The 72089-nt window shown below is 43.3% G+C and overlaps 2 protein-coding genes across 3 annotated transcripts; one reads left to right on the top strand and one right to left on the bottom strand.

The window, feature by feature from the left end:
* The first annotated feature begins 38372 nt into the window (after positions 1 to 38372).
* On the top strand, positions 38373 to 40291 carry LOC127300046 (uncharacterized). Of its 2 annotated transcripts, none has more exons than XM_051330123.2 (2): positions 38373 to 38607; positions 39177 to 40291. In XM_051330123.2, exon 2 carries the CDS (start codon positions 39241 to 39243, stop codon positions 39997 to 39999), a length of 759 nt encoding a protein of 252 aa, XP_051186083.1. In that variant the 5' UTR covers positions 38373 to 38607; positions 39177 to 39240; the 3' UTR covers positions 40000 to 40291. The 2 variants fall into 2 exon arrangements, with proteins under 2 accessions (XP_051186083.1, XP_051186081.1); XM_051330121.2 differs by having other exon boundaries at positions 38375 to 38617.
* A 722-nt stretch (positions 40292 to 41013) lies between these two features.
* On the bottom strand, positions 41014 to 42200 carry LOC127300045 (uncharacterized). The gene has a single exon (XM_051330120.2). It carries the CDS (start codon positions 42071 to 42073, stop codon positions 41396 to 41398), a length of 678 nt encoding a protein of 225 aa, XP_051186080.1. The 5' UTR covers positions 42074 to 42200; the 3' UTR covers positions 41014 to 41395.
* Between the last annotated feature and the right edge of the window lie 29889 nt (positions 42201 to 72089).

Raw genomic sequence — 72089 nt, 5'->3', positions numbered from 1 at the left:
CCTTAAAAACTATTGTGGTATTGAATATGTTGCTATGTATCTTATTTCTTATAAGTTGCTTGTTGAGCGGTAACCATGCTTCTGGGGACACCATCAACTATTACACCTTTGTTGAATATCATGTGAGTTGCTATGCATGTTGAAAGCCTTGTCATGCAAGTAAGGGCGATTTATCATGATCAAATGGTTTGAGTATGCATATTGTTAGAGAAGAACATTGGGCCGCTAACTAAAGCCATGAATCATGGTGGAAGTTTCAGTTTGGACACTAATCCTCAATCTCTTTTGAGAATATTATCTGTTGTTGAATGCTTATGCATTAAAGAGGAGTCCATTATCTGTTTTCTATGTTGTCCCGGTATGGATGTCCTTAGTTGAGATCTATCAAAAACGAGAAATCAAATGCGATCTATCTCCTTGGACCTTTGTACAAAGTGGCATAGAGGTACCCCTTTGTGACACTTGGTTGAAACATATGTTATGCAATGATAATCCATGTAAATCCAAGCTAATTAGGAGAAGGTGCGAGCACTATTGGTATTCTATGCATGAGGCTTGCAACTTATAGGATGTCTTATGCATAACACATATGAATTATTACTACCGTTGACAAAATTGTTTCTATGTTTTCAAAATAAAAGCTCTAGCACAAAAATAGTAATCAATGCTTCCCTCTGCGAAGGGCCATTCTTTTACTTTATGTTGAGTCAGTTTACCTACTTCTTTCTATCTTAGAAGCAAACACTTGTGTCAACTGTGTGCATTGATTCCTACATACTTGCTTATTTGCATTCATCATATTACTTTGTGTTGACAATTATCCATGAGATATACATGTTGAAGTTGAAAGCAACCACTGAAACTTATATCTTCCTTTGTGTTGCTTCAAAACTTTCTACTAAGAATTTATTGCTTTATGAGTTAACTCCTATGCAAGACTTATTGATGCTTGTCTTGAAAGTACTATTCATGAAAAGTCTTTGCTATATGATTCAGTTGCTTAATCATTGTCTTTACAATTGCTTCGAATCACTTCATTCATCTCATATGCTTTACAATAGTATTGATCAAGATTATGATAGCAGCATGTCACTTCAAAAATTATCCTTGTTATCGTTTACCTACTCGAGGGCGAGTAGGAACTAAGCTTGGGGATGCTTGATACGTCTCAAACGTATCCATAATTTCTTATGTTCCATGCTAGTTTTATGACAATACTCACATGTTTTATACACACTTTACATCATTTATATGCATTTTCCGGCACTAACCTATTAACGAGATGCCGAAGCGCCAGTTCCTGTTTTGTGCTGTTTTTGGTTTCAGAAATCCTACACAGGAAATATTCTCAGAATTGGACGAAATTAACTCCCAGGGTCTTATTTTTCCACGGAGTTTCCAGAAGACCGAAGGAGATACGAAGTGGGTCCACGAGGTGGCCACACCATAGGGTGGTGCGGCCAAGGAGGGGCCCGCGCCGGCCTATGGTGTGGGCCCCTTGAGCCTCCCCCGACTCTGCCCTTCCGCCTACTTAAACTCTCTGTCGCGAAAACCCTATTACCGAGTGACAAGGTATTAACTTATCAATGCCTACGTATTGTAGACTAGGGTTTCGTTGGAAGTAGAGGGCAAGTAGATCTCGAAGGTTTCAGCCGAAAAGTACTCGACGATTAAGAAAACTAGGGTTCTGTTGACAATTGATTTGATTCTCTCTTTGTCCCTCGACTCCCCCTTATATAGGAGGCGGAGCCGAGGGATTCGTAATACAGAAGTTACATAGTCCGGGAGGGTTTCCAACCCGTCCCGCAACATTACAAGTGTTACTTCCTAATACAACTCTAGCTTTCCTTAATAACAACTTGGGCTTCCGAATCTTCTTATTCTTCGAGTTATGGGCCTTCAGTAAACCCCAGGTACCATCTTCGGCAGGCCCATTGGGGATGCCTATGTCAGTAGCCCCCGAGATTTTGCTTGAATCGAAGAATCATGGAAAATCTCCAACTTTAATCATTCAATACTCTGCCGAATTTATCACATATCTTTGGATATGCAATTATATATTGTACAGGGATGATGGTAGTTGGGTGATACGTCCCAAACGTATCTATAATTTCTTATGTTCCATGCTACTTTTATGATGATACTCACATGTTTTATACACATTATATGTCATTATTATGCATTTTCCGGCACTAACCTATTGATGAGATGCCGAAGAGCCAGTTGCTGTTTTCTGCTGTTTTTGGTTTCAGAAATCCTAGTAAGGAAATATTCTCGGAATTGGACGAAATCAACGCCCAGGGTCCTATTTTTCCACGAAGCTTCCAGAAGTCCGAAGAGGAAACGAAGTGGGGCCACGAGGTGGCCACACAACAGGGCGGCGCGGCCCAAGCCCTGGCCGCGCCGGCCTACTGTGTGGGCCCCTCGTGACGCCCCCTGACCTACCCTTTCGCCTACATATAGTCTTCGTCGCGAAACCCCCAGTATCGAGAGCCACGATACGGAAAACCTTCCAGAGATGCAGCCGCCGCCAATCCCATCTCGGGGGATTCAGGTGATCGCCTCCGGCACCCTGCCGGAGAGGGGAATCATCTCCCGGAGGTCTCTTCATCGCCATGATCATCTCCGGATCGATGTGTGAGTAGTCCACCCCTGGACTATGGGTCCATAACAGTAGCTAGATGGTTGTCTTTTCCTCATTGTGCTATCATATTAGATCTTGTGAGCTGCCTATCATGATCAAGATCATCTATTTGTAATGCTACATGTTGTGTTTGTTGGGATCCGATGAATATTGAATACTATGTCAAGTTGATTATCAATCTATCATATATGTTATTTATGTTCTTGCATGCTCTCCGTTGCTAGTAGAGGCTCTGGCCAAGTTGATACTTGTGACTCCAAGAGGGAGTATTTATGCTCGATAGTGGGTTCATGCCTCCATTAAATGCAGGACAATGTGATGAAAAGTTCTAAGGTTGTGGATGTGTTGTTGCTACTAGGGATAAAACATCGATGCTTTGTCTAAGGATATTTGTGTTGATTACATTACGCACCATACTTAATGCAATTGTATGTTGCTTGCAACTTAATACCGGAAGGGGTTCGGATGATAACCTGAAAGTGGACTTTTTAGGCATAGATGCATGCTGGATAGCGGTCTATGTACTTTGTCGTAATGCCCTGATTAAATCTCATAGTACTCATCATGATATATGTATGTGCATTGTTATGCCTTCTTTATTTGTCAATTGCCCAACTGTAATTTGTTCACCCAACATCTGCTATCTTATGGGAGAGACACAACTAGTGGACTGTGGACCCCGGTCCAATTCTTTACATCTGAAATACAATCTACTGCAATTGTTCTTTACTGTTCTTCGCAAACAATCATCATCATCCACACTATACATCTAATCCTTTGTTTACAACAAGCCGGTGAGATTGACAACCTCACTGTTACGTTGGGGCAAAGTACTGTGATTGTGTTGTGCGGGTTCCACGTTGGCGCCGGAATCCCTGGTGTTGCGCCGCACTACACTCCACCACCAACAACCTTCAACGTGCTTCTTGGCTCCTACTGGTTCGATAAACCTTGGTTTCTTTCTGAGGGAAAACTTACTGCTGTGCACATCACACCTTCCTCTTGGGGTTCCCAACGGACGTGTGTCTCACGCGCATCAAGACTATTTTCTGGCGCCGTTGCCGGGGAGATCAAGACACGCTGCAAGGGGAGTCTCCACTTCCAATCTCTTTACTTTGTTTTTTGTCTTGCTTTATTTTATTTACTACTTTGTTTGCTGCACTAAAACAAAATACAAAAAAATTAGTTGCTAGTTTTACTTTATTTATTGTCTTGTTCTCTATATTAAAAACACAAAAAAAATAGTTACTTGCATTTACTTTATTTACCTTTTGTTTATTTCATCATGTTTCCTCCTAAGTACACTCTAAAAAAAATACCGGTAGGACAAGGGTCTATCATTGGAAGAGATAATATAGAAGAATTTTTCACCCATGTTAGTATGGATGAAGATTTTGAAGATATACCATTATTAAAAGTTGCTCCTACTTATGAAAGTGCTTCTGCTTGTTTAGTACACATGTTGGGAACTAAATTTGTTAATCTCAATCCCATAATACAACATATGTTTCTTACACTTTCTGATATGGAGATGGGAGAAAAGAGAGATTTTATTTTAAAAGTCCTTGTTAGAGAATTTGAAGATATAGCTAAAGAAGCTAGAAAAGTTTTTATCAAGCATAAGAGGCTTGGTTTGTTCCCTGATTTTAAAAGAACACTTGGAAAGATGGACATGGATAGAATAAGGTACACTAGTAATGTTAATGATGGTAAGGAGATTAAAGTACCGATACCTAGCAAGCTCCTATGAATGCATGAAGCTCTAGAAAATAATTATGCTTGGCTTGTTCCTGAAAATTTGTTTGATGAGAATAGTAAGCCTAAAAGCGTGCAAAGAGGAGTTACTTATATAGACCAGATACAATGCATTGTTGAGGAAACTCCCAACACCCCTGGTAATGATGTTGATGCTTCATCTCTTGATAACACTTGATTCACACTTTCTGCGCCTAGCTGAAAGGCGTTAAAGAAAAGCGCTTATGGGAGACAACCCATGATTTTACTACAGTACTTTGTTTTATATTTGAGTCTTGGAAGTTGTTACTACTGTAGCAACCTCTCCTTATCTTTATTTTATTGCATTGTTGTGCCAAGTAAAGTCTTTGATAGTAAAGTCAATACTAGATTTGGATTACTGCGCAGAAACAGATTTCTTGCTGTCACGAATTTGGGTATGGTTCTCTGTAGGTAACTCAGACAAATCTTCCAATTTATGTGCGTGATCCTCAGATATGTACGCAACTTTCATTCAATTTGGGCATTTTCATCTGAGCAAGTCTGTTGCGTCTAAAAAATTCATCTTTACGGACTGTTCTGTTTTGACAGATTCTGCCTTTTATTTCGCATTGCCTGTTTTGCTATGTTAGATGGATTTCTTTGTTCTATTGACTTTCAGTAGCTTTGTGCAATGTCCAGAAGTGTTAAGAATGATTATGTCACCTCTGAATATATGAATTATGCACTGACCCTCTAATGAGTTTGTTTTGAGTTTGGTGTGGAGGAAGTTTTCAAGGGTCAAGAGAGGAGGATGATACAATATGATCAAGAAGAGTGAAGAGTTTAAGCTTGGGGATGCCCCCGTGGTTCATCCCTGCATATTTTAAGAAGACTCAAGCGTCTAAGCTTGGGGATGCCCAAGGCATCCCTTCTTCATCGACAACTTATCAGGTCACCTCTAGTGAAACTATATTTTTATTCCGTCACATCTTATGTGCTTTACTTGGAGCGTCTGTTTGTTTTTGTTTTCGTTTTGTTTGAATAAGATCGGATCCTAGCATTCTTTGTTTGGGAGAGAGACACGCTTCGCTGTTTCGTATGAACACATATGTTCTTAGCTTTATCTTTAATGTTCATTGCGAAAGTTGGACTATTTCATTCATTGTTATATGGTTGGAAATGGAAAATGCCGCATGTGTGTAAATGGTATAATGTCTTGAATAATGTGATACTTGGCAATTGTTGTGCTCATATAGATAATGTTTAAGCTCTTGCATCATGTACCTTGTACTTATTAATGAATAACTACATAGAGCTTGTTAAAATTTGGTTTGCATGATTGATCTCTAGAGTCTAGATATTTTCTAGTTAAGGTGTTTGAACAACAAGGAGACAATGTAAAGGCTTATAATAGTTACAATATGTTCATATGTGAGCTTTGCTGCACCTTTTATACTTGAGTTTTCTTCAAACAACCTTGCTAGCCTAGCCTTGTATTGAGAGGAATTCTTCTCGTGCATCCAAATCCTTGAGCCAAATACTATGCCATTTGTGTCCACCATACCTACCTACCACATGGTATTTCTCTGCCATTCCAAAGTACATTACTTGAGTGCTACCTTTAAACTTCTATTCTTTGCCTTTACAATATATAGCTCATGGGACAAATAGCCTTAAAAACTATTGTGGTGAAGAATATGTACTTATGTATCTTATTTCTTAATAAGTTGCTTGTTGAGCGGTAACCATGTTTCTGGGGACGCCATCAACTTTTACCTTTGTTGAATATCATGTGAGTTGCTATGCATGTTCGTCTTGTCTGAAGTAAGGGCGATTTTCATGATCAAATGGTTTGAGTATGCATACTGTTAGAGAAGAACATTGGGCCGCTAACTAAAGCCATGAATCATGGTGGAAGTTTCAGTTTGGACACAAAACCTCAATCTCTTATGAGAAAATTAACTGTTATTGAATGCTTATGCATTAAAGAGGAGTCCATTATCTGTTGTCTATGTTGTCCTGGTATGGGTGTCTAAGTTGAGAATGATCAAAAGCGAGAAATCCAATGCGAACCTTCTCCTTAGACCCTTGTACAGGCGGCATAGAGGTACCCCTTTGTGACACTTGGTTGAAACATATGTTATGCAATGATAATCCGTGTTAATCCAAGCTAATTAGGACAAGGTGTGAGCACTATTAGTATACTATGCATGAGGCTTGCAACTTATAGGATGTCTTATACATAACACATATGCTTTATTACTACCGTTGACAAAATTGTTTCTTGTTTTCAAAATGAAAAGCTCTAGCACAAAAATAGTAATCCATGCTTTCCTCTGTGAAGGGCCATTCTTCTACTTTATTGTTGAGTCAGTTTACCTATTCTTTCTATCCCAGAAGCAAACACTTGTATCAACTGTGTGCATTGATTCTTACATGTTTACCTATTGCACTTGCTATATTACTTTGTGTTGACAATTATCCATGAGATAAATATGTTGAAGTTGAAAGCAACCGCTGAAACTTATATCTTCCTTTGTGTTGCTTCAATGCCTTTACTTTGAATTTATTGCTTTATGAGTAACTCTTATGCAAGTCTTATTGATGCTTGTCTCGAAAGTATTATTCATGAAAAGTCTTTGCTATATGATTCATTTGTTTACTCATTGTCTTCATCATTGCTTCGAATCGCTGCATTCATCTCATATGCTTACAATAGTATTGATCAAGATTATGATAGCATGTCACTTCAGAAATTATCTTTGTTATCGTTTACCTACTCGAGGGCGAGTAGGAACTAAGCTTGGGGATGCTTGATACGTCCCAAACGTATCTATAATTTCTTATGTTCCATGCTACTTTTATGATGATACTCACATGTTTTATACACATTATATGTCATTATTATGCATTTTCTCCAAGACTAACCTATTGACGAGATGCCGAAGAGCCGATTCTTTGTTTTCTGCTGTTTTTGGTTTCAGAAATCCTAGTAAGGAAATATTCTCGGAATTGGACGAAATCAACGCCCAGGGTCCTATTTTTCCACGAAGCTTCCAGAAGTCCGAAGAGGAAACGAAATGGGGCCACGAGGTGGCCACACAACAGGGCGGCGCGGCCCAAGCCCTGGCCGCGCCAGCCTACTGTGTGGGCCCCTCGTGACGCCCCGTGACCTACCCTTTCGCCTACATATAGTCTTCATCGCGAAACCCCTAGTACCGAGAGCCACGATACGGAAAACCTTCCAGAGACGCAGCCGCCGCCAATCCCATCTCGGGGGATTCAGGAGATCGCCTCTGGCACCCTACCGGAGAGGGGAATCATCTCCCGGAGGTCTCTTCATCGCCATGATCGCCTCCGGATCGATGTGTGAGTAGTCCACCCCTGGACTATGGGTCCATAGCAGTAGCTAGATGGTTGTCTTCTCCTCAATGTGCTATCATATTAGATCTTGTGAGCTGCCTATCATGATCAAGATCATCTATTTGTAATGCTACATGTTGTGTTTGTTGGGATCCGATGAATATTGAATACTATGTCAAGTTGATTATCAATCTATCATATATGTTATTTATGTTCTTGCATGCTCTCCGTTGCTAGTAGAGGCTCTGGCCAAGTTGATACTTGTGACTCCAAGAGGGAGTATTTATGCTCGATAGTGGGTTCATGCGTCCATTAAATCTGGGACAGTGACAGAAAGTTCTAAGATTGTGGATGTGTTGTTGCTACTAGGGATAAAACATCGATGCTTTGTCTAAGGATATTTGTGTTGATTACATTATGCACCATACTTAATGCAATTGTCTGTTGCTTGCAACTTAATACCGGAAGGGGTTCGGATGATAACCTGAAAGTGGACTTTTTAGGCATAGATGCATGCTGGATAGCGGTCTATGTACTTTGTCGTAATGCCCTGATTAAATCTCATAGTACTCATCATGATATATGTATGTGCATTGTTATGCCTTCTTTATTTGTCAATTGCCCAACTGTAATTTGTTCACCCAACATCTGTTATCTTATGGGAGAGACACCACTAGTGAACTGTGGACCCCGGTCCAATTCTTTACATCTGAAATACAATCTACTGCAATTGTTCTTTACTGTTCTTCGCAAACAATCATCATCATCCACACTATACATCTAATCCTTTGTTTACAGCAAGCCGGTGAGATTGACAACCTCACTGTTACGTTGGGGCAAAGTACTGTGATTGTGTTGTGCAGGTTCCACGTTGGCGCCGGAATCCCTGGTGTTGCGCCGCACTACACTCCGCCACCAACAACCTTCAACGTGCTTCTTGGCTCCTACTGGTTTGATAAACCTTGGTTTCTTTCTGAGGGAAAACTTACTGCTGTGCACATCACACCTTCCTCTTGGGGTTCCCAACGGACGTGTGTCTCACGCGCATCATTGGGGCTAGTTCATCTGACGGATCAGGTACTAGTTAACTGCTCTAGTGGCAATCCGCAAAAACCTACTTCAAGATCACGTCCCTGGACATGATCTCGGGATACTGGTGTAAACTTCGACAGGTGCCGCTTAAGATCTTACCATTCTGTCGAGTCCCAGTCATATTTTATCGGGTACCTAACGCGTCCGTCAGGATTTTTCTTCGTATCTGTTGATACGGAAAAAAGTAGCAAACCGATGTCAGAGACGGTGCCACGCCGCTCAGAATGGATCTGGGGTCTTACCTTCGCAAAGTTTTGCGGCATTCAGAGATTATTCGCTACTTTGGCGCTCTGAGAATATATTGTCGAGTGCTTTTTTGGCTGTTGGAATAGCACATTTTATTGAGTCAACGGATGACTTATTTTTCCTTCCCGATGGGAGTATATGTAGAGTTATTTGTATAACTCGAAATATGCTCACTTCTTTTTTCTTCTCTCTCTTTCTTTCTTTCTTTCTTTCTTCCTTTTTCCTTTTTTTTTATAATTTCATCGGGCACGCGAACAGCGTTCCCGATGGGAGTAGCCCCCGAGGCTACAGCCAAGGACTAGTGCTTGGTTGTAGGCTCAACACGTTAATGCCTCGTGTCACTATATTTTCATTCTTTCTCGAACTTCTCATATCTATCGGGTGCGCGACCAGCGCTCCCGATGGGAGTAGCCCTCGAGGCTATGAACAAATGCTTGCATTTGGTCATAGGCTCTCGCCATTTCTATTTTGTCATACTCGAATTTTTCTTTTTTCCAAAGTAGCCCCCGAGCATTTGGGCAAAAACTTGTATTTGATCAAAGGCTCTCGAAATAATCAATAATCTTCTGCTGTCGCCATTCTTATGAAGCTTCATAGCCGAGATTTTCTCTTGCCAAGGTGACATCATTGCTGACGATAGCCACGATCACTGTATCAGGAAAATGCGAGAACTGCTCTCTCTGTCTTGCGGGCCCAAATTTCTTATCAAGTTGACACGTCGTGCAAGTGGGGGACACACGTCCTCCACTTTTCCTGGCGCACGCACTGTAGTGCCTGTTCCTTCCCTTCTCAGTGAAATTGCGTTTTTACCCCTTGTCCACGTGTACACCATCTATCTCACAATTTCTCCATCTAACGGTGCGTCGATTCACCGCACCTCTACTTAAGGTCATCGTCTTCCTCCTTCCACACTTTCGCTCGCGCCGCTCCTCTGCTCTCCTCTGCCAAAATCCTCCATTGCGCCCCATAGTTCTTGAGCTCAACCACGCTCGCGCTTTGCTCCTACGCCATTGTTGATGCCACCGCGCGCGCGGCTTACTAGGCACAGCACTCCGGAGTCGAAGATGGCCGCGGAAGATCTTGAGTGGGAGAGATCCAAAATCTCCAATCAAGACATGAACCTGTTGAAGAAGCTCGGGTTCACGAAGAAGGAGAACGCCCTGCGCTTCCCCAAGAAGCTCTGGAAATCTATTTTGTTTAATGATTGGTGCCGCACTTTTATTTCAAGTTGGTATTTGATAACTACACTTCAACTCCTCGTCCTTCCGATGCTTTTCCTGCTTCATCCTGTTTGAAGAAAACACCTGTTGCTGATGAACTTATTGAAGATTCCTCGAGTAAAGGTTCGGCACAAGACTTGGAAGAACTTCGGCAACAACTCCAGTCTATGAAGAAGCAAGTACTTATGACAATGGAGCAGTCTCGAAAATCGCTGGACAGGGAAAAAATTGCGCTTCAGCAGGCTGAGGATGCTCTAGCTGTAAAAGAGGCTGCGATTAGGGAGGCTGCCGAAGCTTCTTCTCGAGAGAATTACATGCTCCAACTGATGAATGATTCCAACTTGGATATGACAGGTATACTCCATTCACTCGACCGTGATTGATGTTGTTCTTGTGGTTCTTCCTTCCTTACTGATTTTTCCACTGAAACAGGTTCATTTTTGGATACCGCTGCCGAGGATCAACGTGTTGAAGCCCGATCCAATGTGCTTCTTAGACTTGCCGAAGAACTTGGTTCCAACTTTTGGGTTACGCCTGAACGTACCCGCCAAATCATCAGATTTCAAGATCGTGCGGGTCAGGTCCGTGATTTCCTCGACTTCTGTACAAGGACATTGTCCTTCGTTTACAACACCATGTTCCCACGCAATAAGATGCCAGAAACCCTTCCTGATTTGATGGATAAATTCCGGGAAGCGCCTCGAATCCATGGATTTGTGTGGGCCCAACTATCTGTCGGTGCCAGATTTGCTATGATGATGATACAAATCTGCTATCCCAAGTTAGATATGAGTCGAATTGTTGCCAAGTGCCTGGCCAAGATGGCGAAAAGAAAGAGGAACATTGGCAAAATTGATGACATTGTGACCCCTGTCGCAGAAGAGATGATGGATGAACTTCTTCGGATGGACGCTGAGTTCTTCGTGAAGGGCAGCTATGCTGAACATAGTACTCGTATTGCAAATAATGAACAGATGACCATAGATGATATACTAGGCAGCAATTGAGCGTTTCTCTTTTAGCTTGTCGGCTTTTCTCAGGAGTTGCATCTTGTATGTTGTAAACATAATCTATATTGTAAAGCCACTAAATATTCTTATTTTTCCTCATCAAGCCCCCGAGCGTTTTGGTGGAGATTTTCTCTATTGTGTATGCGAGGTTGTACCAAGGCAAGATAAATTATATTGAGTGTACTATTTTTGCGGGTATTAGCCCCCGAGCTTTTTGTTGATCACTATTTTGTATCGTCTTTTTATTTGGCGAGGTGCTTTGCACCAAGGCGAAATATCTTTACGAAGTGTATTCGTCGGCATTGTATATATATATATTGTAACTTCTGGGCGCAAGCCCCCGAGTATGTCGAAGAAAAAAGATGTATACTTCCACTATCTTTATTATATTGCAGCACCGCGAGTCCGCCTCATTAAAAACCTTTTCCAGCCCCACTCGGTGCCCTGAAAAAGGAAAAGAGTGCGTCTGAAAACTCGCAGGCGTTTCAGTACATTGTATTTTTACAAGGACTATATTTCGACTCTAGGCGTAAAAACGCCTGAGTTGTGCCACGTTCCAAGGATTTGGCTCGGCAGCTCCTGACTTCTTGTCCTTTATCCTGTATGCTCCTCCTTCAATTACTTCTGTGATGATGTAAGGGCCAAGCCACGGTGACTCGAGTTTTTCATGGCTTTTTTGATTGAGTCGCAGAACTAAGTGTCCAACCTGAAAAGATCTTGGTCGCAAACGTCGACTGTGGTAATTTTTTAGATCTTGCTGGTACTTAGCAACCCGTGATAACACTTCGTCTCGAGCCTCATCAAGTGTGTCGACATCGTCTTCCAATGCTTTTCTGGAAGCTTCTTTGTCGTATTCCATGACTCTTGGAGAATCATGCTCTATTTCTATCGGCAATACTGCCTCAGCTCCATGGACCAGGAAAAAAGGAGTCTCCTGTGTCGCTGTATTTGGTGTTGTTCGGATACTCCATAACACACTCGGCAACTCCTCTAGCCAAGTATGTCGAGCTTTTTCCAATGGACCTAACAAGCGCTTCTTAATACCATTGCAAATGATACCATTGGCTTTCTCGACTTGACCGTTGGTCTGCGGGTGCGCAACTGACGCGAAGTGCAATTTGATGCCCACCTCTGCACAGTATGCCTTGAATTCCTTGGATGTGAAATTACTGCCATTGTCTGTGACGATGCTATGAGGTACTCCAAATCGAAAGACAATGCTTTTCACGAACTTGATTGCCGACGCTCCGTCTGGTGAATTTATCGGTTTTGCTTCTATCCACTTGGTGAATTTGTCGACAGCGACGAGCATATACTCGTATCCTCCTGGCGAGGCCTTGTGTAGTTTTCCCACCATATCGAGACCCCATTGAGCAAAGGGTCAAGACAGCGGTATTGGCATTAGTTCTGCTGCCGGAGAATGAGGCCTTGCGGCGAATCTCTGGCACGCGTCGCAAGTTCGCACTATTTCCTTCGCATCCTCGATTGCTGTCAACCAATAAAATCCCGCTCTGAAAACCTTGGCCGCGATAGCTCGACTGCTTGCATGATGACCACATATTTCTTCATGTACGTCCTTCGGAATTATCCTTCCTTCTTCGGGTGTGACGCACCTTTGTAACACACCCGAAATACTTCGCTTGTACAACTCTCCCTTGACCACAGTGAAGGCTTTGGAACGTTTAATAACTCGCCTTGCTTCAACTGGATCGTCGGGTATTGTTTTCCTTAGGATGTATGTGATACGTCTCCGATGTATCAATAATTTCTTATGTTCCATGCCACATTATTGATGATATCTACATGTTTTATACACATTATATGTCATATTTATGCGTTTTCCGGAACTAACCTATTGACGAGATGCCGAAGTGCCAGTTCCTGTTTTCTGCTGTTTTTGGTTTCAGAAATCCTAGTAAGGAAATATTCTCGGAATTGGACGAAATCAACGCCCAGGGGCCTATTTTTACACGAAGCTTCCAGAAGACCGGAGGACTTACGAAGTGGGGCCACGAGGTGGCCAGACACCAGGGCGGCGCGGCCTGGGCCTTGGCCGCGCCGGCCTATCGTGTGGGGCCCTCGTGTGGCCCCTGACCTGCCCTTCCGCCTACTTAAGGTCTCTGTCGCGAAAACCCTATGACGTTCGAAGAAACCAGAGAAAACCTTCCAGAGCCGCCGCCATCGCAAAGCCAAGATCTGGGGGACAGGAGTCTCTGTTCCGGCACGCCGTCGGGACGGGGAAGTGCCCCCGGAAGGCTTCTCCATCGACACCACCGCCATCTTCATCAACGCTGCTGTCTCCCATGAGGAGGGAGTAGTTCTCCATCGAGGCTCGGGGCTGTACCGGTAGCTATGTGGTTAATCTCTCTCCTATGTGCTTCAATACAATAATCTCATGAGCTGCCTTACATGATTGAGATTCATATGATGATGCTTGTAATCTAGATGTCATTATGCTAGTCAAGTGGATTTTACTTATGTGATCTCCGGAGACTCCTTGTCCCACGTGTGTAAAGGTGACAGTGTGTGCACCGTGTGGGTCTCTTAGGCTATATTTCACAGAATACTTATTCGATGTTATGAATGGCATAGTGAAGTGCTTATTTATATCTCTTTATGATTGCAATGTGTTTTGTATCACAATTCATCTATGTGCTACTCTAGTGATGTTATTAAAGTAGTTTATTCCTCCTGCACGGTGTAATGGTGACAGTGTGTGCATCGTGTAGTACTTGGCGTAGGCTATGATTGTGATCTCTTGTAGATTATGAAGTTAACTATTGCTATGATAGTATTGATGTGATCTATTCCTCCTTTCGTAGTGTGAAGGTGACAGTGTGCATGCTATGTTAGTACTTGGTTTGGTTATGTTGATCTGTTATGCACTCTAAGGTTATTTAAATATGAACATTGAATATTGTGGAGCTTATTAACTCTGACATTGAGGGTTCGTGTAATCCTACACAGTTAGTGGTGTTCATCATCCAACAAGAGGGTGTAGAGTCTAGCATCTATCTATTTATTCTGTTATGTGATCAATGTTGAGAGTGTCCACTAGTGAAAGTATGATCCCTAGGCCTTGTTCCTAAATACTGCTATCGCTGCTTGTTTCTTGTTTTTTGCATCTTTACTTCCTGCAATATTACTACCATCAACCGCACGCCAAATAGCACTTTTTTCTGCGCCGTACTACTTCTCATATTCATTCATACCACTTGTATTTTACTATCTCTTCGCCGAACTAGTGCACCTATTAGGTGTGTTGGGGACACAAGAGACTTCTTGCTTTGTGGTTGCAGGGTTGCATGAGAGGGATATCTTTGACCTCTTCCTCCCTGAGTTCGATAAACCTTGGGTGATCCACTTAAGGGAAACTTGATGCTGTTCTACAAACCTCTGCTCTTGGAGGCCCAACACTGTCTACAAGAATAGAAGCACCCGTAGACATCAAGCACTTTTCTGGCGCCGTTGCCGGGGAGGAAATGTAAAAGGCACTCATACTCCGGTCCCAGGTAAAGTACTTTTCTGTTGCCGTTGTGTGTGTGCTCGAAGCTATTTCCTTTAGATCCTGCAATTGCATCTTTTTGTTTCTTGTTTACACTAGTTAGGCATAATGGACAACAGTGAGCTTCTTATTCTATTTCCTGATTTAAGACATGGATGGTTTGATGCGAAAATTAAAAAACCCATGGAACATATTAGTATGAACACTTTGAATACTGATACGTCTCCGACGTATCGATAATTTCTTATGTTCCATGCCACATTATTGATGATGTCTACATGTTTTATGCACACTTTATGTCATATTCGTGCATTTTCTGGAACTAACCTATTAACAAGATGCCGAAGTGCCAGTTCCTGTTTTCTGCTGTTTTTGGTTTCAGAAATCCTAGTAAAGAAATATTCTCGGAATTGGACGAAATCAACGCCCAGGTTCCTATTTTGCCCGGAAGCATCCAGAACACACGAGAACCGCCAGAGAGGGGGCACAAGGCCACCAGACCCTAGGCCGGCGCGGCCAAGGGGGGGGGGCCGCGCCGCCCTATAGTGTGGGCCCCCCAGGCCCCCTCCGAGGCTGCCCTTCCGCCTATTTAAAGCCTCCGTCGCGAAAACCCTGATACGATCGACGAAACCCACAGAAACCTTCCAGAGCCGCCGCCATCGCGAAGCCAAGATCTGGGGGACAGGAGTCTCTGTTCCGGCACACCGCCGGGACGGGGAAGTGCCCCCGGAAGGCTTCTCCATCGACACCGCTGCCATCTCCACCGCCATCTTCATCACCGCTGCTGCTCCCATGAGGAGGGAGTAGTTCTCCATCGAGGCTCGGGGCTGTACCGGGAGCTATGTGGTTAATCTCTCTCCTATGTACTTCAATACAATGATCTCATGAGCTGCTTTACATGATTGAGATTCATATGAGCTTTGTATCGCTACTAGTTGTGTGCTACTCATGTGATGTTATTAAAGTAGTCTATTCCTCCTGCATGGTGTAAAGGTGACTAGTGTGTGCACCATGTGGTTCTTGTCGTAGGCTATGATCATGATCTCTTGTAGATTGTGGAGTTAATTATCATTATGATAGTATTGATGTGATCTATTCCTCCTTCATAGTGTAATGTGGACAGTGTGTGCACTATGTTAGTTCTTGGTTTATTTTGCAATGATCTATTATGCTCTAAGGTTATTTAAATATGAACATTGAATTGTGGAGCTTGTTAACTCCGGCATTGAGGGTTCGTGTAATCCTACGCAATGTGTTCATCATCCAACAAAAGAGTGTATGTAGCACATATGAGAAAGAGTTATTTATTATGCGATCAATGTTGAGAGTGTCCACTAGTGAAAGTGTAATCCCTAGGCCTTGTTCCTAAATACTGCTATCGCTGCTTGTTTCTTGTTTCTTTGCGTTACTCTGCTGCAATACTACCACCATCAACTACACGCCAAAGCAAGTTATTTTCTGCACCGTTGCTCTTGCTCATATATATTCATACCACCTGTATTTCACTATCTCTTCGCCGAACTAGTGCACCTATTAGGTGTGTTGGGGACACAAGAGACTTCTTGCTTTGTGGTTGCAGGGTTGCATGAGAGGGATATCTTTGACCTCTTCCTCCCTGAGTTCGATAAACCTTGGGTGATCCACTTAAGGGAAAACTTGCTGCTGTTCTACAAACCTCTGCTCTTGGAGGCCCAACACCGTCTACGAGGAAAAGGAGGCGTAGACATCAAGCTATTTTCTGGCGCCGTTGCCGGGGAGGAAAGGTAAAAGGTACTCACACTCCGGATCTCGGCTACTAAGCTATTTTCGCCGTTGTAAGTACTCAAAGCTATTTCCTTTAGATCCTGCAATTGCATCTTTTTGTTTCTTGTTTACACTAGTTTGGCATAATGGAGAAGAATGATCTTCTTATTCTATTTCCTGATTTAAAACATGGATTGTTTGATGCGAAAATTAAAAAACCTATGGAATCTTATTTGCATGCTGGTAGTAATATTAATATGAATGCTTTGAACACTATTGTTGCTAATGCTATGGAAAATTCTAAGCTTGGGGAAGCTGGTTTTGATGAGCTTGATCTTTTTAGTCCCCCAAGAATTGAGGAGAAAATTTACTTTGATGATACTTTGCCTCCTATTTATGATGATTATAATGATAGTAGTCTTTTGTTACCACCTGTTATGGAGGATGAATTTGATTATGATTACAATATGCCTCCTATATTTGATGATGAGAATAATAATGATAGCTACTTTGTTGAATTTGCTCCCACTAGTACTAATAAAATTGATTATGCTTATGTGGAGAGTAATAATTTTATGCATGAGACTCATGATAAGAATGCTTTATGTGATGGTTATATTGTTGAGTTTTCTCATGACACTACTGAAAGTTATTATGAGAGAGGAAAATATGGTGGTAGAAATTTTCATGTTACTAAAACACCTCTCTATATGCTTAAAATCTTGAAGTTGAGCTTGTCTAGTTTTTCTATGCTTGTTACATTATGCTTCTTGAACTTGTTTATTTACAAGATTCCTTTGCATAGGAAGCATGTTAGACTTAAATGTGTTTTGAATTTGCCTCTTGATGCTCTCTTTTGCTTCAAATACTATTTCTTGCGAGTGCATCATTAAAACTGATGAGCCCATCTTAATGGCTATAAAGAAAGAACTTCTTGGGAGATAACCCATGTGTTATTTTGCTACAGTACTTTGTTTTATATTTGTGTCTTGGAAGTTGTTTACTACTATAGCAACCTCTCCTTATCTTAGTTTAGTGTTTTGTTGTGCCAAGTAAAGTCGTTGATAGAAAAGTTCATACTAGATTTGGATTACTGCACAGAAACAGATTTCTTTGCTGTCACGAATCTGGGCAAAATTCTCTGTAGGTAACTCATAAAATTATGCCAATTTACGTGAGTGATCCTCAGATATGTACGCAACTTTCATTAAATTTGAGCATTTTCATTTGAGCAAGTCTGGTGCCCTTTTAAAATTCGTCTTTACGGACTGTTCTGTTTTGACAGATTCTGCCTTTTATTTCGCATTGTTCCTTTTGCTATGTGGGATGGATTTCTTTGTTCCATTGACTTCCAGTAGCTTTGAGCAATGTCCAGAAGTGTTAAGAATGATTGTGTCACCTCTGAACATGTGAGTTTTTGATTATGCACTAACCCTCTAATGAGTTTGTTTCGAGTTTGGTGTGGAGGAAGTTTTCAAGGGTCAAGAGAGGAGGATGATATACTACGATCAAGGAGAGTGAAAGCTCTAAGCTTGGGGATGCCCCGGTGGTTCACCCCTGCATATATCAAGAAGACTCAAGCGTATAAGCTTGGGGATGCTCAAGGCATCCCCTTCTTCATCGACAACATTATCAGGTTCCTCCCCTGAAACTATATTTTTATTCCGTCACATCTTATGTGCTTTGCTTGGAGCGTCGATTTGTTTTAGTTTTTGTTTTGTTTGAATAAAATGGATCCTAGCATTCTTTGTGTGGGAGAGAGACACGCTCCGCTGTTGCATATGGACAAGTATGTCCTTAGGCTCTACTCATAATATTCATGGCGAAGTTTCTTCTTCGTTAAATTGTTATATGGTTGGAATTGGAAAATGCTACATGTAGTAATTCTAAAATGTCTTGAATAATTTGATACTTGGCAATTGTTGTGCTCATGTTTAAGCTCTTGCATCATATACTTTGCACCCATTAATGAAGAAACACCTAGGGCTTGCTAATTTGGTTTGCATATTTGGTCTCTCTAAAGTCTAGATAATATCTAGTATTGAGTTTTGAACAACAAGGAAGACGGTTTAGAGTCTTATAATATTTACAATATGTCTTTTATGTAAGTTTTGCTGCACCGGTTCATCCTTGTGTTTGTTTCAAATAACTTTGCTACCTAAACCTTGTATCGAGAGGGATTACTTCTCATGCATCCAAAATCCTTGAGCCAAACAACACTATGCCATTTGTGTCCACCATACCTACCTACTACATGGTATTTCTCCGCCATTCCAAAGTAAATTGGTTGAGTGCTACCTTTAAATTTCTATCCTCTACCTTTACAATATATAGCTCATGGGACAAATAGCTTAAAAACTATTGTGGTATTGAATATGTACTTATGCACTTTATCTCTTATTAAGTTGCTTGTTGAGCGATAACCATGTTTCTGGGGACGCCATCAACTATTCTTTGTTGAATATCATGTGAGTTGCTATGCATGTTCGTCTTGTCTGAAGTAAGAGCGATCTACCACCTTATGATTAGAGCGTGCATATTGTTAGAGAAGAACATTGGGCCGCTAACTAAAGCCATGATCCATGGTGGAAGTTTCAGTTTTGGACATATATACTCAATCTCAAATGAGAAAATTAATTGTTGCTACATGCTTATGCATAAAAGAGGAGTCCATTATCTGTTGTCTATGTTGTCCCGGTATGGATGTCTAAGTTGAGAATAATCAATAGCGAGAAATCCAATGCGAGCTTTCTCCTTAGACCTTTGTACAGGCGGCATGGAGGTACCCCATTGTGACACTTGGTTAAAACATGTGTATTGCGATGATCCGGTAGTCCAAGCTAATTAGGACAAGGTGCGGGCACTATTAGTATACTATGCATGAGGCTTGCAACTTGTAAGATATAATTTACATGATACATATGCTTTATTACTACCGTTGACAAAATTGTTTCATGTTTTCAAAATAAAAGCTCTAGCACAAATATAGCAATCGATGCTTTCCTCTTTGAAGGACCATTCTTTTTACTTTTATGTTGAGTCAGTTCACCTATTTCTCTCCACCTCAAGAAGCAAACACTTGTGTGAACTGTGCATTGATTCCTACATACTTGCTTATTGCATTTGTTATATTACTCTATGTTGACAATATACATGAGATATACATGTTATAAGTTGAAAGCAACCGCTGAAACTTAATCTTCCTATGTGTTGCTTCAATGCTTTTACTATGAATTATTGCTTTATGAGTTAACTCTTATGCAAGACTTATTGATGCTTGTCTTGAAAGTACTATTCATGAAAAGTCTTTGCTTTATGATTCAGTTGTTTACTCATGTCATTACCATTGTTTTGATCGCTGCATTCATTACATATGTTTACAATATGATCAAGTTTATGATGGCATGTCACTTCAGAAATTATCTTTGTTATCGTTTACCTGCTCGGGACGAGCAGAAACTAAGCTTGGGGATGCTGATACGTCTCCGACGTATCGATAATTTCTTATGTTCCATGCCACATTATTGATGATATCTACATGTTTTATGGACACTTTATGTCATATTCGTGCATTTTCTGGAACTAACCTATTAACAAGATGCCGAAGTGCCAGTTCCTGTTTTCTGCTGTTTTTGGTTTCAGAAATCCTAGTAAAGAAATATTCTCGGAATTGGACGAAATCAACGCCCAGGTTCCTATTTTGCCCGGAAGCATCCAGAACACACGAGAACCGCCAGAGAGGGGGCACAGGGCCACCAGACCCTAGGCCGGCGCGGCCAAGGGGGGGCCGCGCCGCCCTATAGTGTGGGCCCCCCAGGCCCCCTCCGAGGCTGCCCTTCCGCCTATTTAAAGCCTCCGTCGCGAAAACCCTGATACGATCGACGAAACCCACAGAAACCTTCCAGAGCCACCGCCATCGCGAAGCCAAGATCTGGGGGACAGGAGCCTCTGTTCCGGCACGCCGCCGGGACGGGGAAGTGCCCCCGGAAGGCTTCTCCATCGACACCGCTGCCATCTCCACCGCCATCTTCATCACCGCTGCTGCTCCCATGAGGAGGGAGTAGTTCTCCATCGAGGCTCGGGGCTGTACCGGTAGCTATGTGGTTAATCTCTCTCCTATGTACTACAATACAATGATCTCATGAGCTGCTTTACATGATTGAGATTCATATGAGCTTTGTATCGCTACTAGTTGTGTGCTACTCATGTGATGTTATTAAAGTAGTCTATTCCTCCTGCATGGTGTAAAGGTGACTAGTGTGTGCACCATGTGGTTCTTGTCGTAGGCTATGATCATGATCTCTTGTAGATTGTGGAGTTAATTATCATTATGATAGTATTGATGTGATCTATTCCTCCTTCATAGTGTAATGTGGACAGTGTGTGCACTATGTTAGTTCTTGGTTTATTTTGCAATGATCTATTATGCTCTAAGGTTATTTAAATATGAACATTGAATTGTGGAGCTTGTTAACTCTGGCATTGAGGGTTCGTGTAATCCTACGCAATGTGTTCATCATCCAACAAAAGAGTGTATGTAGCACATATGAGAAAGAGTTATTTATTATGCGATCAATGTTGAGAGTGTCCACTAGTGAAAGTGTAATCCCTAGGCCTTGTTCCTAAATACTGCTATCGCTGCTTGTTTACTGTTTTACTGCGTTACTACTGCTGCAATACTACCACCATCAACTACACGCCAGCAAGTTATTTTCTGGCACCGTTGCTACTACTCATATATATTCATACCACCTGTATTTCACTATCTCTTCGCCGAACTAGTGCACCTATTAGGTGTGTTGGGGACACAAGAGACTTCTTGCTTTGTGGTTGCAGGGTTGCATGAGAGGGATATCTTTGACCTCTTCCTCCCTGAGTTCGATAAACCTTGGGTGACCCACTTAAGGGAAAACTTGCTGCTGTTCTACAAACCTCTGCTCTTGGAGGCCCAACACTGTCTACAGGAAAAGGAGGGGGCGTAGACATCAAATACCATTGTTGCTAATGATATGGAAAATTCTAAGCTTGGGGAAGCTGGCTTTGATGAGCATGATATTTTTAGTCCCCCAAGCATTGAGGAGAAAATTTACTTTGACGATACTTTGCCTCCTATTTATGATGATTATAATGATATTGGTCTTTTAGTACCGCCTGTTATGGAGGATAAATTTGATTATGATTACAATATGCCTCCTATATTTGATGATGAGAATAATAATGATAGCTACTTTGTTGAATTTGCTCCCACTACATCAAATAAAATTGATTATGCTTATGTGGAGAGTAATGATACTTTTATGCATGTGAATAAGAATGCTTTATGTGATACTTATATTGTTGAGTTTGTTCATGATGCCTCTGAAAGATATTATGAGAGAGGAAAATATGGTTGTAGAAATTTTTATGTTACTAAAACACCTCTCTATATGCTGAAATTTTTGAAGTTACACTGGTTTTATCTTCCTATGCTTGTTACTTTGCTCTTCATGAACTTGTTTATTTACAAGATTCCTATGCATAGGAAGCATGTTAGACTTAAATTTGTTTTGAATTTGCCTCTTGATGCTCTCTTTTGCTTCAACTACTATTTCTTGCGAGTGCATCATTAAAACTGCTGAGCCCATCTTAATGGCTATAAAGAAAGAACTTCTTGGGAGATAACCCATGTGTTTATTTTGCTACAGCAATTTTTGTTTTGTTGAGTCTTGGAAGTTGTTTACTACTGTAGCAACCTCTCCTTATCATGTTTTTGTGCCAAGTAAAGTCTCTATGGTAAAGTTGATGCTAGATTTGGATTGCTGCGCAGAAACAGCATTGCTGTCTGTCACGAATTCGCGCAGAAGTCTCTGTAAAAAAATCAAAAAAATATACAAATTTACGTGTGTGATTCTCAGATATGTACGCAACTTTCATTAGTTTTGAGTTTTTCCGTTTGAGCAAGTTAAGTGCCCTTTCAGGTTCGTCTTTACGGACTGTTCTGTTTTTGACAGATTCTGCCTTTTATTTCGCATTGCCGCTTTTGTTAAGTTGAATGAGTTTCTTTGTTCCATTAACTTTCAGAAGTTTTGTGCAATGTCCAGAAGTGTTAAGAATGATTGTGTCACCTCTGAACATGTGAATTTTTAATTGTGCACTAACCCTCTAATGAGTTTGCTTAAAGTTTGGTGTGGAGGAAGTTTTCAAGGGTCAAGAGAGGAGGATGATATACTATGATCAAGAAGAGTGAAGAGTCTAAGCTTGGGGATGCCCCCGTGGTTCATCCCTGCATATTTCAAGAAGACTCAAGCAACTAAGCTTGGGGATGCCCAAGGCATCCCCTTCTTCATCGACAACATTATCAGGTTCCTCTAGTGAAACTATATTTTTATTCAATCACATCTTATGTACTTTTACTTGGAGCGTCTGTGTGCTTTTATTTTCGTTTTATTATCTTAGTTGTTTGAATAAGTTCATCGTTGTGTGGGAGAGAGACACGCTCCGCTGGTTCATATGAACACATGTGTTTTTAGCTTTTAATGTTCATGGCGAAGGTTGAAACTGCTTCGTTAATTGTTATATGGTTGGAAACGGGAAATGCTACATGTAGTAATTGGTAAAATGTCTTGGATAATATGATACTTGGCAATTGTTGTGCTCATGTTTAAGCTCTTGCATCATATACTTTGCACCTATTAATGAACAAATACATAGAGCTTGCTAAAATTTGGTTTGCATATTTGGTCTCTCTAAAGTCTAGATAATTTTTAGTAAAGAGTTTGAACAACAAGGAAGACGGTGTAGAGTCTTATAATGTTTACAATATGTCTTTTATGTGAGTTTTGCTGCACCGGTTCATCCTTGTGTTTGTTTCAAATAACCTTGCTAGCCTAAACCTTGTATCGAGAGGGAATACTTCTCATGCATCCAAAATCCTTGAGCCAACCACTATGCCATTTGTGTCCACCATACCTACCTACTACATGGTATTTCTCCGACATTCCAAAGTAAATTGCTCATGTGCTACCTTTAAACAATTCAAAAGCTATTATCTCTTATTTGTGTCAATGTTTTATAGCTCATGAGGAAGTATGTGGTGTTTTATCTTTCGATCTTGTCATTTACTTCGGACAGACTTTCACCAATGGACTAGTGGCTTCATCCGCTTATCCAATAATTTTGCAAAAAGAGCTGGCAACGGGGTTCCCAGCCCCAATTAATTAACTTGCATTACTAATTCTCTTCACATGTTTTGCTCTGATTCATCAGTAAGCAACTTAATTTTGCAAATAGACACTCCTCCATGGTATGAGATTGTTGGAAGGCACCCGAGGATTCGGTTAGCCATGGCTTGAGAAAGAAAAGGTGGGGAGGAGTGTCATCTAAAAAATAAAAAAATAAAAACTAAACTAAAGTACATGTGTAAACAAAAGAGAAGAGGGATGATCTACCTTGCTGGTAGAGATAACGTCCTTCATGGGAGCCGCTCTTGAAAGTCTGGTTGATAAGGTAGTTAGAGTACCCATTACCATTCGTTGACAACAACAAACACCTCTCAAAACTTTACTTTTATGCTCTCTATATGATTTCAAAACTTGAAAAGCTCTAGCACATGATTTAATCCCTGCTTCCCTCTGCAAAGGGCCTTTCTTTTACTTTTATGTTGAGTCAGTTCACCTATCTCTTTCCACCTCAAGAAGCAAACACTTGTGTGAACTGTGCATTGATTCCTACATACTTGCATATTGCACTTGTTATATTACTTTACATTGACAATATCCATGAGATATACATGTTACAAGTTGAAAGCAACCGCTGAAACTTAATCTTCCTTTGTGTTGCTTCAATACCTTTACTTTGATTTATTGCTTTATGAGTTAACTCTTATGCAAGACTTATTGATGCTTGTCTTGAAGTACTATTCATGAAAAGTCTTTGCTTTATGATTCATTGGTTTACTCATGTCATTACCATTGTTTTGATCGCTGCATTCATTACATATGCTTACAATAGTATGATCAAGGTTATGATGGCATGTCACTCCAAAAATTATCTTTGTTATCGTTTACCTGCTCGGGACGAGCAGGAACTAAGCTTGGGGATGCTGATACGTCTCCGACGTATCGATAATTTCTTATGTTCCATGCCACATTATTGATGATATCTACATGTTTTATACACATTATATGTCATATTTATGCGTTTTCCGGAACTAACCTATTGACGAGATGCCGAAGTGCCAGTTCCTGTTTTCTGCTGTTTTTTGTTTCAGAAATCCTAGTAAGGAAATATTCTCAGAATTGGACGAAATCAACGCCCAGGGGCCTATTTTTACACGAAGCTTCCAGAAGACCGGAGGACTTACGAAGTGGGGCCACGAGGTGGCCAGACACCAGGGCGGCGCGGCCTGGGCCTTGGCCGCGCCGGCCTGTCGTGTGGGGCCCTCGTGTGCCCCCCTGACCTGCCCTTCCGCCTACTTAAGGTCTCTGTCGCGAAAACCCTATGACGTTCGAAGAAACCAGAGAAAACCTTCCAGAGCCGCCGCCATCGCGAAGCCAAGATCTGGGGGACAGGAGTCTCTGTTCCGGCACGCCGCCGGGACGGGGAAGTGCCCCCGGAAGGCTTCTCCATCGACACCACCGCCATCTTCATCAACGCTGCTGTCTCCCATGAGGAGGGAGTAGTTCTCCATCGAGGCTCGGGGCTGTACCGGTAGCTATGTGGTTAATCTCTCTCCTATGTGCTTCAATACAATAATCTCATGAGCTGCCTTACATGATTGAGATTCATATGATGATGCTTGTAATCTAGATGTCATTATGCTAGTCAAGTGGATTTTACTTATGTGATCTCCGGAGACTCCTTGTCCCACGTGTGTAAAGGTGACAGTGTGTGCACCGTGTTGGTCTCTTAGGCTAAATTTCACAGAATACTTATTCGCTGTTATGAATGGCATAGTGAAGTGCTTATTTATATATCTTTATGATTGCAATGTGTTTTGTATCACAATTCATCTATGTGCTACTCTAGTGATGTTATTAAAGTAGTTTATTCCTCCTGCACGGTGTAATGGTGACAGTGTGTGTATCGTGTAGTACTTGGCGTAGGCTATGATTGTGATCTCTTGTAGATTATGAAGTTAACTATTGCTATGATAGTATTGATGTGATCTATTCCTCCTTTCGTAGTGTGAAGGTGACAGTGTGCATGCTATGTTAGTACTTGGTTTGGTTATGTTGATCTGTTATGCACTCTAAGGTTATTTAAATATGAACATTGAATATTGTGGAGCTTGTTAACTCTGGCATTGAGGGTTCGTGTAATCCTACACAGTTAGTGGTGTTCATCATCCAACAAGAGGGTGTAGAGTCTAGCATCTATCTATTTATTCTGTTATGTGATCAATGTTGAGAGTGTCCACTAGTGAAAGTATGATCCCTAGGCCTTGTTCCTAAATACTGCTATCGCTGCTTGTTTCATCGTTTTCTCGCATCTTTACTTCCCCGCAATATTACTACCATCAACTGCACGCCAGCAAGCACTTTTCTGGCGCCGTACTACTGCTCATATTCATTCATACCACTTGTATTTCACTATCTCTTCGCCGAACTAGTGCACCTATTAGGTGTGTTGGGGACACAAGAGACTTCTTGCTTTGTGGTTGCAGGGTTGCATGAGAGGGATATCTTTGACCTCTTCCTCCCTGAGTTCGATAAACCTTGGGTGATCCACTTAAGGGAAACTTGCTGCTGTTCTACAAACCTCTGCTCTTGGAGGCCCAACACTGTCTACAAGAATAGAAGCACCCGTAGACATCAGTATGATATGTATGCCTGCATCCATGGAATTTGCACCATCATTACTAGATTCTGTTCCTCTTCTTCTTCTAGTGCTTCTTTTGTAGCCCCCGAGGGTTTCTCGTCCTTCTCCTTCTTCTTTGGTTTCTTCGGCTTTGTAGATCTCTCTGTTATCTCCTCCCAGAACACGCCTGGTGGAATCGCGAGACACTGCGACCCAATGTTTGCAAGAACATCGGCTTCATCATTACTTAGCCTGCTGATGTGATTTACCTCGCATCCATCAAACAGTTTCTCCATCTCGTTATACACTTCCTTGTATGCTATCATACTTTCGTTGACTGCATCGCACTGATTCATGACCTGCTGGGCCACCAATTGTGAGTTGCCAAAGATTTTTAGTCGGGTTGTGATTGCGCGTGAAACACACGTCCGTTGGGAACCCCAAGAGGAAGGTGTGATACGTACAGTAGCAAGTTTTCCCTCAGAAAGAAACCAAGGTTTATCGAACCAGTAGGAGCCAAGAAGCACGTTGAAGGTTGATGGCGGCGGAGTGTAGTGCAGCGCAACACCATGGATTCCGGCGCCAACGTGGAACCTACACAACACAATCACAGAACTTTGCCCCAACGTAACAGTGAGGTTGTCAATCTCACCGGCTTGCTGTAAACAAAGGATTAGATGTATAGTGTGGATGATGATGATTGTTTGCGAAGAACAGTAAAGAACAATTGCAGTAGATTGTATTTCAGATGTAAAGAATAGGACCGGGGTCCACAGTTCACTAGCGGTGTCTCTCCCATAAGATAAATAGCATGTTGGGTGAACGAATTACAGTTGGGCAATTGACAAATAAAGAAGGCATAACAATGCACATACATATATCATGATGAGTACTATGAGATTCAATCAGGGCATTACGACAAAGTACATAGACCGCTATCCAGCATGCATCTATGCCTAAAAAGTCCACTTTCAGGTTATCATCTGAACCCCTTCCGGTATTAAGTTGTAAACAACAGACAATTGCATTAAGTATGGTGCGTAATGTAATCAACACAAATATCCTTAGACAAAGCATCGATGTTTTATCCCTAGTGGCAACAGCACATCCACAACCTTAGAACTTTCTCACATCGTCCCAGATTTAATGGAGGCATGAACCCACTATCGAGCATAAATACTCCCTCTTGGAGTCACAAGTATCAACTTGGCCAGAGCCTCTACTAGCAACGGAGAGCATGCAAGAACATAAATAACATATATGATAGATTGATAATCAACTTGACATAGTATTCAATATTCATCGGATCCCAACAAACACAACATGTAGCATTACAAATAGACGATCTTGATCATGATAGGCAGCTCACAAGATCTAACATGATAGCACAATGAGGAGAAGACAACCATCTAGCTACCGCTATGGACCCATAGTCCAGGGGTGAACTACTCACACATCGATCCGGACGCGATCATGGCGATGAAGAGCCCTCCGGGAGATGATTCCCCTCTCCGGCAGGGTGCCGGAGGCGATCTCCTGAATCCCCCGAGATGGGATTGGCGGCGGCGGCGTCTCTGTAAGGTTTTCCGTATCGTGGCTCTCGGTACTGGGGGTTTCGCGACGAAGGCTTTAAGTAGGCGGAAGGGTAAGTTTAGTGGCTACGCGAGGGCCCCACACGCCAGGGCCGCGCGGCCAAGGCCTGGGCCGCGCCGCCCTGTTGTGTCGGCGCCTTGTCGCCCCACTTCGTTTCCCTTTCGGTCTTCTGGAAGCTTCGTGGAAAAATAAGACCCTGGGCGTTGATTTCGTCCAATTCCGAGAATATTTCCTTTGTAGGATTTCTGAAACCAAAAACAGCAGAAAACAGCAACTGGCTCTTCGGCATCTCGTCAATAGGTTAGTGCCGGAAAATGCATAATAATGACATATAATGTGTATAAAACATGTGAGTATCAGGTTGCACCATAAGCCTTCGCCATCTTCATCCCGTGTATGAGAGCTTCGTATTCTGCCTCATTGTTAGATGCGTTTGGAAACGTCATCCGTAAGACATACTTTAATTTGTCGCCTTCAGGTGATATCAGTATCACGCCTGCTCCAGCTCCCTCTAATATCTTGGACCCGTCGAAGTTCATAGTCCAGGTTCTCGATAGATCTGGGGGTCCCGTATTTTGTAGCTCCATCCACTCTGCGATGAAGTCTGGTAGAATTTGCGAATTTATTGCTTTTCTTTTTTCGTATGTGATGTCCCGAGGGGAAAGCTCTATTCCCCAAAGGGAGACACGGCCCGTAGCTTCTGGATTGTTTAATATATTGGATAAAGGCGCTTCATTGACCACTATTATCGGATGCGCTGAAAAATAGTATCGCAACTTTCTTGCTGTTGTAAACACTCCATATGCTAGCTTCTGGTACTGGGGTACCGCTGTTTTGAAGGCGATAATACTTCACTGATGAAATATACTGGCCTCTGTACTCCATGGAGTTTTCCTTCTTCCTCCCTTTCGACTACGAGAGCTGTGCTGACCACCTGAGGTGTGGCTGCAATGTACAGCAAGAGGGGTTCCTTCTCCTTGGGCGCCACCAAGATTGGTGGTGTCGAGATTGTGCGCTTGAGATCCTCGAAAGCCCTGTCCGCCTCGTCGTTCCATTGAAACTTCTCTCCTTGTTTGATCAACGCGTAGAACGGCAATGCCTTCTCTCCCACAGACGGCACCAATTGACAAGGTATTAACTTATCAATGCCTACGTATTGTAGACTAGGGTTTCGTTGGAAGTAGAGGGCAAGTAGATCTCGAAGGTTTCAGCCGAAAAGTACTCGACGATTAAGAAAACTAGGGTTCTGTTGACAATTGATTCGATTCTCTCTTTGTCCCTCGACTCCCCCTTATATAGGAGGCGGAGCCGAGGGATTCGTAATACACAAGTTACAGAGTCCGGGAGGGTTTCCAACCCGTCCCGCAAGATTACAAGTGTTACTTCCTAATACAACTCTATCTTTCCTTAATAACAACTTGGGCTTCCGAATCTTCTTATTCTTCGAGTTATGGGCCTTCAGTAAACCCCGGGTACCATCTTCGGCAGGCCCATTGGGGATGCCTATGTCACCGAGAGCCACGATACGGAAAAAGTTCCAGAGACGCCGCCGCCGCCAATCCCATCTCGGGGGATTCAGGAGATCGCCTCCGGCACCCTGCCGAAGAGGGGAATCATCACCAGAGGGCTCTACATCACCATGCCTGCCTCCGGATTGATGCGTGAGTAGTTCATCCTTGGACTATGGGTCCATAGCAGTAGCTAGATGGTTGTCTTCTCCTCTTGTGCTATCATGTTTAGATCTTGTGAGCTGCCTATCATGATCAAGATCATCTATTTGTAATGCTACATGTTGTGTTTGTTGGGATCCGATGAATATTGAATACTATGTCAAGTTGATTATCAATCTATCATATATGTGTTGTTTATGTTCTTGCATGCTCTCCGTTGCTAGTAGAGGCTCTGGCCAAGTTGATACTTGTGACTCCAAGAGGGAGTATTTATGCTCGATAGTGGGTTCATGCCTCCATTGAATCTGGGACAGTGATAGAAAGTTCTAAGGTTGTGGATGTGCTGTTGCCACTAGGGATAAAACATCAATGCTTTGTCTAAGGATATTTGTGTTGATTACATTACGCACCATACTTAATGCAATTGTCTGTTGTTTGCAACTTAATACTAGAAGGGGTGCGGATGCTAACCCGAAGGTGGACTTTTTAGGCATAGATGCATGCTGGATAGCGGTCTATGTACTTTGTCGTAATGCCCTGATTAAATCTCATAGTAGTCATCATGATATGTATATGCATCTCTATTTGTCAATTGCCCAACTGTAATTTGTTCACCCAACATGCTATTTCTTATTGGAGAGACACCACTAGTGAACTGTGGACCCCGGTCCATTCTTTTACATCTGAAATACAATCTACTGCAATCTATGTTCTCTGTTGTTCTTCACAAGCAAACATCATTCTACACACCATACGTTTAATCCTTTGTTTACAGCAAGCCGGTGAGATTGACAACCTCACTGTTAAGTTGGGGCAAAGTATTTTGATTGTGTTGTGCAGGTTCCACGTTGGCGTCGGAATCCCTGGTGTTGCGTCGCACTACACTCCTCCACCAACAACCTTCACGTGGCCTTCATCTCCTACTGGTTCGATAACCTCGGTTTCTTACTGAGGGAAAACTTGCTGCTGTACGCATCACACCTTCCTCTTGGGGTTCCCAACGGACGTGTGCTTCACGCGTTATCAGCCACGTACAAGAGACTCGTTGGAATCGAAGAACTACGTCAATGCCACCAAAAGCCAAAGGAGTCGATGTAAGCACACATCGGGCGCTTCACTAAGCTTCTGAACGCTGCCGAAGATGTCTCCGTTGACAGGGCAATCGACGCCTTCAGTGACGGCATTCGACGAGAGGCCTATGTCGAAGAACTCGGCCGCAAGAAGACGAAGACCATCACTAGACTCATGGAAATCGCCAATAGCTAGGCTGATGGAGAATACCATGTACGAAAGCCACGCCTGCGTAGTGACGACGAAGAGGATGATCAAAAGCACAATTCAGGTCACCGACGCGACCGTCGCAAAAAGAGGAGAGACCAGGGGTACGAGACCTTTGGCGACACCAACATCGTCGCTGCAGGGTATTCCGATCGACATGATGTCCGATACGATGATCAGCGCAGCGATAGACGTGATGATTGTCGGGATGGTAATCGCAGCAGCTCTGGAGGAAACCGAGGCAATTATAGGGAACGGCCACCACGAGTTCCAGAACTTCCGTTTGCTGAGCAGTTAAATGCTCCTTGTTACATACACGCGTATATCGACCCGAAAGATAACACCAAGAAGTCGAGTCATCTGCTTAGGGACTGCCAACAGTTCCTCGATCTCTAGAAGTTTTGCGAGTCAAATAAAGCACACTCTCGGTGGCACCAAGAACGCAGCTCTTCCACCATTATCTTCGTTTGAAATCTTTGGCTTGGTTAGTCGGACGGGGTAGAGACAACGCCTTGGCGCAACTTCCTTATTTAAGGCGTTGCCTTTGGAGCCTTCGGTCTAGGTTAACTGGTGGTTGCAATGTGGTTCTTGGCATGTGACCGAGTGGCTTACAAATTGGTGGTCCTCCAGGTGGGGGTGTGCTCAAAATAACATCTTCTTCGGTTGTCCGGCCATCGGCTAAAATTCGAGCTCTAGGGTGAGTGTTCCATTGTCTGACGGTACATCGCCCTCAAACCTGGGTAAGTGTTCCATCGTTTGATGGATGGGTTGTACCATGGTAGTCGGTGTTTGTAGTAGATGAAGGCTCTCTATTCCGTTGGCGTGACATCCTCCTCCTCCGATTCACTCTCTCTATCTTGATCGGTGAATGTTTCGGCATCTCATCAAGACCTAGGTGTTTGCAGGTTGTGTGTCTTGTTTCATCTATTTTTCCCTGTAATGTTTTTGGTTTTATGTTGTTGTTATCCTCGTCACATTGTATCTTTGTCATTGGTGGCTTCATTAATTTAAAGCTGGGCGCGGCATTTCAGGGATCATGTATCTACATTGCGTCGAGCGATGAGCTGATACAACTAGGTGTAAACGAATCGGATCATATTTTGCTCGTACCATATCCTTTACCATATATTTTCCTTGGATTCATATCGGAGTGGATATTGATCAGTTTCGGAGTTGAATGCGGATATACCACACTGCAGATTTGAATCGGAAATGGGGCAAATTCAGACCGAAACAATAGTCGGATCTCTCGTTGGTAGATAGTTATAGTTCTTGCAAACCTTGGGAGAGATTTAAACTTCATGTTTTTTGTAGTGAAGAAAAAAGAGACATAATGCGCTAAAACTCAAGGATTGATAGAAACTTAGAGCTAAACATGCTCGCCAAATGAATTTGGTAACTCGATAACTACTAACCTTGCAAGATTGACATTGGTTTTTGACTTAAAATGGGATTATCCGCTTTAGAACCTTCGGATTATCCTAATTAAATTTTGGATATTCCATATCCGCATTCTGCTTGATATACCATATCATATACCGTATTCGGAGCACCAATTCGCTATCGCATATGCTTTTTCGCCGAAATCTTTAAAATTGGATATGGATACGTACCTTAAAACAGATTGAACGCTGGTTTAGGTGTGGAAATTATCCTATCCGTTTACACCCCTAGATACAACGCAAGGTGGATCATGGTTGAAGCTGGACAGGTTCGCCTAGGTCATGCACATAAGGCGACTAGCAAGTATAGTCTGGCGGATTAACATGGAGGTTGGTCGAACATAAAAGGACACCGAGATCAGCGACAGCGACTTAGGAGCGTAATGCGGACCATTCCTGGTTTTGGTGGCGTGGAAACAAGATGCTCATGGGTATGTGCGACTTCGACATGCGACGCAGGGTCAATTCAAGATGGTGCACACTAGAGAGCTTGGAGTTGACAAGCGCAAGGTAGTCTAGCTATCTAGCTACATGGGTCATCCTGAAGGCAGAACTGGAGTATGATAAAAGATTCAACTCGGCTGATGCGGGGGCGGGACGACTACGGTGTAAATTGGTTGAGAGGTGAAGCCTAGTTTAGCGGACACAAAACTAGTGAGACGTAGTTTTGACGGGCGCCCAAAGGTCCAAGGGATACGTGAACTTGTGATCGGCCAGAATATGACCAGTTTTGTTTTGCAGTTGAGGTTCATCTGGTGTGGGTTCACAATCCATAAGACTTGGTGAGACTATAGACGAAAACAATGATAAACAAGGACACTAATGGTTAGACAGGTGGTCAGCTAAGTGTGGAGGGTGATATGTGTTGACGAGTACCAGGTTCATGATGGTGACTGTTGCTAGCTTGTGAAAACGACCACTTTATCTCCATTTGAACTGAGATATTTTGTCACAATATGAAGCAAATAAGTGCTAATCAATGCTAAGATGTGCAAATCTCCTTCTTTGTTTGTTTTGTGCAGAAATGAGAGTATTTAGGAGGAAATCAAGGGCATCTAATGAAGAATTACTAACTGGAGATGTCACCAAGTCAACCAGGGTCCAAAGCTGATTCGCAAAACGTTTAACGATCACTGGTACGGTCATGTCTGCATGTATGGCCTGACCGTACCATGTGTTAGTGGCTCTGCCTCGTCAAACCTGTTATAAAACGTGAAGGCACCCAAAGCATTCTAGAAACGCACAGAGAGAAAACCCACATTCCGTGGCCATATTTAGGCCAAATCAACACCTAAGACCCATTGCCGCTGCCATCAACTTCACCACCTCATCACCATCATCACCTTTGTCATCTCTTCCTACTTGTAATCTTGATTCAATCGCGATTGGCAATATTGTAAGACTATTTATCATCCATCGCTTTGAGATTTATAATACAATGTTTATGATTGTTGATTTAATCACGTGTGAGTAGTCCTTTCATGCTATGAGATGAGGCCTAGCCTCGCAGCGTTACGTGCATCTAATTACTTATGGGATATTATTCATTATAGGAGTAGAGATCCATTTTTAGTCTTTGATCTTTTTATCTCGACCTGGAAGGTTTTACAGGCACCCAAACTAGAAAGACCCGATTAAGGTATTAAAGTTTGAGTAGATATAGTTGCATGATTTGATGCCATGATCAAGTGACAACATTCGTGGGTTGGTAGTGTGATTATCTTCTAGGGAGTAACGTTGACATCATCAATCCTAATTTTGTAGTCTAATTTATCTTAATACGAAGACTCCACGCGTTGCGTAGGAACTCGAGGTGGATAATTGACCCGTAAAGAGCGTGATCTGCGACATTACGGTACTTATAGGACGTATCGTCCATGTTATGTTGCATCTTTATCTCCATATATTGTTACATGTGACTTCATTTCATTTTATTTTTAAATACCATCTAATAAGGCACAACTACATGTGAAACGTTGCGCAGTGGCCTCTCTCCAAACCATCGATACACAAACAACATAAGGAAACCATTGGTTTAGTAAAGCAAGAGTTAAACGAAAACTAGAAGTTTTGTTCGAGCGATCTTACACCAGATGCAATCTTTGCGTGGATTCGATAAACCTAGGTCTCTAGGGGAAATCTTCAATACTACAATCCATAATCTAGATCAAAGGTGTCAACTGTCTATCGAGACAGGGATATGAACGAGAGTCGACCATGAAGAATCTGCGAAATTGGGTGAACAAACTACAATTTTGACTAGATATGACTTAGCAATGGCGAAATTCTTTCATGTTTCAGAAGGGCAGTCAACAATAGAGAGGATGATGGGTTCGCTAATTCTTATATGTGACACCTAATATGTGAGGCTTTCGCTTTCACATAGACTAGAAGTAACTACAAAGGTGACAATGCATCGGTGTTGTCGGATATGGCGACTTTATGATCGAAGTGTGATGGCACTGAGCGGATATTCCGGAGAGGTGGGCGCACATAACAAGAATGTGGTAGAACTTAATTTTCATGGGATCATTGAATGTGATGAAGCAAGAAAGGGACTAAAGTAGAAGGTGGAGTCATGTCAAGTCAATGAAGTAGCAACAAAGCTCATGATTAATGGGTCAAGTCCAGATACCCAGATTTTTGTGCATGGAAGCTTCGAGATGGTGAAGATCATATTCGCCAAGGTGGAGATTTTTGAAATAGGTTTCGAATATGTGTACAAGTAGTGCTACAATTGGACTTGTAATTATGCAGTATATTACGTGTTAGAGTCAAACTCTATAACCTAGCCTAGTATATAAAGGCACCGGGAGTAGCCAAAATAAACTAGACGCAAGTTGTAGGTTAGACACAAGATTGAGTTTTCGGGGATAGTCCGACGCTCGTGGCAGGGGCGCTGAATCAGCGTGGCGTTTGTAGATCTGATGTGTTTATACACCTCGATGGGCTTGCCGTTTATGATATCGTGATAGTACCTGATTGAGAGGAGCGCCCGTAAATCATGCCCTTCAGATGTGTAGGCGCTGATCATTGAACTACATTATTCAAATCTCGGTGTCGTGTTGTGATTGCTTTTCCTCGATAGATTGATTTGGCACATTCGACGTTAATATACACACAATCTTTCTAAGCAGTTCACTTGCAAATCCCTTGAAGAATTTGTATGTTTGAATGCCTTTAGACCTTAGCCTGAATAGATGGTTGAAACGACTGAGGCCAATGTAAAACTTGTATTGAATCTAGTGCCTCATGTGGTGGAGAACTGATTCCGGTGAGATAGACCTTCATATATGGGATTGAAGCTAAAGATGTTTGTTGCCTCTTTGCACAATATCCCGTTCAAGAAACTGGAATCCTCGTGCTTTGAGAAACTAGACCCCTAGTTTGAACACATGCGGTCGAGGCCTCAGTAGAACACATATGTCGATTCTAGCACTTCAAGTGGTGCAAAACCAAGTACTGCGAGTTACGGATTCATGGTTGTGATTGAAGATCTAGGTGTGGTTGATGCACATGTACGCAACACTTGTTGATTAATCTGACGGGAGATATGTCGTACAATATCATTCTTTACAACATCTTGTAGGTCGGTGTGCCCTTAGAGATATGTGCGTACAATATCATTCTTTGCAATCCTAGTTTGCAACATTGGTTTCCAAGCCAACTAGGAGGTAACCCTTCCAAGAGTAACAACCTCACGGTCTCTCATTCGAACTAATCATGATGGAGAGCTCAAAACTTATGCAAGGATGCAAAATAAAGAACACCAAATGTTTTCAAATCCTTCACACTCAAATTCCACCAAAGCAACAAATGCTATGAAGGAACTAGAGAGGAAGAATAATGGAGGAAATTAACACATGACTCCAAGATCTAGATCCCAAGAGTTCCCTCACTTAGAGGATGAATTGATTGGTGAATATTGTAGATTTAGATCTCTCCTTTCAAATCCTTCGAAGAAGATGCAAGAACCATGGGAGGGAATGGATAGGAAACAAGATTTCGAGGGTCAACAATAGAATATGAGAGAGAGAGCAAGTGTAATAGTCGACCTTATATCCTCAAGGAGGAAGAAGGGCTATTTATAGTCCAAAGGAGAAAACTAGCCGTTTGGAGGGTTTCCTGCGAGGCAAACCGGCAGCAAAATCAGCACCGTTGGGCCACATGCCGAACGAACCGGCAACAAGACCAGCAGGCCGCGGACAAGTCGGTAGGACGACCGATGGGCCGGACCATGGGATAGACCAACCGACAGCGCTAGCCTGCAGCAGGAATGGCACGCAGTAAGGGAATCCGGTGGCCACCGGCGTGGAGCACGGCGCCCGGCCGGTCAAACTAGCTGTTTTCTCAAAAGAACTAAATTTTGAGAGAGTTCCCAAACTCCGATTAACATGAATCCATTTTTTTTTAGAAATATTAGGACTCCTCACAGGTTTTTACATGATTTTAGAGAGGAAGCCACTCAACGTCAAGAAATGATAAAGATGTCCAAACTCGAAAACGTAATAGAAGAGGCATATGGATTTCGTTTTCGATGAACTTTGGCTTGTTGAAAAGCTAGCAACAAGCTCAAGAATCTCACACAGAGAAACACCAAGAAGCAACAAGATATAGTGGTGCAAATTATGCAAAGAATTGAGCTTCCTAAGACGATGTGTCAAGTTACCCAACTGAAAGTCCCTCTTGATAGTGCGGCTATCTATCCTATAACCCGGTCTCCCAACAACTACCTTGAGACCGGTAAAAGGAAAACCTAGCAAGGCCATGCCTTTTTCTTGCGCATCCCGCTTGATCTTGATGACAATGCTTCAAGCTTCATTCAAGCCGGAATACCCACTTGATCATTGTTGCTTCGTGAAGACTCATGATTGCTCGCCCATACACCACTATGGAAAGATTCCCTGAAGCACACCTTCACAAGTCCATTATCACCGAATGGACAACAAGCTTCAAGCATAAGTTCCCGAGACAACTAACCCACATAGACAATACGAACACACATATATGATGGGTTAGTTCACAAAGCATAATTGACAAAGCTTACCCAACCACAAGATCACATGATACAAAGTGGTACAATATTTATGCTTCGGGTATATAGAGAACTCCTCATTTGATTGCATGGTCTAAACCTTAGTCAACCATAGCTCAACTCATGAGACTATCATGACACCGATTCAGAGCCATATCTTGAATTCTTCTCTTGAAATCAAACTCTCAAGGTCTTGATCATATAATATACTTCTCTTTAAATCGATGATCTTGATGCCAATACTAAAAATATATCTTTATCTTCATGACATTCATAGTTGAATCCAACACATGGACTATAAGAAATACCGATGGAGTATTACTTCATATTAACTCAATAAAAACATTAGTCCATAAGCATTATCATTAGAGCGATTTCGACAGGCGGCAGCGGATTGGTAGAGGGAGGGAGATGGGCGACGACGATGATGCAGAAGCGGAAAAGTAGCGAGCTGAAATTTCCATCCCACCAAATCAAGAACGAGAGTGCGAGTTGCGCTTGGTTTCGCCGCAAAAACTGTATATTTAACGTCCAGGGGTAAAAATCTTCGGAGGCCCTTACTTTTTTTTACGGGTCTCGTGTTTTTATGAGATCTGATCGGCCCGAGAAATCAGATCAATACCGATAACTGGTAGTTATTTTACAGTTTTATGCGTTTTGCAGGATCTACCAGAGTTGCTGTAAAAATTACATAAGTGGTTATCTATTTTTCAGACTAAACTTTGATTTCACAGAAATTTCTTCATCGTTGTTCCACCGGCTCCATTGGCTAGGCGGCCCACATGGCAGCGCTCGAAAGATCTATTCCTAGATTGCGTGAACCGGCTTCATTTTCTCTCGAGATATATCGACAATTAAGTGCTCTCAGCCTAATCCAGCTGTATCTTGATTAGCCAATCATGAATACCCTGGTCGCTAAGGCTGTAAAAAATATTTTAATGGAGAGAAATAGAGGGAAAAGGGATTTTTGGCGCGCATCGAAAATCCTGGCAAAACTTTTGGCGCGGCAACCCAACGGTGTATAAAAAACAGAGTTCTAGGGTTCCCCCTGTTTCGCTCCACCACTCCTCTCCTCTGCATCTCCTCCGCCTTCTCGCTCCTCCGCGCCCCCCTGCTCGTCTTCTCCACCAGCTGACGCCGCCGCCAGCCGGAACCATCTCTTCTCCGCCCGTCCGCCTCTTCTTGAATTGCAAGATCGGTGTGTCCGGGATTTCCAGCTGATTGGGTGAAGCTCGGAAGTGGTCATCGGATCCCAATCTTCGGCTGAATCAAGGTAGACAGAGGTATTGCGATTCTCCCTTCTCAGATCTGGTTCCAGTGTTCCCGATTTTGCCTGTTCCGCGGTCCAATGTACCGTCTGTGGGATTTCTTTCAGATTGAATCGAGGCGTGGCTAGGCATCCGCGAGATACTTGCCAGGCTTCGATTCGTAGTAATAGTATATGTGTGGCTGTTCGCTTCTTCAATTGTTGCGAAATTATCGATGCGTGGTTCTGAAATCTTCGGTTGCCAATTTTAAATCTGGGATACTCTAGTTAAACGAATGTTTGAACATACTGTTCAAATGTCCAATCCATGTAAATGGAGTTAAACGAATGTTTCAACATACTGTTCTAGAATCTAGATGATGGGATCTTGTAGTTAGAAAGCGCTTTATTCCAAATATATGTTCCGCTGCCGCTGAGGTCAGAGTATTCTGAAAGTAGTCCATTGTAATTTATTCTGCCCAGATGTATGACCCTTTTGCAGCTCTTTTTGTGTCGATGCAGCTCTGTAATACGTTTTTTTGTTATTTATTGAATACTTTATGGTACTTACCTTTTTATTGATCTCTTTTTTGCAGGTTTTGATCCTGAAGTTAGGGGGAGTGGAAACTTTGTTTGAGATTAACAATTATTTCCGGAAACATGATGGGGGTCGAGTCCGCATTTACCCCAGTAGATCATGCCGTGTTGGCTAATAGTGATTCTGAAACTTCTGAAGTCGTGGATTCCCCAGTGGTAGAAGGTGTGGAAAAGGGTGTGAGTGAAAAAGTTTGTTTGCAAGTTCCCCTGGGAAAGAAGGAAGACATCGACTCCCTTGGCACAGTCTGTGATCATGAGAATAACAAGGGTGATGTTGCTGAGGCCACCATTCTGAACGGGGTCTCGCTAGAGCTGTCGATCTGTTGCAAAGATTCAGATGATAGTGTTTCATTGGGGTGTCAAACACCGCGTGGAAACATCTTTGATCCTTTTGCTCCAGGTTCAGAGGAGGAATTCTGCGGTGCACCCAAAAAGAAGGCGGTGAGGGGGGCAGAAGCCCTCTCCCGCAGAAAGCTGATATTTGAAGCTGATGACTTCCCCGTTAGAAGGTTAAGTTATGAGTTTGATTCTGAGGAGGAAGAGCTGTATCTTCAAGGGATCTGCAAGATGTTTCTTGATCTGATATTCTCAAATCAAGCGCTGGAGGCAACTGGAGACAGGGAGGATCTGGTAGATGCTATCGTACCTGAAAGCTACAAAACCCCTGAATCACAGCCTCTGCTTACTGGCATCGCAGAGACCTGCCCAGACGCTCCTGTGCGTCCATCTCTGAGAATGCTGAAGCTCAGCCCAGGCATTTGCAGGAAGCTTGACTTCAGTTCAGTGAGTCCCAAGGCTCTGTTTGCTGAAGATAATAATTAAGAGCCGAGCTTGTTCCTTCGGGAGCTTCATCTCGGTGCTGTTTTCCGGTGACACATCTCATGGCAGCACCTCTGTCATCCTTGCCGGTGGTATGGTAACTTTGCTAACTCTGAAGCTGTAGGAGCTAGCAGTGGTGGTTAAGTAGGAAGCAGTTTAAACTTATACATGTAAGCTATGTTAGTTTTCCTTTTAGCTAGCCTAGTCTTACTGCCCAGATTGTTGTACCTTGTGGGGGCTTTTGGCCTAGCCTTTGTATATCCTAATAATAGTTGTTCTCCCTGCTTGAACTGAACTATTGCATATTTATTCTTGCTTAGCGCTGTAGTGCATATTTGGTGCATGCTGTGTGTGGTTGTGGTCTTTGCAATTGGATGCAAACCTGTATAAACTGTTGAAACTGAGATGAAGCAGTGGACAATTTGAACATGGCTTAGTTTGATGGTACTCCTGCAGTGAGATGGCGTATTAACCGTGGCTGTTGTGTGATCCATCTGTCGTGAACTCGTGATGCTTGATGGCTGCTTTCATTTTACTCTAGCACCCTCAATTCGTGATGCTTGATAGCTGCTTTCATTTTACTCTAGCACCCTCGCAGGTCGCAGCTGTCAGATTAATCTTGAGATGGACCTGCTGATGGCCTCAACGTGTCCTCAGATTTGATATCCTTTTTATCTTCTCTTTGCGAGGAAAATGAGAGCTCTTAATAATCAGAAGAAATCTGATTACATTCTTCATTGCAGCCTGGATCTCAGTACCTGTCTATAGATCTCAGTACCTGTCTATATTTGACTTTTATTTGCCGACATATCTAATAGATCGCCAGTGCACACTTCTTTAAAATCAAAAGAAATAACTTCAAAATACATGTGGCTTGGTTTTACAGGATCATAGTATAGAGTAATCTGAATGTCAACGTCTCCAAGCGACCACCTAACTGCAAGCCATAGAATACTAGAATAAGCTCTTAGCTTAGGATGCGTCAGCGCAAAGCAAGAATCTGCACACATGACGATGTTATGAACAAGACGTATGTATACACTACTCTGCACACATGAGTATGTAGTTTACAAGTCCATCCTGTCTCTGCATATGAACAATCCATCGAAATCATACTATATGATGACACCACGCAATATCAACAACTAAAACGACAAATTAAATCTACCCAAGGTACAGTAGTGACTAACTACAGTACTAATTTGGCGCATCATCAGAAAATCAAGAATCATGTCGCTCCTTTTCCTCTCCGTGACAACGACGCCGTCGATCGTCGTGCTGGCCGCAAGCGCCGTGCGTGGCAAACGAGCACGGCAGCGGCAGAAAAAGGTGTCCTCCAAACTTCCATCTCCGGCGACGCGCGCGGCGTGTCGAACGACGGAAGGAATAATATGGCCGATCAGAGCTTGGTGTGGTCGCTGCACTGCTGGCTGCGGACGCCCATCTCGGCGATGCCGAAGACGAAGCTGCAGTCGGAGTAGGCGACGGCGTGGCGCTTGAAGACGCCGAACACGGCCACCCGCCCCGGGATCCTGGTGCTGGCGTCCACCGGCAGCGACCCGGCCTCGACGTCGGAGATGAGCTGCGCCATGGCGCCCCCGGAGGAGACGAACTTGTCCGCCTGCAGCGTGAGCGCCATCTTGACCTCGCCGTCGCCCTTGCTGGGGATGCGGCCGGGGTCGATCTCGGCGTCGCCGACGTGGACGCCGCGGTAGGTCAGGTCGGTGTGGCCCCCCGAGAGGAAGGTGAAGGAGGCCGGGTTGGGGTTGTGCACGGACACCGTGAGGAGGACGGTGACGTTGAGCTGGATGGAGAGCGCCGGGAAGGTGAGGCGCGGCGCGAGTCCCACGAGCTTCGCGGAGACGAGCCGCGTCTTCGGGTCGCGCACGCGGAGCACGGTGAAGAAGAGGATCAGGAGCACGACGCCGAGGAGGACGAGGGTGACGAGGAGGCACGCGCAGCAGAGGCAGCCGCGGCGCCGGCGGAGGCGCTGCTTCTCGCGGTGGAGGTCGTCGACGGGCGGCTTGGTGGTGCCCGCGCTGTGGGTGGGGAGGCCGCCGCCGTTGGTGGACGCCATTGGCCGGGGCAAGGGAGTTGCAAACTTGCAGCGGCGGCGAGCGAGCGTGCGTGGAGGTGGAGGAAGTGGGTTTGATTCGATTTTTCGATGCGGGGATTTGGATATCAATGCTGCCTCGATGACGACTTTTTATACTGCTACTAAAGAAGGCCTCCCACAAAACAAAGAAGTCTAGGGCAAAAGCAATCTAGTTTTATATGCTGAATCGGTGAAACATTACTTTCTGAATTGTTTCTATGCGGTAAAAACGTCTTTTGCGTGTGATGGAAAATATTTGGTTTTGAATGTGAATGATTCTACCGATTGCACACCGATACTATTTGGTTTCCTGCCTTTACAGCATGCCAAGACATGAAGGTGCCTTTCTCGTATCTTCTTTTCCACATCCCTTCTCCATGTAGGAAGCTAGGCTGGGACCACGTTTGCCCCTCCCTTCGTCGGCAAGGCCGCTGGTCCTTGCCTCCTCCGTCCGCTGTTCCGGCAATGGAAGGAGGCAGGGGCTTCGTCGCTTTGACTTTGGCGAGTACTAGTTAGGGTTGGCCTAGGTGTTTCAACGGCGTCACATCGGTGGCAGGGATGGCTCCACAACGAAATAAGGTGTCCTAGCTTTTCCCCCATCTCGATGGTGCTCTAATCAACAACGTCGTGGAGCAGGTGGCTTGGTCATCTTGTCGTCCTTCAGATTTGGAGAGATTAGTGCCTCGATATATCGGCGGTGTTTGTCGTGACCTGCGGCGGTGCCGGCAGCCATGGCAAGGTGATTGCTCTGGAGCGAAGATGTTGGTTCAAAGGTGTTGGATCTATCGTCCTTCCCCGACTTATCGATGGGATGCGGCACATCTAGGTCCAAGACTTCACGGGGATGTACTCCGATCGACGTGGCAGAACGACATGTTCATCGACTCACAAAGCACTATTGGCGACGGTACTTCTTTGGACCTAACAATGGTGGAGGCTCAGCGTCGCCTGCCTCGATAATTTTGTATTCTTCTATGTCTTAAGGTTCTACTCCGTATCTGCAAAATTTCCAGGACATTCATCTTTCTCACGAGCATTTTTTAGTTTCCACATTTGCTTGTTCATGTAAATTGATTGATGTCCTATCAATAAAATATGTGGTTGCTTCACATAAAAAACGCAATTGACAGCGGTATCGTATCGAACAGGCAATTGACAGCGGTGTGCTTAACTATTACTATATCACTCTGTTCTACGGTATAATATACACCTTTTATTATAACGGAGGGAGTAGTAGTTGGCAGTTGTACCGTACATGTACGTCGGCTGTTAACGGTCTTCACGGGGGTCTCCAATAGTGGTCGGATGCTGGGAAATTGAATACTGGAACAGGACAGGGATTGGCCCGCCATGGGCGGCACCTCATCCGCCAACCAACCGGACCGGCAGCGAACACGATGCGGCCGCGCAGAGCGGAGCGGAGCTGAGTTAATTGGCCGCGCCTTGGGCGGGCGACGCGTCGTCTTCCGGCGAGCGTCGGAGAGTCGTCCCGTTCTGTTGGACGTCGACGTCCAGCACTAACTCAGCTGATGATTCCTCCGTGTTTCCACGCTCAACTGGTACCAACAAACCTCCCCCTTTTCTGGTGTCATGCCATTATGTTTCCACGCTCAACCGTGCAACTGTGCAAGGATGGAGACGGACGTCACGGCCGGTAGCCCCTACATTGCCGTCCACGAGACTGGAGACAGATCGCCCTCCTGCTAGCATCTCAGGATATGTTATATTATGATCTAAATTAGAAGACTAACATGGAACGAAGCGAAGTGGCGCGTTAGCCCGTGCCATTCTGCCTTGCAAGGTCACCTTGGGGGTGCCGGGAGGGGGGCGAAGCCCCCACGGTACGAATCTTCATCACCACCTATATATACCTTTTGTAAACCGATGACTAGGTTTATCAGATGCCCCCCCCCCCCCTCCCCCCCGGTATGGATCGTCATCACCACCTATATATACCTCTTGTAAGCCTTGTAAGCCGCTGGCTAGATTTATCAGATTATAAGATAACCCACAGTGATTGTAAACACTTTCCAGTACTCAGGATAATTTTTTTAGGAAGCTGGCTAGAGGGTGGAGTACGAACTTAGAGAGAGATATTAGAAGTCATAAGAGAGAGTTAATGGAAGAGTATAAATGTATAATACTTTTGACATAATGTCTAAGATCCACCCTCTCTCTGATGTTGAGAGAAGGAGGTTGTATGTTATTCTTAGAGAGTTAAACTCTTACTGGATTGTAGAAGAAACAAAAGCTAGATAGAGGTATAGAGATAGAAGATCATGGAGGGAGATAGAATGTCTTAGAGGGTCCTGATGGCCCTCAAACTGAACAAAAAGGTATGCTTCAAATTGCAATATATTACTACAAAGACCTCTTTAGAAAAGATGATAGACTTGACAATAGGCTGAGGAGTGATTTCTTCTCTCCGGAGGAAAAAGTAAGTGTACAAGAAAATACAGCCTTAGAGAAATAATTCATAGAAAAGAGATTAGGGAAGCAATTTTTGGTTCTTATGCTGAGTGAGCCCTAGGTCCTCATGGCCTCTTTTCCTTTTTTTTTCTTCCAAAAATGGAATATTATTAAATATGATCTGATAGAGGTGTTTGAGGAATGGTTTAATGGAACATTATATATGTATGTGATTTTTTAGGCCTATTAGTTTACTCAATTGTATTTTGAAGATCTTCACAACAGCCATTACTAATACATTTGCTGGGTAGTTGACAGACTTATATCTTAACAGTTTGCTTCCACTAAAGGTAGATTTATATTATAAAGTGCTGCTACTGCCTATGAAATAATTCATGAAGTGCATAGAAAAAAAGAGAAAGGCATAGTGTTCAAAATAGGTTATGAAAGGCTTATGTAAGGGTGCTCCTGAATTTCCTTTATGAAATCCTTAGAGGTTTGGGCCCTAGGATCATCTCCTTGATTACACAAATTACTCAAGGATGCTATATTGAGGTTTGGGCCCTAGTATCATCTCCTTGATTAAACAAATTACTCAGGGATGCTATATTGGGGTCAAGGTAACTGATATAGAGGGTGATTTCTTTTTGACTGACAAGGGGCTGAGGCAGCGGAACCCTTTTGCCCCTCTGCTATTTTTAAGGCCTTTCACAATGGAAGGTCTCTCAGCACGTTATCATTGGAAAAATAAATTCTTAAGAGACAACCTCTCCAATGGATTGCCTCTTAAGTGTTGTCTCTACATTTAATGATTTTCGTGATATGTAGGCATGTGATTGTTTCATTCACTCTTTTTTTCCTATGACTCCATGCAAGGGTTGTATCTTAGTTAAAATACAACATCACTATCTGTCCTCATTCAACTATGGTGCCACATAAGAAATTTGCCTATGATGCCGTGTTAAGAACCTCTCATTGTGAAAGGCCTAATTTTGTGGTTGATGTGTTTTCAAAAATGTTAATTATGGGATCAAACTGTGGTTTAATTAGAGGTATTTGTCCACATTTAATCCTTGAGGGTGTTCTTAGCCTACAATATGCAGATGACACCCTTATGTTCTTAGAGAGAGAGAGAGATGAAAGAAATGCTATTAACCTAAAAGGGACTCTTACATGCTTTGAATAGCTGTCTGGAATGAAGATTAACTATTATAAAAGTGAGTTAACGACCATTAATATGTAATCTCAGGAATGTATGCTCTTCCTGGAAGTTTTCCAATGTGCGGTTGGGCAGTTCCATGTTAAATACTTAGGACTTTCTTACATTTCAATAAACTTAAGAGGGAAGATTTACAACCCCTTGTTGATAGCTTGTTGAGTAGAATGGCAGGTTGGAGGGGAAAGTTGCTCTCCTCTAAAGCAAAAAAGAATTATTATTCAAATTGTTATGTCTAGTATCCCTATATGCATGTTATTGTTCCTTAAGTTCTCAAAATGGGCACTAGATCTTACTGATACCCAACTATCTAATTGCATGTGCATGGGATGATTTAGAGGGCAACAAGAAGATTCACCTAGGAGATTGCCCCTCTGTGTGTATGATCAAAGAGTTGGTGGCAATCTACAAGATCTAAATATATTCCTAGTGGGTTCCTAGGTTAAGGTATATACAAGGTGAGAGTAGTCTCTAGAAGAGTGGTAGATGCCAAGTATAATACAAAAATCCTAATATTCTATGTTGTCAGGATTTGAATCCCTCTGTTTTTAGAAGGGAATGATGTGGATTTCTAGAGTTGTTAAATTTGGATACAAATGGAAAATAGGTAATGGTAGTTTAGTGAGATTTTGGGAAAATACCTAGTTTGTTAATGCCCCCTAGCCTCACAATATTGGGACATATATTTTATGGTAAATCAACAGATGAAAACTGTTGCTAAGCTTTGGGATGGGCATCAATTATAGTGTGATTTTAGGAGAACCTTTACCACCAATATGATGGACATGTTGTTAGAAATTATAGAGATTACTAAAACTATTATTTACTCTAGTGAGGATGACTAGCTTATCTGGAAGTATGAACCTGGTGGGGTTTATTCACCTAAATCCTTATATTCTATTATCAATTATAGAGGAGTTCAACCAATTTTCCTACCCGTGTTTGGAATTTGAAAATTCCACCTAGAGTACAAATCTTCTTTTGGTTGTTATCCTGAAATAAGGTTATAACTAGAGATAACCTAAGACACAGAGGTATTCCAAAACCTCTCGAGTGTGAGTTGTGTAAAGAAATTGAGTTTGTTAATCACATGTTCTTTGAATGCTTAGTATCTATGTTGTTATGGTCAATGGTAAATAAAGTCTTTAGTGTGATGGTTACAAACTTTCTAACTATTTCTTCAAAATGGCTATGCAACAAAAGATATTTGCAATCCAATGTTGTTTCATGCATCTTTTGTAGTCTAGAGCATATCGAATAATAGGAACAGTTTGGTGTTTAAACGAAAGGTTGGATTTCTATGAAACATGTGTGGGGGATAGTTCTTTCATATATGAGGATATAGTAAGTACCTTTCAAGGACCCGTCCTAGCATCTGGTATATCAATTCAAGGCTGTCATATTCAGAAAATGAGGAGCCTACCATCCTTCGAACGGATATCTTCTTTGGGAGGTTACCTCCTATACTCCTTATGGTGGATGTGCAACGGAGAGCTACCTAAAGGAGCACCCGGAGAAGGTGGAGACGGTGCACGTGGTGATGAGCTCAAGGAACAAAAAGGAGTGTCTCTTCTGACCATGGGGAGCCGTATGTTGTTGGAGATATGCCCAAGAGGCAATAATAAAATGGTTATTATAATATATCTTTGTGTTCATGATAATGTTTACATACCATGCTATAATTGTATTAACCGAAACATTGATACATGTGTGTTATGTGAACAACAAGGAGTCCCTAGTAAGCCTCTTGTATAACTAGCTTGTTGATTAATAGATGATCATGGTTTCGTGATCATGAACATTGGATGTTATTAATAAAAAGGTTATGTCATTATATGAATGATGTAATGGACACACCCAATTAAGCGTAGCATAAGATCACGTCATTAAGTTATTTGCTATAAGCTTTCGATACATAGTTACCTAGTCCTTTCGACCATGAGATCATGTAAATCACTTATACCAGAAAGGTACTTTGATTACATCAAATGCCACTGCGTAAATGGGTGGTTATAAAGGTGGGATTAAGTATCCGGAAAGTATGCGTTGAGGCATATGGATCAACAGTGGGATTTGTCCATCCCGATGACGGATAGATATACTCTGGGCCCACTCGGTGGAATGTCGTCTAATAGCTTGCAAGCATATGAATGGTTCATAAGAGACCACATACCAGGGTACGAGTAAAGAGTACTTGTCAGGAGACTAGGTTGAACAAGGTATAGAGAGATACCGATGATCAAGCCTCGGACAAGTAAAATATCGCGTGAGAAAGGGAATCAGTATCGTATGTAAATGGTTCAGTCGATCACTAAAGTCATCGTTGAATATGTGGGAGCCATTATGGATCTCCAGATCCCACTATTGGTTATTGGTCGGAGAGAGGTCACAACCATGTCTACATAGTTCGCGAACCGTAGGGTGACACACTTAAGGTTTGATGTCGTTTAAGTAGATATGGAACATGGAATGGAGTTCGAAGTTTTGTTTGGTGTCTCGGATGGGATCCAGGACATCACGAGGAGGTCCGTAATGGTCCGGAGAATAAGATTCATATATAGGAAGTCATTTTCTAGGTTTGAAAATGATCCGGTATTTTTCCAGGAAGGTTCTAGAAGAGTCCGGAAGAAATCGGCATGGAAGGGGAGGGACTCCACCCACCTTGGCCGGCCAGCCTAAGGGAGGAGGAGTCCCAAGTGGACTCCTCCCCATGGTGGCCGGCCACCCCACCAAAGGAAAAGGGGGAGTCCCACTCCCCCTAGGTTTGGTCATATGGAAGGTTTATGTTGGGGTCTTATTCGGAGACTTTTGACCTAATCCTTGGGGCTTCCACCTATATAAAGAGGGGAGGGGAGGGGCTGGCCGGACACACCAAGACCACCATGGTCGCACCCCCTCAAGAGCCCCCTCTCCCAGAAACCCTAGCGGTTCCCTCCTACCTCTCTCTCCCACATAGCTTAGGCGAAGCTCTGTTGGAGATCTCCACCATCACCGCCACCACGCCGTCGTGCTGCCGGGATTCCGAGGAGGATCTACTACTTTCGCTGCCCACTAGAACGGGGAGAAGGACGCCGTCTTCATCAACACCGAACGTGTGACCGAGTACGGAGGTGCTGCCCGATTGTGGCACTGTCAAGATCTTCTACGCGCTTTTGAAAGCGGCAAGTGATCGTCTACCGCAGCAAAGAGAGCCTCCTCTTGTAGGCTTTGGAAATCTTCAAGGGTTAGTCTCGTTCATCCCCTCGTTGCTCCCATCTTCTAGATTGCATCTTGGCTTGGATTGCGTTCTCGCGGTAGGAATTTTTTTGTTTTCTATGCTACGAATCCCATCAGTGGTATCAGAGCCGTGTCTATGCATAGATGGTTGAACGAGTAGAACACAATTGTTTTTGTGTGCGTTGATTCTTTGTTGTTTTTAGTTCGAGTACTTTGCATCTTTGTGGCATGGTGGGTTGAAGCGGCTCGGGCTAACTTTACATGACCACGTTCATGAGACTTGCTCCACGTTCGACATGCAACTTGTATTGCATAAGTGGCTTTGCGGGTGTCTGTCTCTCCCACCATAGTGAAGATTCAATTTACTCTTTCTATTGACAACACTAGTATCACCGTTGTGGTTCATGTTCGTAGGTAGATTGGATCTTACTCGAAAACCCTAAACCACGTAAAATATGCAAACCAAATTAGAGACGTCTAACTTGTTTTTGCAGGGTTTGGTGATGTGATATGGCCATGATGTGATGATGAATATGTATGAGATGATCATTATTGTATTGTGGCAACCGGCATGAGCCTTATGGTTGTCTTTAAATTTCATGTTGAGTAGTATTTCAAAGTAGTTGTAATAGTTGCTACATGAGGTGAACAACCATGAAGACGGCGCCATGGACCTTGACGCTACGCCGACGATGATGGAGATTATGCCCGTTGATGATGGAGATCATGTCCGTGCTTTGGAGATGAAGATCGAAGGCGCAAAGACTAAAGGGCCATATCATATCACATATGAATTGCATGTGATGTTAATCCTTTATGCATCTTATTTTGCTTAGAACGCGATGGGAGAATTATAAGATGATCCCTCACTTTAATATCAAGATAATAAAGTGTTCTCCCCTCGTATGCACCGTTGCATTGTTCGTCGTTTTGAAGCATCTCGTGATGATCGGGTGTGATAAACTCAACATACAACGGGTGTAAGCCATGTTGCACACGCGGAATACTTGGGTTTGCTTGACGAGCCTAGCATGTATAGACATGGCCTCGGGACAACGGAAACCGAAAGGTTGAACACGAGTCATATGGATGATATGATCAACATGTTGATGTTCACCATTGAAGCTACATCATCTCACGTGATGATCGATTTTGGTGTAGTGGATCTGGATCGTGTACCACTTAACAACTATGAGGGATGTTGTATTAAGTGGGAGTTCATTAGTAATTAGATTAAAACATGAACTAATTATCATAAACATAGTCTGAGTAATATTTTGAATTAATTTTGTAGTATTGGCATCCGTTTTCTACCATGCGCTAGTCTTGTAATTGAGATAGAAATATTGTTAAGTCTGACAAGAAACTTTACAGACTGGTACCGTATTGTTAAAGAATCAAGAAATGATTAAGTCCTTGTTATCACCAGATTTTGGCCAAATCAGGAGATGGGCCGTAAGGGAGATGGGTTTGGAAGATTACATGTGGAAGATCTCTGAAGCGGCCTTGCACGAAGAGTTTGGGCTGGATTGCCCATGTATCTGTAATATGGTAGATCGCATCTTAGATTAGAAAATAGAGTTTTACCCGTGCACGGTTAGGTGCACGCCTAAATTAGAAAGTCCCCTGGACTATAAATATGTATCTAGGGTTTATGAAATAAACAACAACCAACGTTCACCACAAATCAATCTCGGCGCATCGCCAACTCCTTCGTCTCGAGGGTTTCTACCGGTAAGCATCATGCTGCCTAGATCGCATCTTGCGATCTAGGCAGCATAAGCTTCTTTGTTGTTCATGCGTTGCTCGTACTGAAGCCTTTTTGATGGCGAGCAACGTAGTTATCTTAGATGTGTTAGGGTTAGCATTGTTCTTCGTATCATATGCTGTCGTAGTGCAGCCCTTACACATCTAGCCGCCCTTACACCTATCTTAGGTGTAGGGGCGGTACCCCGCTTGATCATTATTTAGTAGATCCGATCCGTTACTGTTGCTCCTTGTTCTTCAAGGATTAGTTTAATATCTGCAATAGTTAGGCCTTACAAAGGGTTGGAGGATCCAGCGACGCGCAGGGTGTCGTTTGCTAGCCCTAGACAGGATGTTCCGAGGATCAACCTCGTGTTGGTTTTTAGGCCTTGTCTAGGACCGGCTTACGATCACCGTACGTGACCGCGAGGCCCAATCGTGAGTAGGATGATCCGATTATGCGGTGAAAACCCTAAATCGTCGTAGATCGCTTTAGCTTTATCTTGATCAAGCAGGACCACCATATATTCGTGCACCTCGTACGAATCATGGGTGGATCGGCTCTTTGAGCCGATTCACAGGATAACCTGAGAGCCGATCGAGGCTCGTATTTAATGTTTACGTGTATGCCATGCAGGAAACTAAGCGAGGCATCTCCATCACCTTCCTGACCGGGTATAGGTCAGGTGGCACGCCCTTGCACCAGCATCGGACGTGTGAACCAGAGGCTTTGCGGGCCGTCGCTCGGAGGGACCAGGGCCAGCCGCAGCCCTAAGTTGTTCCCGGCTCTACTGTGTTGCCCGTCGCTGCTCGCCAGTGGGTTTCTGACCGCAACACATTCTGGCACGCCCGGTGGGACGAGCTTCGTCATCAACCACATCGCCATCTACATCTGAGATGGCGGACGGCACCCCAGTCACGTACGAGGATCTGACCGACGAGCTCAAGAAGAAGTATGACGAGGTCAAAGCAATCCTCGAAGCCGACCTCATCGGCTCTTTTCACAGAACCTGTTCACATGGCATCAGGTGGAAGGGGTTCTCGCCTGATGGTGCGCTCGATGGGATAGACCTCTCTGCCCCATCAGAAGAACGCACCAGGTCCCTACGTCAGGAGATCAACTACTTGGTGGCTCACTCGCTGCACCGCCACTCTGAGAACCTGGTGAACACTTTGGAGCGTGTCGCTCTCCGGGTGATCCAGGAGATCATGAGGCACCAGTACTCTCCGTCAGGACCAGCTCTCGGGACACACCAAGGAGAGATGCCACTCCAGTCCCGTCCACCGCTGCCATTTGCGTTGGCAGCACCAGAAGTGCCGAATTCACCGGCATTCATCATCTACAAGATCGGTGGTGACCCTAGTGACTGCCAGTTCTTGCATGAGGCGCCTAAGGAGATCCCTCACGGGTACATGTGCACATACGTGCCGGATCGCGGTAATCGGGCACTCACAAACCAAAGCCGCGACAGCGAGGGACTTCGGGAAAGCAGAGGAACTTCGGCGACAGATCTTGAGAAGCGAGACGTGGCTAGCTAAATATGCCACCCCGACGAACCTCCAGAGCTCAGCTCCTGCAGTTGGCTCAGAGCTGGAAAAGCAAGCATGGCTGGCTAAGTACGCCACCCCGGCGAATCTTCAGAGTTCGACTCCTACAGCCAGCACCGTGGATCAGATCAGCACGATCCTGAGGGACCAGTTCGGCATGGTGCCGAAAAGGAGGACAATCGGCTATTCCAAGCCGTACCCCGATGAATACGAGTTGGTCCCGCTACCACCCAAGTATCGGCTCCCTGACTTCTCCAAATTCAGCGGATCAGATGGTTCCAGCTCCATCGAGCATGTGAGCCGATATTTGGCACAGCTAGGAACGGCCTCAGCGTCGGATCCACTACGCGTGAGGTTCTTCGCACAGTCCCTCACGGGATCGGCTTTCGGGTGGTACACTTCGTTGCCACCGGACTCGATCCGGACTTGGAACGATTGGAAGAACAGTTCCACATGCGGTTTCACTCGAGAAGCTTAGAGGCCGGCATTGCCGATCTAGCTCAAATACGTCGAAGCGTGGAGAAACCGTGGCGAATCACATCCAGCGCTTCAGAAATCTGAGGAACCGATGTTATTCGGCTCGTGTGACTGAAAAAGAAGCAGTCGAGTTGGCAGTGGTGGGCCTTGCCTCACAAATCAAGGACATGGCCTCCCAAGCAGACTACCCTTCACTGGCGCACATGGTTCAGAAACTGTCGGCATATGAACAGCGCCATCCGGACTTGTACCAGGACAAATTCAAGCGTGCGGTAGTCCTGGTTGAGGCAGATGAAGACGAAGGCTCTGTGGGAGATCAAGAGGTAGCAGTGGCTGAATGGACTCGGGGGGCAAACCCCGTGTCCTGCAAATGGGTAAAGCCACCAGGTCCGCCCAGAGGGTTCGATTTTGACGTGACCAAAACTGAACAAATCTTCGACCTCTTACTCAAGGAGAAGCAGTTGAAGATACCCGAAGGCCTCAAAATCCCCACGGTACAGGAGCTGAACGGAAAGCCATACTGCAAATGGCATAACTCGGTCTCCCATGCCACCAACGACTGCAGGGTGTGGCGTCAGCAGATCCAAATGGCGATAGAACAAGGACGTCTGATTTTCAACCAGTACGCCATGAAGGTCGACACCCACCCCTTTCCCGCCGTTAACATGGTGGAGTGCACTTACCCTGAAGGTTGCCAGCCAGGATCCTCGTTCAGCATCAACATGGTAGGACCTGGACACCACGCTGGCAAGGATGGAGACGAGGGCAGCTGCTCTCGTAACACAGAGGAAGCCACTCCACGCGATCGGCTCCGTCATGATGGCAAGCGCTACGTCACAGGGGGAGAAGTGAAGAACATAAGATATCAGCGACCTCTCTCTGATCACCTCCTCAATAAATATGTGAGTCAATATAGCCAACGCCGACGATCCAGCGACGATGATGAAAGAGATCGTCTGGATAGAGAAGCCAGAAGACATCGTCGGCATGATCGCGATGAGGAGGAGTACGAGCGCCGTGCCAAGGAAAAGTCAAGGGAACCAGACGACGAGGATAGGCACTGAGACTGTCCCTTCTTCAGACACTGCTGGGATTCAGGAATGAGCCGATTGCCTACAATCGGCAATTGCCCAGAATGTAACCAGAAGAAGAAGGAGGCAGCCAACGTGTCCGTGTTCAAACGTCTAGGGCCTCTCCCACCACAAAGCAAACGCGCTGAGTCCCCTCGGATGGAAGATCTCGAGGATTCGGAAGACGAGGGAGAAGAAGAAGAAGACAGGTACCACCGACCAAGGTGGTGCCCTGATGGACTCAGCCGTTCCCAAAAGCGTAGGGTTCAGCGATTGCGCGGCTTGGAAGAAGCTGAAAGGTTATATCTGCACACGCTAAGGAAGGCGCGGCCTGATCTGGCCGCGAAGATCCAGCGAACCCTAGATGAAGAGGGTCGACCACAAAAGATGGCGTGGTGCCCCAAGCAAAGGAAAGCCGATGATGAGACATCGGCCGGCACAAACATGGTGCTCGTCCTTCCGACGGAGCTTAGTGCTCCAGGATTACACGAGGCACCCAATTTGGACGACTGCGAGCGCATCGACGTGACGAAGGGCAAGGTTAGGCTAGTCTTATCCACTGGCCTGACCATATAGCAAGAACAAACCGATGAGCAAACGTGGCGAGGCCGATCCTTGGGATCGGCCCCAAAGATCTATGAAGGAACATTACAAAACCTTCATTGAGCGCTTCGATTAATATTGGAGGCCGATTCCAGCAATCGGCCAAAATTATCCTCACCACATGTTCTGCTTGTATGCAACGTCGATCTACTGGGCAGCGGTTTACGTCGGCTGATGAGTCAGGGAAAATCAACATTGGTCCTACCGAAGCCGACGTGCAAATACGGTGCCTTGGCTAAATTACAGAGCCGATATCTGCAGTTCCCTGACAGATTCGGCTCGGGGGGCACCTAATCAGGTGAACGTGTGAAGCGAACATGTGCAGAAGAACATGTGTGCAGTGAAACATTGGGGGCCGATTAGAAAAATCGGCCAGTAAAAAAAAATCAGCATCATGACATACAGCCGATGCAAGGACATCGACTTTAGAACTAAGAAACAAAGCCGGTGTACAGCCATCGACTCTGGTACAATTACACAAGACCTACCGGCTATGTGCTCAAGGCTCAAATTTTCGCCAGGATGGTTTTCAGTTCGGCTTCAAGAGCTTCTGTACGATTGAAGGTCAACGGGGAATCGCTCAATGTTTCATCTACAACATCGGCGTTCAATGGAAGAAAGCTGATCAACGGGGGCAAGTTTGGCTGACTCTTCATGGTGGCTGTCTCGGATTACCAGATTACCTGAGGTCAAAGCCTTTTTGTTTGACCTGTACATCCTCGCCGGTATCCTCGCCTTGATTAAGGCTCGGGGGGCAACTAACTTGTAGGTGCTCTGTTTTTTGGAAGCCGATTGAAGGTGCATCGGCTGACCCTGCATCGTAACCTTCTCCGAAAGCGGTAAGTTGTTTCAGAAGAAGACTGCTAAAGCTACGGAGAGGAGCCGGAAAGGGGAGCCGTCGTCTCTTACAGGGTTTGGACCGTCCTGTTGCTGCAAGAAAAGGAAAGAGACTGGATTCTCAAAATAGCCGATGAATAGTCATCGGCTATAGGATTGTGAAATATTATGGTCAGGTATCAAATCACAGTCTGAATTTGAGAAGTGCTTGACGGACGGTCTAATCGATATCTGAGTCCGGCTTCATGGGAGTCTAAGGAAAAAATCCGATACGTTGCTATCGGTCTTGGTGTGGCAAGCGGAAGGAGTGAAATTGGATTAATTGGAAGATAAATTGGAAGAACAATTCTCATTAATTCAAAGGAGCGGCTTTACAGGAAAGAGCCGATGGCTCTCAAAAGGGGGATCTGGTGCCTAGTGCACTGCTACTACTAGTCCTACTCTACTAGTTGTCGCTGTCCTCATCGTCGCCGTCGTCGATGCCGTCGGCGCTGCTTCCAGGAAGTTCCTCGTCGCTGCTGCCCCAGCCCTCGGCCGGAGCTTCTTCTTCCTCGTCATCATCATCATCCTCGCTGTCCGCCCAACAGCGGAAGCGCTTTGTCGGCGGGTATCCGATGGAGGAGGAGGATTCATCCTCCTCCTCTTCCTCCTCGTCATCATCATCGTCTTCGCTGTCCGCCCAAGCGCGGAATCGCTTTGCCGGCGGATGCTTAGCGAGGGAGGAGGAATCATCCTCCTCTTTTTCCTCTTCTTCCGCTACTTCTTCTTCTTCCTCCTTCCCGACGGAGGAGGTGGGTTTCACCCAGGGATGGAGGTCGTCTTCGCTTTCGCTTATCAACTCCCCTTCGATGAGGAATTTGAGGTCGTCTTCCCCATCGGTCAGAGGCAGGTCGCCATCTGATCCGACGAATGCTTCAGGTGGACCGTCTGGCACTTGGTCGAAGTTCCACTCCGGCTCGCTTGAGGAGAAAGACTGAAGGGAGAGGCCGGAGGAGACGGAAGAAGAGGAAGACATTGCTACAGGGAAAGAGGGTTTTTTTTTTGGTGCCGATAGCTAGAACAGAGGAAGAGGATGAAGAGGGCTAATCAGTCGGCACGGTTAAATAATGAGGAGCCTAGTGGAGATTTAATGCCATTGCAGTTTCCGAGGAAGTGATGCTAAAGCTATCAAATTTTGCAGAGAAGTTGAGAAGACAAGGTGTCATGATGAAGGATACTGCAACGGTTCTGCTCTGCCACGACATGACCCTTCGAAGGAAAAACAGAGTGGTTTTGAAATTATCATTACCAAAACCAGGGGGGCATGTGTTATCACCAGATTTTGGCCAAATCAGGAGATGGGCCGTAAGGGAAATGGGTTTGGAAGATTACATGTGGAAGATCTCTGAAGCGGCCTTGCACGAAGAGTTTGGGCTGGATTGCCTGTGTATCTGTAATATGGTAGATCGCATCTTAGATTAGAAGATAGAGTTTTACCCGTGCACGGTTAGGTGCACGCCTAAATTAGAAAGTCCCCTGGACTATAAATATGTATCTAGGGTTTATGAAATAAACAACAACCAACGTTCACCACAAATCAATCTCGGCGCATCGCCAACTCCTTCGTCTCGAGGGTTTCTACCGGTAAGCATCATGCTGCCTAGATCGCATCTTGCGATCTAGGCAGCATAAGCTTCTTTGTTGTTCATGCGTTGCTCGTACTGAAGCCTTTTTGATGGCGAGCAACGTAGTTATCTTAGATGTGTTAGGGTTAGCATTGTTCTTCGTATCATATGCTGTCGTAGTGCAACCCTTACACATCTAGCCGCCCTTACACCTATCTTAGGTGTAGGGGCGGCACCCCGCTTGATCATTATTTAGTAGATCCGATCCGTTACGGTTGCTCCTTGTTCTTCAAGGATTAGTTTAATATCTGCAATAGTTAGGCCTTACAAAGGGTTGGAGGATCCAGCGACGCGCAGGGTGTCGTTTGCTAGCCCTAGACAGGATGTTCTGAGGATCAACCTCGTGTTGGTTTTTAGGCCTTGTCTAGGACCGGCTTACGATCACTGTACGTGACCGCGAGGCCCAATCGTGAGTAGGATGATCCGATTATGCGGTGAAAACCCTAAATCGTCGTAGATCGCTTTAGCTTTATCTTGATCAAGCAGGACCACCATATATTCGTGCACCTCGTACGAATCATGGGTGGATCGGCTCTTTGAGCCGATTCACAGGATAACCTGAGAGCCGATCGAGGCTCGTATTTAATGTTTACGTGTATGCCATGCAGGAAACTAAGCGAGGCATCTCCATCACCTTCCTGACCGGGTATAGGTCAGGTGGCACGCCCTTGCACCAGCATCGGACGTGTGAACCAGAGGCTTTGCGGGCCGTCGCTCGGAGGGACCAGGGCCAGCCGCAGCCCTAAGTTGTTCCCGGCTCTACTGTGGTGCCCGTCGCTGCTCGCTGATGTCTACGTTCCCCCTCCTTTCCTGTAGACAGTGTTGGGCCTCCAAGAGCAGAGGTTTGTAGAACAGCAGCAAGTTTTCCCTTAAGTGGATCACCCAAGGTTTATCGAACTCAGGGAGGAAGAGGTCAAAGATATCCCTCTCATGCAACCCTGCAACCACAAAGCAAGAAGTCTCTTGTGTCCCCAACACACCTAATAGGTGTACTAGTTCGGCGAAGAGATAGTGAAATACAGGTGGTATGAATATATATGAGCAGTAGCAACGGTGCCAGAAAATAGCTTGCTGGCATGTAGTTGATGGTGGTAGTATTGCAGCAGTAGTAACACAGTAAAACAGTAAACAAGCAGTAGTAACGCAGCAGTATTTAGGAACAAGGCCTAGGGATTACACTTTCACTAGTGGACACTCTCAACATTGATCACATAACAGAATAGATAAATGCATACTCTACACTTTTGTTGGATGATGAACACATTGCGTAGGATTACACGAACCCTCAATGCCGGAGTTAACAAGCTCCACAATAATGCTCATATTTAAGTAACCTTATAGTGTAAGATAGATCAATATAACCAGATAGATCACATCAATACCATCATAATGATAATTAACTCCACAATCTACAAGAGATCATGATCATAGCCTACGACAAGAACCACACGGTGCACACACTAGTCACCTTTACACACGTGCAGGAGGAATAGAACTACTTTAATAACATCACTAGAGTAGCATATAGATGAATTGTGATACAAAACTCATATGAATCTCAATCATGTAAAGCAGCTCATGAGATCATTGTATTGAAGTACATGGAGAGAGATTAACCACATAGCTACCGGTACAGCCCCGAGCCTCGATGGAGAACTACTCCCTCCTCATGGGAGTAGCAGCGGTGATGAAGATGGCGGTGGAGATGGCAGCGGTGTCGATGGAGAAGCCTTCCGGGCACTTCTCCGTTCCGGCAAAGTGGTGCCGGAACAGAGACTCCTGTCCCCTGCATCTTGGCCTCGCGATGGCGGCGGCTCTGGAAGGTTTCTGTGGGTTTCGTCGAACGCATCAGGGTTTTCGCGACGGAGGCTTTATATAGGCGAAGAGGCGGCGCAGGAGGGCTTCTGGGGGGCCCAACTATAGGGCGGCGCGGCCCCCCCTCTGGCCGCGCCAGCCTGTAGTTTGGTGGGCCTGTGGCCCCCCTCTGACCTCTCTGGTGTGTTCTGGATGCTTCCGGGGATTCTAAGATCTTTGGCGTTGATTTCGTCCGATTCCGAGAATATTTCGTTACTAGGATTTCTGAAACCAAAAACAGCAGAAAACAGGAACTGGCACTTCGGCATCTTGTTAATAGGTTAGTTCCAGAAAATGCACGAATATGACATAAAGTGTGCATAAAACATGTAGATAACATCAATAATGTGGCATGGAACATAAGAAATTATCGATAAGTCGTAGACGTATCAGCATCCCCAAGCTTAGTTCTGCTCGTCCCGAGCTGGTAAAACGATAACACAGATAATTTCTGGAGTGACATGCCATCATAACCTTGATCATACTATTTGTAAAGCATATGTAGTGAATGCAGCGATCAAAACAATGGTAATGACATGAGTAAACAACTGAATCATAAAGCAAAGACTTTTCATGAATAGCACTTCAAGACAAGCATCAATAAGTCTTGCATAAGAGTTAACTCATAAAGCAATAATTCAAAGTAAAGGCATTGAAGCAACACAAAAGAAGATTAAGTTTCAGCGGTTGCTTTCAACTTGTAACATGTATATCTCATGGATATTGTCAACATAGAGTAACATAATAAGTGCAATAAGCAAGTATGTAGGAATCAATGCACAGTTCACACAAGTGTTTGCTTCTTGAGGTGGAGAGAAATAGGTGAACTGACTCAACAATGAAAGTAAAAGAATGGTCCTCATAGAGGAAAAGCATCGATTGCTATATTTGTGCTAGAGCTTTGATTTTGAAAACATGAAACAATTTTGTCAACGGTAGTAATAAAGCATATGCATCATGTAAATTATATCTTATAAGTTGCAAGTCTCATGCATAGTGTACTAATAGTGCCCGCACCTTGTCCTAATTAGCTTGGACTACCGGATCATCACAATGCACTGTTTTTACCAAGTGTCACAAAGGGGTACCTCTATGCCGCCTGTACAAAGGTCTAAGGAGAAAGCTCGCATTGGATTTCTCGCTATTGATTATTCTCAACTTAGACATCCATACCGGGACAACATAGACAACAGATAATGGACTCCTCTTTTATGCATAAGCATGTAACAACAATTAATAATTTTCTCATATGAGATTGAGGATATATGTCCAAAACTGAAACTTCCACCATGGATCATGGCTTTAGTTAGCGGCCCAATGTTCTTCTCTAACAATATGCATGCTTAACCATAGGGTGGTAGATCTCTCTTACTTCAGACAAGACGGACATGCATAGCAACTCACATGAAATTCAACAATGAATAGTTGATGGCGTCCCCAGTGAACATGGTTATCGCACAACAAGCAACTTAATAAGAGATAAAGTGCATAATTACATATTCAATACCACAATAGTTTTTAAGCTATTTGTCCCATGAGCTATATATTGCAAAGGTGAATGATGGAATTTTAAAGGTAGCACTCAAGCAATTTACTTTGGAATGGCGGAGAAATACCATGTAGTAGGTAGGTATGGTGGACACAAATGGCATAGTGGTTGGCTCAAGTATTTTGGATGCATGAGAAGTATTCCCTCTCGATACAAGGTTTAGGCTAGCAAGGCTTATTTGAAACAAACACAAGGATGAACCGGTGCAGCAAAACTCACATAAAAGACATATTGAAAACATTATAAGACTCTACACCGTCTTCCTTGTTGTTCAAACTCAATACTAGAAATTATCTAGACCTTAGAGAGACCAAATATGCAAACCAAATTTTAGCATGCTCTATGTATTTCTTCATTAATAGGTGCAAAGCATATGATGCAAGAGCTTAATCATGAGCACAACAATTGCCAAGTATCACATTACCCAAGACATTTATAGCAATTACTACATGTATCATTTTCCAATTCCAACCATATAACAATTTAACGAAGAGGAAACTTCGCCATGAATATTATGAGCTAAGAACACATGTGTTCATACGAACCAGCGGAGCGTGTCTCTCTCCCACACAAGCATGATGTAATCCAATTTATTCAAACACAAACAAAAACAAAAGCACACAGACGCTCCAAGTAAAGTACATAAGATGTGACCGAATAAAAATATAGTTTCAAGAGAAGGAACCTGATAATTTGTCGATGAAGAAGGGGATGCCTTGGGCATCCCCAAGCTTAGACGCTTGAGTCTTCTTGAAATATGCAGGGATGAACCACCGGGGCATCCCCAAGCTTAGAGCTTTCACTCTTCTTGATCATAGTATATCATCCTCCTTTCTTGACCCTTGAAAACTTCCTCCACACCAAACTCGAAACAACTCATTAGAGGGTTAGTGCACAATATAAATTGACATATTCAGAGGTGACACAATCATTCTTAACACTTCTGGACATTGCATAATGCTACTGGACATTAGTGGATCAAAGAAATTCATCCAACATAGCAAAAGAGGCAATGCGAAATAAAAGGCAGAATCTGTCAAAACAGAACAGTTCGTATTGACGAATTTTAAAATGGCACCAGACTTACTCAAATGAAAATGCTCAAATTGAATGAAAGTTGCGTACATATCTGAGGATCATGCACGTAAATTGGCTTAATTTTCTGAGCTACCTACAGGGAGGTGGACCCAGATTCGTGACAGCAAAGAAATCTGGAACTGCGCAGTAATCCAAATCTAGTACTTACTTTTGTATCAACGGCTTTACTTGGCACAACAAAACACAAAACTAAGATAAGGAGAGGTTGCTACAGTAGTAAACAACTTCCAAGACACAAAATAAAAACAAAGTACTGTAGCAAAATAACACATGGGTTATCTCCCAAGAAGTTCTTTCTTTATAGCCATTAAGATGGGCTCAGCAGTTTTAATGATGCACTCGCAAGAAATAGTATTTGAAGCAAAAGAGAGCATCAAGAGGCAAATTCAAAACACATTTAAGTCTAACATGCTTCCTATGAAAAGGAATCTTGTAAATAAACAAGTTCATGAAGCATAATGCAACAAGCATAGAAAGATAAAACAAGTATAGCTTCAAAAATTTCAGCACATAGAGAGGTGTTTTAGTAACATGAAAATTTCTACAACCATATTTTCCTCTCTCATAATAACTTTCAGTAGCATCATGAGCAAACTCAACAATATAAGTATCACATAAAGCATTCTTATCATGAGTCTCATGCATAAAATTATTACTACTCCCAACATAAGCATAGTTATTCTTATTAATTGTAGTAGGAGCAAATTCAACAAAGTAGCTATCATTATTATTCTCATCAAGTGTAGGAGGCATAGTATAATCACAACAAAATTTACTCTCCATAGTAGGTGGCACCAAAAGACCACTATCATTATAATCATCATAAATAGGAGGCAAAGTATCATCAAAGAAAATTTTCTCCTCAATGCTTGGGGGACTAAAAATATCATGCTCATCAAAGCCAGCTTCCCCAAGCTTAGAATTTTCCATATCATTAGCAACAATGGTGTTCAAAGCGTTCATACTAATATCATTGCTACTAGCATGCAAATAAGATTCCATGGGTTTTTTAATTTTCGCATTAAACCATTCATGTCTTGACTCAGGAAATAGTACAAAGAGCTCACAGATGTTTTCCATTATGCCTAACTAGTGTAAACAAGAAACAAAAAGTTGCAATTGCAGGATCTAAAGGAAATAGCTTCGAGCACAAACACAATGGCGCCTAAAAGTACTTTACCCGGAACCGAAGTATGAGTGCCTTTTACCTTTCCTCCCGGCAAGAACGGCGCCTTAAAAGTGCTTGATGTCTACGTTCCCCCTCCTTTCCTGTGATGGTGTTGGGCCTCCAAGAGCAGAGGTTTGTAGAACAGCAGCAAGTTTTCCCTTAAGTGGATCACCCAAGGTTTATCGAACTCAGGGAGGAAGAGGTCAAAGATATCCCTCTCATGCAACCCTGCAACCACAAAGCAAGAAGTCTCTTGTGTCCCCAACACACCTAATAGGTGCACTAGTTCGGCGAAGAGATAGTGAAATACAGGTGGTATGAATATATATGAGCAAGAGCAACGGTGCCGTAAAATAGCTTGGCGTGTAGTTGATGGTGGTAGTATTGCAGCGGTAGTAACACGGTAAACAAGAAACAAGCAGTAGTAACGCAGCAGTATTTAGGAACAAGGCCTAGGGATTACACTTTCACTAGTGGACACTCTCAACATTGATCACATAACAGAATAGATAAATGCATACTCTACACTTTTGTTGGATGATGAACACATTGCGTAGGATTACACGAACCCTCAATGCCGGAGTTAACAAGCTCCACAATAATGCTCATATTTAAGTAACCTTATAGTGTAAGATAGATCAATATAACCAGATAGATCACATCAATACCATCATAATGATAATTAACTCCACAATCTACAAGAGATCATGATCATAGCCTACGACAAGAACCACACGGTGCACACACTAGTCACCTTTACACACGTGCAGGAGGAATAGAACTACTTTAATAACATCACTAGAGTAGCATATAGATGAATTGTGATACAAAACTCATATGAATCTCAATCATGTAAAGCAGCTCATGAGATCATTGTATTGAAGTACATGGAGAGAGATTAACCACATAGCTACCGGTACAGCCCCGAGCCTCGATGGAGAACTACTCCCTCCTCATGGGAGTAGCAGCGGTGATGAAGATGGCGGTGGAGATGGCAGCGGTGTCGATGGAGAAGCCTTCCGGGGGCACTTCCCCGTTCCGGCAGGGTGCCGGAACAGAGACTCCTGTCCCCCAGATCTTGGCCTCGCGATGGCGGCGGCTCTGGAAGGTTTCTGTGGGTTTCGTCGAACGCATCAGGGTTTTCGCGACGGAGGCTTTATATAGGCGAAGAGGCGGCGCAGGAGGGCTTCTGGGGGGCCCAACTATAGGGCGGCGCGGCCCCCCCTCTGGCCGCGCCAGCCTGTAGTTTGGTGGGCCTGTGGCCCCCCTCTGACCTCTCTGGTGTGTTCTGGATGCTTCCGGGGATTCTAAGATCTTTGGCGTTGATTTCGTCCGATTCCGAGAATATTTCGTTACTAGGATTTCTGAAACCAAAAACAGCAGAAAACAGGAACTGGCACTTCGGCATCTTGTTAATAGGTTAGTTCCAGAAAATGCACGAATATGACATAAAGTGTGCATAAAACATGTAGATAACATCAATAATGTGGCATGGAACATAAGAAATTATCGATACGTCGGAGACGTATCACTCGCCAGTGGGTTTCTGACCGCAACAGTCCTATTGCAAACTTTTAGTAAACCTCACATTGTTGATTCAAAGAGTTGTGGTTTCAATTAGTACCTAAAGTTATCTTGTCTCCGTAAAACTTGAAGTTCGAATCTGTTTGAAAAGTAAGGAGCTGAAAATTTAGTTTTCAGAAATAATCAAGGTATGAGATATATGTGATATCTAAGACCTTATTGCAAGATGATAGAATATAATTTGGTGAGACTACATAAACTCATAAGTTTTATGGGAATGTACGAAGGTTGAAGACGCAAGGCGTCCCAATCCTCCAACTATTGGGGCACTAACGATATTCGCATATCCATGGAGTGATTGTCCTTAGTATGCACCATTGCTAAGACTCGTTGTTTCGAAGCATCACGTGATGATCGGGTGTTATAGATTCTACGTGTGCTTACAACGGGTGCAAGCCAGATTTGCACATGCGAATACTGAGGTTAAACTTTACGAGCCTAGCATGTACATACATGGTCTCGAAAAGTCGTCATGATATGATGGATAAAATTATGAGTGAAATTGTTCATCATATTACAAAATTACTAATAGTGAAATCTGAAACACTTATCATATGATGATCAACTTCAAAGTAAAAACCTCAAAGTTATTGGTATTTGACCAACAAACCTAGAAGTTATTGAAGGAGAAGTGTTTTCTGAGAATGAGGAAAGCTAAAAGAGAAACTACAAAAGATATTTTGGCAGAAAGAAAGAAAAGACTAGAAAGTCTAGCTCAGGTGTATATAAATGATATACATGTTATGGATGTATTCCTCGTTTGGTCACACAATGAAATTCTTGGGTATTTGTACCATATTGGTTTGTTTGAAGTGTCATACAAAACAACGCAATACAAGAATACAATGGCCTAAGTGACTAATAAGGAATACGGTAATAATGCACATCTGGAACATAATAAAGTGTTATCATGTTTGTCGTTGGCATTTTACTTAGCCCTTAGAATTTATAATAAAGAACTTAATAATTGTTATTTTGCTCTGGTCAAATGAAAACAATGAGTTGTTCAAATTATGACATTACTCCATGTACGATGGATAAGTTATTATAAATCTTAATGGTGAAACACACACATAATACTGACGCTAAAATGCCGTAAGGCAAATGATTTGAATTCCACTTATTTGTGGAACCACCATTTAGGTCATGTTAGAAAGGAACGCATGAAGGAACTCCATGCAAATGGATTTTTGGAGTCATTTGATTTTTGAATCGTTTGGCGCTTGCAAATCTTTTCAAAAGAGAATGACTAAAATACCGTTCATAGGCCAAGAGTTGAACGGGCAACTAACTTAGTGAAAACATACATGATGACATATGTGGTTCACTGGGCATAGTTGTGTGCGGGAGATTCTTCTACTTCATAAAAACTTCCAACAATGAATTGAGTATATATATGTGGATATATTCGATAAGGAAGAAGTTTGAAACATTTGAATGGATTCAAATAAATTTCAGCATGAAGTGGAAATCATCGTAATAGAAAAGTCAAATATCTATGATTGGATCATGGTGGAAATATTTGAATTACGAGTTTTAGCGAACATCTAAGAGAGTTATGAAATTGTTCTACAACTCACGTTTCTTGGAGTATCATAGTGATGATGAAGTATCCAAGAGATGTATCCAAACCTTGTTGGATTAATAATGAGATAAAATAAAATAAAGCCATTATATTTTTGTGGATTATGCTTTAGAGACTACCGCTTTTACACTAAATAGAGCATCATCATGATCCGTTGAAATGACACCATACAAGTTATGGCATGGGTATAAACCCTAATAGTCCTTTCTTTAAATTTTGGTCTAAAAGTTTACAACCAAAAATGGATGAATGTCTTTATTGGTTATCCCAAAGAATTGATTGGGAATTCTTTCCACTATGAAGTAAAATACAAAAGTGTTTGTTAATGTTACTTGCTTATTTCCAAGAAATTGTTTTCTAGCGAAGTATTTAAATGGGAGGACAATAGAACTTAATAAGGTTTATGAACCTGAGCATAATGATCAGAGTAGCGCAGCATCGGAAATTGGTTCCGGAAGCGGCCACGACGATCATGGCTCCCATGACTACAAAGTGTTTTAGCCATGGAGATCGAAGTACATATTGAACCTTGTAGGTATGGTTTACTTTGTGATCAAATAAATGATTTGTGGATAAAGGATTGATTTTGAACAATGATAAACCAACTACAAACAAAGAAGTTATGATGGGCCCTGACTCCATTAAAATGGCTATACGCCATGAAATCCAAGATAGACGAATACTTATTGAAAGTAAATGGATCTATAAAATTGATGAATCTTGACTTGTCGAAAAGTTGTTTACGACAACTTTCAAAGAGTTGACTACGATAAGATTAGATCTTTCGTAGCAATGCTTATAGTATATGTGGATTATTCTAGTAATCACTACATATTTCTTTTATGAGATATGCTAGTAGGATGGCAAAATACAGAAGTGTGTATTAAAGGTGTATACAAGATACAACAAAGAGTTTTGCTAGTCCGTGGAATACTAGATAGGTATACGAACTTCAATTGGATGAAGTAAGCATTGCGGAGTTGGAATCTTCACCGGATGAAATAGTCAAAAGATTTTTTTTATTTCATCAGAGACGATGAAGAGACTTGCATTTGCAAGAAATTAAGTGGGAGCGCTGAGACATATTAATAATACTTATGTAGATGACATATAGTTGGTTATAAATGATGTAATTATATACTTGCTTAAAAGGTTTCATTGAGAAATTAACTTCAATGAAAGGATATGGATTGAAACATATTTTGTTTCAAGATCTATGAAGATAGATTGAAACACATAATAAGTTTAAGTCAAAGTACATAGAATAGATATTGAAATAGTTCAATATAGAAATATTAAGAAAATGTTCTTGTCATGTGAAGTTTTAACAAAACTTGAGTGTATCTGACACTCAATGAGTAAAAACATATGAGTGATTATAGATCACGAATAATATGTACACAATCAGATGTCCTGTGCTCTTAAAAAAGTTATGAGCATGTACCAGAATGATTCATGTGATGATCATTGAAAAACAGTAAGAATATTCTTGAGTACTTAAGAAGAACCAAGGATATATATATATATAGTTTTGTATGGAGAAATGAAAAAAAAATCGTTGTAAGGTGTTGCACCGATATTTGTTTTGTCACATATAAAAATAAAATTTCAATCTCAAATTAGACTAAGTGTTGTTTAAAAGGTAGCACAATGAGCTAGAAGTTGTCTATGCGAGATTTAGAAGAGTTCTAAATATTGTGACGGATTCTACAAAACGAAGGCAGAGTATGTCATTGTTTTGACAATGACTGAGGATGTTAAGTCAAGAGGTTCTTTGAGAACTTGGTGTAGTTCCGATAGTGTCAGAACTTTGAAACTATATTGTGTATGACAATATTAGTAACATATTTCAGACCGCGGAATTAAGGTTCCACCAGAAGACCAAACATATTTATTGCCGACTCATTTGGAAAATGAGTGATGCGTTGAGACGCAAATGAATTGCAAAATACATACGTTTCTGAGCATGTCAGAATCGTTGACTAAAACTTTTCCCGTGAGCAAAACATGATAAAGCACCGGAAGGCCAAGGTGTTATATCTTTACATATGTAAACTAGATTATTGACTCTAGTGCAAGTGGGAGACTGTTGGAGATATGCCCAAGAGGCAATAATAAAATGGTTATTATAATATATCTTTGTGTTCATGATAATGTTTACATACCATGCTATAATTGTATTAACCGAAACACTGATACATGTGTGTTATGTGAACAACAAGGAGTCCCTAGTAAGCCTCTTGTATAACTAGCTTGTCGATTAATAGATGATCATGGTTTCGTGATCATGAACATTGGATGTTATTAATAACAAGGTTATGTCATTATATGAATGATGTAATGGACACACCCAATTAAGCGTAGCATAAGATCACGTCATTAAGTTATTTGATATAAGCTTTCGATACATAGTTACCTAGTCCTTTCGACCATGAGATCATGTAAATCACTTATACCAGAAAGGTACTTTGATTACATCAAACGCCACTGCGTAAATGGGTGGTTATAAAGGTGGGATTAAGTATCCGGAAAGTATGAGTTGAGGCATATGGATCAACAGTGGGATTTGTCCATCCCGATGACGGATAGATATACTCTGGGCCCTCTCGGTGGAATGTCGTCTAATAGCTTGCAAGCATATGAATGGTTCATAAGAGATCACATACCACGATACGAGTAAAGAGTACTTGTCAGGAGACGAGGTTGAACAAGGTATAGAGAGATACCGATGATGAAACCTCGGACAAGTAAAATATCGCGTGACAAAGGGAATCAGTATCGTATGTAAATGGTTCAGTCGATCACTAAAGTCATCGTTGAATATGTGGGAGCAATTATGGATCTCCAGATCCCACTATTGGTTATTGGTCGGAGAGAGGTCTCAACCATGTCTACATAGTTCGCGAACCGTAGGGTGACACACTTAAGATTTGATGTCGTTTAAGTAGATATGTAACATGGAATGGAGTTCGAAGTTTTGTTCGGAGTCTCGGATGGGATCCAGGACATCACGAGGAGGTCCAGAATGGTCCGGAGAATAAGATTCATATATAGGAAGTCATTTTCTAGGTTTGAAAATGATCCGGTATTTTTCCAGGAAGGTTCTAGAAGGCTCCAGAAGAGTCCGGAAGAAATCGGCCAGGGACTCCACCCACCTTGGCCGGCCAGCCTAAGGGAGGAGGAGTCCCAAGTGGACTCCTCCCCATGGTGGCCGGCCACCCCACCAAAGGAAAAGGGGGAGTCCCACTCCCCCTAGGTTTGGTCATATGGAAGGTTTATGTTGGGGTCTTATTCGGAGACTTTTGACCTAATCCTTGGGGCTTCCACCTATATAAAGAGGGGAGGGGAGGGGCTGGCCGGACACACCAAGACCACCATGGCCGCACCCCCTCAAGAGCCCCCTCTCCCAGAAACCCTAGTAGTTCCCTCCTACCTCTCTCTCCCACATAGCTTAGGCGAAGCTCTGTTGGAGATCTCCACCATCACCGCCACCACGCCGTCGTGCTGCCGGGATTCCGAGGAGGATCTACTACTTCCGCTGCCCGCTGGAACGGGGAGAAGGACGTCATCTTCATCAACACCGAACGTGTGACCGAGTACGGAGGTGCTGCCCGATTGTGGCACCGTCAAGATCTTCTACGCGCTTTTGAAAGCGGCAAGTGATCGTCTACCGCAGCAACGAGAGCCTCCTCTTGTAGGCTTTGGAAATCTTCAAGGGTTAGTCTCGTTCATCCCCTCGTTGCTCCCATCTTCTAGATTGCATCTTGACTTGGATTGCGTTCTCGCGGTAGGAAATTTTTTGTTTTCTATGCTACGAATCCCATCATATGTCTGGAAAAAGAATCCGGTGACATGGGTATACTATATTGGGTACTCGATATAACCAACCCTGGTGCGGATCCAGGAAGGAGCATACAAGGCCCAATAAGCCCAAGAAGGGTCCAAGGATAGGAACTATACGAAATTAGGCAAGTATTAGCCATATCGGGTAAACCGACATAGTTCATTGTAACCGACCAGGATGTGAACTCTGAGACCTAGCCCACTATATAAGGGCTAGGAGGAGCCACCGGGAGGGCATCGAAAACTCTTGTAACCATACGCATCGTGCAAACCCTAATTCTAGTATAATCTCAGCGAATTTAGCCTTCATCTTGTTTTCATCGGATACCTAGTTTGCCTAACATGTCCCCAAAACCGCCAACTCTCTCTCTTTCCTGAAAACCCAAGTTCATACTTATGGAAATTGCCAAGTTTAACCCTCCTCACCCAATCTCTTAAGCCTACTAGCTTTGGGTTTCCTCCTGGTTTGTAATAGCTGGTGTCTAGGAATCCCATGGTTTGTTAGCATAAAATGCTAGATCCGGTAGTACATGCAAGAAAACCTCCTTTAAACACTAGCAAGGTGCCTTATTTTTCTGTTTGTTTTGGTTTATGCTAGGTTGTTATGCTTTATGTCAATGAAATGGAGCTGAGGAGCGCTCCCTGTTGATTAAAAAAAACCCGTAGGATTGCATTGGTATGGCTACTACAATCCTACAAGAACTTATTCATACGAATCAAAGTTTATTTGATTTTGTTACAGGAAAACAAATGATCCTCAAAAATAGGTACGAGCAAATGTTAGATTTCATATGAAATTAGTGCAAATAATTTCTTAGAAAAAATCCTACGAAAATCAATCCTATAAGAAAATTACCTATATGATTTAATCCTACAAATTTTCTATGCAAATTCTTTGAATCAAACACACCCTAATCCACATACGAAAAAGGCCCAGCTATAGGGAGCCACTTATTATTTAAAAAAAAATGTATTTATAAGTTCCAAAGCATTCCAAAAAAAAGTTTGGACGTGGTCAATGTTGTATCGTACAAGCGTGATCACAAAGTGAAATTATCTGTAATTTAGGCTACCCAAAAACGAGGAAAATATGATAAAAAATATATACTTTTGAAATGCGCATTACTAGGAAACATGCCCGCGCGTTGCGTCGGCTTGATTTTATTAAATATTATTTTACGAGATGCAACAACCGTCAAGAATATCTAAGAATATGTTTACGTTACTTTTCGGTTGTCTAACAGCCTCACAGTCAGCTTATTACACATCTCAGACAAAACGAATAGAGAAGTAAGAATTTTCCTTGTCCGTGTTGTTTGTACATTTTTGGGAAAGAAATCTTTGAGAAATATTACGTGCGCTTATTTACTTGCAACGTGTCTTCTATAGCTCTTGCCAAGGTCATGGAGATCCAAATATGTACCAGAATCAAATATAACATGAGTCTTAAATAGCTGAGCAAATTTTAACACTCAATCAGTACTTCTATCAATTATCTCAATTTCTCTCCAATGTTGCTAACGAATGCTTTTTTCTGACCACATCCACGCCTAGTTGCTGAACAGGATCAACCTCCTCAGCATATTGTCGAACATGCACTTTAGATCTGTTGTTAGCTGTTTCTAAACATAAAGCTTAACCAGCCAAAAGGACCCAAGAGAGCCCAGGCGATATACTAAATGAATCCATGTCAGACATCTGTATATACGCTTGATGCAGAGGAAAGAAAATTCCCAAATCGCTTCTCTTCCTCTTCCACGAATTTACTACTCACATCCACTGTCCAGCTAACTTTGCTCGAAAGCAAAAGTCGATGTTAGCTCTAGGGAGGCCAAATCCGTGGAAAAAGTACATTATCAATCCATTGGCCGCCGCAGGAGGTCGATAGCAGTTGAGCAGGGGCGCGGCGGCCAGCCGAGAAGCCGGAGGAGCGGCCGAGAACCACACTGGGCAGGGGCGCCCAGGCCATGTCCCACACAGAGCAGTTTCGCACCCACGATCAGGCCGGGAGGGGTCGTGCATGCAGAAGGGTCGCTGGCGTCGAGGTCTGGCCGAAGGCGATCATCGAGGAACTGACCCGCGGCGCTCGGGTAGAGCAGTTCTTCTCTGCTTGGCTTCGGCTAGAAGAACAGCCAAATGACGAAGCCACCTCTGGCGACATATCCTCACCCCCCACGGCGACCCAACTCCGGGAATGAGGACACCCGCCAGATCCAGCTTCCTCTCTTTGCTCCTCCTCCGATCTTGATTCCGGCGGCGAATTCGAGCTCGATTCGGACAAAATCAAGTGGGATGGATGCCCGCTTCGTATGTTTGGACGTATATGAAGGAGGGTGGCGAACTGTGACGGCGCTGGAGCAGTCAACCTTGGAAGCGCCTCTCGGTCCCGGACCGATTCGTCGCGGACGACATCGCGTCGAGCAGGGACTGTGGAGAAGGAGAAGCGGATCGGGGCCATGCCATCTGAGGGGATCGTTTGGGAGCGGAGACTGTACAATGGTAAAGTGCAGTATTATATGTTTTGGTCGGAG

Source organism: Lolium perenne, chromosome 5 (genome assembly GCF_019359855.2).
Source record: "Lolium perenne isolate Kyuss_39 chromosome 5, Kyuss_2.0, whole genome shotgun sequence".
Lineage (NCBI taxonomy): Eukaryota > Viridiplantae > Streptophyta > Magnoliopsida > Poales > Poaceae > Lolium > Lolium perenne.
Note: the sequence above shows the minus strand (reverse complement) of the source record. Positions and strands in the feature narration are given on the sequence as shown.

Coding starts and splice junctions, on each gene's coding strand:
- LOC127300046 (XM_051330123.2), top strand. CDS start 39,241: ATGATGGGGGTCGAGTCCGCATTTACCCCAGTAGATCATGCCGTGTTG.
- LOC127300045 (XM_051330120.2), bottom strand. CDS start 42,073: ATGGCGTCCACCAACGGCGGCGGCCTCCCCACCCACAGCGCGGGCACC.